This window comes from Vulpes lagopus, chromosome 4, assembly GCF_018345385.1.
Source record: "Vulpes lagopus strain Blue_001 chromosome 4, ASM1834538v1, whole genome shotgun sequence".
NCBI lineage: Eukaryota > Metazoa > Chordata > Mammalia > Carnivora > Canidae > Vulpes > Vulpes lagopus.
Window position 1 is genome coordinate 31,907,257 of NC_054827.1, and position 60,948 is coordinate 31,968,204.

At 44.3% G+C, this 60,948-nt stretch overlaps 2 protein-coding genes and 1 long non-coding RNA gene across 10 annotated transcripts; 2 read left to right on the top strand and 1 right to left on the bottom strand.

Moving 5' to 3' along the window:
• Positions 1-18,429: 18,429 nt before the first annotated feature.
• On the top strand, positions 18,430-35,834 carry ERLIN2 (ER lipid raft associated 2). Of its 8 annotated transcripts, none has more exons than XM_041752044.1 (13): positions 18,540-18,559; positions 19,404-19,528; positions 19,737-19,858; positions 21,126-21,207; positions 22,362-22,408; positions 24,505-24,566; positions 24,708-24,833; positions 28,745-28,818; positions 28,987-29,045; positions 29,602-29,693; positions 30,513-30,602; positions 32,274-32,353; positions 32,746-35,834. In XM_041752044.1, the coding sequence occupies exons 3-13, from the start codon at positions 19,752-19,754 to the stop codon at positions 32,938-32,940; spliced, it is 1,014 nt and encodes a 337-aa protein (XP_041607978.1). In that variant the 5' UTR covers positions 18,540-18,559; positions 19,404-19,528; positions 19,737-19,751; the 3' UTR covers positions 32,941-35,834. The 8 variants fall into 8 exon arrangements, with proteins under 8 accessions (XP_041607976.1, XP_041607978.1, XP_041607973.1 ...); XM_041752039.1 differs by lacking the exon at positions 18,540-18,559 and adding an exon at positions 18,566-19,253; XM_041752043.1 differs by lacking the exon at positions 18,540-18,559 and adding an exon at positions 18,566-18,830 and having other exon boundaries at positions 19,401-19,528.
• Positions 29,360-32,769, bottom strand: LOC121489259. Its single transcript, XR_005987310.1, has 2 exons — positions 32,644-32,769; positions 29,360-29,877 (listed from the first exon to the last, which is right to left on the bottom strand). It is a non-coding gene; the product is annotated as an uncharacterized LOC121489259 (long non-coding RNA).
• A 4,921-nt stretch (positions 35,835-40,755) lies between the features above and the next one.
• On the top strand, positions 40,756-58,540 carry LOC121489258 (pyridoxal phosphate binding protein). Its single transcript, XM_041752046.1, has 8 exons — positions 40,756-40,913; positions 43,065-43,172; positions 43,249-43,284; positions 44,120-44,195; positions 53,512-53,646; positions 55,370-55,512; positions 55,973-56,071; positions 57,189-58,540. Exons 1-8 carry the CDS (start codon positions 40,815-40,817, stop codon positions 57,318-57,320), a joined length of 828 nt encoding a protein of 275 aa, XP_041607980.1. The 5' UTR covers positions 40,756-40,814; the 3' UTR covers positions 57,321-58,540.
• Positions 58,541-60,948: the final 2,408 nt, after the last annotated feature.

Genomic DNA, 60,948 nt, shown 5'->3' on the forward strand with positions numbered 1-60,948 from the left:
AGGGTTGTCAAGAATACTAAGCCATACCTACTGTCCTCACCCCATGTTTTCTTCTCTCCCTTTCCTTCTGAAAAAGAGAGTAAAAAAAAAAAAAATCCCATAGTTTACCCACCCCCAGACCACTGAGTAAATGCCCAATCCTACCTTTTACCAATGGCCCAGTCAGTGGCCAGTTGCTCCAGCCCCCACATGGACCCAACACCATCAAGTACATTCATTCAGTACCCATTACTCAGTATCTTCTACCTGCCAGGCACTGGGCTCAACTCTGGGCATACAATAATGAGCAGAGACACACAGCCCCTGCCTTCATGAAGCTTACAGACTAGTAAGAAGAAAAAACTGGGCAGCCCCGGTGGCGCAGTGGTTTAGCGTCCCCTGCAGCCCAGGGCGTGATCCTGGAGACCCTGGATCAAGTCCCACGTCAGGCTCCCTGCATGGTGCCTGCTTCTCCTTCTGCCTGTGTCTCTGCCTCTCTCTCTCTCTCTCTCTCTCTCTCACTCCTCTGTGTGTGTTTGTCTCTATGAATAAATAAATAAAATCTTAAAAAAAAAAGAAGAAAAAACTAAAATCAATGTAGGATATAAATTGTGGAAGTAGCAATGAAGGAAAAGCAGAGTGTTTTATGGTGCATCCTGAGAGGGTCTAACAAAGAACCCTTGATTAGAACTAAGGTCAGAGAGAGCATCTTTGGGAACGTGACCGTGAAGCTGAGATCTGAAAGCTGAGCAGGATCAGCCAGGTAAAGAAGGAAGAGTGTCTCAGCTGGGGAAATCCACACCTGAACATTAGCTGAATGCTCCTGCCATGGAGGTATTTCCCCTTGTAGTTAGCTGTGCTTCCGTGGAAGGACAACAGCTCAGTAACTCAGCCCAAGCCCTGGAAGAACCAGAAGGGGGAGGAGCTGGCAGGAGAAGGCAAGCAAGGGGTGCGGAGGGAGACTGCTCAGTCACCTCACCACCCAGGGCACCAACCACCATCTTGGCAAACGAGAGGGAGACTGCAGACCGGTCTGGGCCTGACACGACCTCTCCCTTGAGTTTCAGGGATGCTCTTGGGCCAAGTTTTGAGGTTCTCTAGCTCCTGGAGCTGTGGTGTAGTTAGCTGCTGATGGAGACAGAAATTGAACTAACGATGACACAAATTAATGTATAATTACAAGATTCTTGCCCAAGAGTGAAGCTTGAGGGAGACCCAGCTTTGTCTCTTCCAGAAAGATAATATTTTAATGAAATACAGGAGAATGCATTTCTTACTCTTGGAAACTCTTAGGCCTTCATTGGCTCGCCACTATGTAATCGAGGCCAAGCCTTTAGCCTAGGAAGCAAGGCCTCCACAGAATAGCTCCGACACCTTCCCACCCACCCCTGCCGGAAGCTTCCCAGGAGCCAAACATGAAAACTCACTGTTTTCTAAACATCCAGCTCTTGCATTCAGTTGTTGTTCCTTCCTCCTAATAAGCCTATTCCTGGAAAAGGAAAGTCACTGGTCTCATTTTTACCCCAATCAGTTGCAGTTCCCCTTACTCCAAATCCCTTGAGCTCCTTATTTTATCTCTCTAATAGTCCTTCTGAATGTGAGGACCCCTCATCACCCCTCACTGGACCATTAAGTTCCTTAAAGGCAAGAAGGGTCTCTTACATAGACTTATGGCCCCTGTGTGCCTAGGACAGTGCCAGGCACAAGGCCGACAATAAATACTTGCCAAATTCCAGCTCTTTTCATTGGAAAAGAGCTAAAGAGGTTAAGCATATGTCAACATCTTCCAACTGAAGTCACTAGTTTGATGAGAGAAGAGACCTGGGAGATAAAATGCAAAGAAGGAAGGAGGACAAAAGAACAATCAGGAAAGAGAAAAAAGATGTACATTCTTTACCAGTGGCCCACTGACCAGATGCTCCAGAAGCCTTCCCTTCTCTCATTGGTCTCCCCATGCCCACAACAGGAGAGGTGATCCTGGGGGCACAGGGGTCACTCTGGAGGCCTTGGCTATAGTGGCAAAACCTAGAGGCAGACAGAGGACACCCACTGGGGTATGGGCAGCCAGTGACCTCCTTTATCTGCCAACTTGCCATGGTGGCTGGAATTCCCCCCAATTATGACTCATTTCTTGAAGTTAAGGAACAAGGTCCTGAAAAAAAAATCATAAAAATGAGCTGTGAATGGAGTAGAGGGAAAAGGCACCCCTCTTAAGACATGGGTGTTCATTAAACCTGTTTAGGAACAGCCCATACCTCAGTAGACAGAGCAGGGCTGACGGGAATAGGACATCAGACTATCTAGAGGTGGGAAGGAGCCAGGTCAGTAAAGTTTTGGAACATGAACATTTTCCCAGGAATGGCAGCTCCAGCGTTGGTACCCCCAGGGAGAACCTGGCAGCCAGAATGCAGGGCCAGAGGACTTCCCTTCAAAGAGCAACCCTGCCACAGTACCAATTCACTATTTGATCCCTGTCTCACCCATGAAAAGCTACCACCACGAGGGAGGGAACTTGCCCCGTGTTTACTGCTGTGCCCACAGTGTCCGGTCTGTGCCTGGCATGTAGCAGGCACTCAACAGATATTTCTTGAATAAGCAAATAAACTAATAAGGCACTAAGAATGGACCCCAAGGAGAAACTAGGCCTTGCTCTCAATTCTGCAAAGGGACCCAGAAGACCTGCAGATATTCAGACCCACATCGCTGGTAGCAATCCCCAAAATTAGCCAAGCATCCCCATCTAGCAGACAGAGGTCCACACCTGAGAAGCTTGGAAAGGATGCATTTGCAAACTTACCCCACCAGCTTTTGGAACATAACCGACCTCCCTGCTGTCTTTCAGGATTTCTTAAGGGAGAAAAAGAATTTTCCTGGCTATTGGGCCAGAATATAAAAACAAGGCTACATAAAACAGGCCTAAGAGGGAAAGAGTAGGCCAAAAACAATATGCTCCTTCCCCACCCCCCTGTTTTCTTAGGACCTCAACCTCTTTTCCCAGTGAGGAGGAGGAGGAGAGGGCAAGCAGAGCCTAATGACCCCCTGCCCCCTTGCCAGGACAGAGGCCCTTGCAGGCAGGGAGTCAAAGAAAACTTTTCCGAGACTGATTACCAAGAGGGTAACTAGGTACACCAAGCACATGTGAACAGGCTCCTCGTTTCCAATTCAGGACTGTCAGATGGTGATTAATGACTAACAGCCACAGAGCAGCCTTGATTGCCAAGCGCCGTATTGTTAATGCTGACATTTAATGAGGCCGGACACAAGTCCAGCACAATTCCACACCATCATCTGCAAATAGCGCTCAACAGATTTAATTGGTTAAGTATTTGTGTGTGTGTGTATGTGTGTGTGTGTGTGTGTGTGTGTGTAAGAGAGAGAGAGAGAGAGAGAGAGAGAGAGATAAAGGGCAGAAGAAAGGGATAAGATGTTGGTGTGTGAATTTGCCCTACATGGACATCTCTGTTTTAATACGTGTAACTATGTGATCCCACCAGTCAGGTGGAGTGAGTCCATAGGACTGTATCCACAGACCTGCAATATGACCTCAGTCCCCAGCAGGAAAGTCTCGGGATACGGTGGCAGCTCCCACTATATCCTCCCCACCCCACTAGCACATCTGACTACTGCTATGGTCTCCCCACCACCACCCACCACCATCACTGCTGTCTCTCAGGGGCAGCTGGGAACTGGCATGTTTGTGAAGTGAAAACACATGAAAGAGAGTTGAAAGAAGAAGTTGTCTAGAAGTGGGCCTGGATCCAGGGCTCCCGAGAAGCCACTTTTTCACTGGACTCAGATCAATGGTCCCTTGGCCCGCCTGACTGGGCGGCTTCTCCTTTGCCAAGAGAGAACTGTTACCCCCATTCCGGAACTCAACACTCTCTTAGGAGAGGAACGGAATCCATCTTATTGTTCTAGAACAAGAGTCCCCAGCAATAGGGACAGAGAGACTGGCCCAGTGAGAGTTCTGTGGGCCAATTGAGCAAGGTGACCAAGGGCACAGGAAAGGAGATGTCAGCTCCAATAGGGCAGATCAACACAGGAGTATGGCTATAGTCACAGACTGTGGCTTGGCCTCTTGGGGACAGAGAAGGAGGTGAAACCCAGGCAGCCAGCACTCCAGTTGGGGAAATGGCAAACGGACACACAAGAACAGCCTGAATGGTAGATGCTAAGGGCCAAATGAGCAACAGAAAGTGGGTGAATGCCTTCAGCATTCAGAGGAGAGGTCAGTTCAGAGTCGGGGGCTCGAAAAGTCTAGAAAAGGCAGAAAAAGGTAGAAAGAACTAGCAAGGCCATTATCCAGATGAGGGCTTTGAAAATTTGAATTGCCATTACCTCCCCCTGTAAAGCCTTGTTCCTGGAAGTGTAGCCCTAAAATCACCAACATCACCACTCTGTGGCCTTGGAGTCTGTTAGAGATGCAGAACATCAGGCCCATGCCTGACCTACGGCTCTTGATCTGCATTTGAACAAGATCCCCAGATATTTGCATGTATGTGAAAGTTTGATAAAAGCTGATAAACTCTAAATGCCCTGGTCAGGAAGCCACACACGGTAGCAGGCCCAACCCAGGGACCGATAGGCCTGGAAGCCCTAGACATTGGTCCACTGTACCGCCATGGCAAGCAGTGTCCGCTGGGCCTCCCAGCCTGGAAGAAGGCCAGGACCACCATATCCACCCTAACTTGCCTCACACCCTATGGCCCTCTGAACACGGCAAGAACACCTGGGGGAACCATCAGTGTGGGTCCTGTTGCTTTTGTTGCTCTTCTCTGTTTGAAGCCAGGACAGGGCAGGACAGCTGGACAACCTGTTTCAGGCCTTGCTCCAACAGGAAGGCCCGGATGGCTCTGTGAGCCTCACCCCTGCTGGCCCTCACTATAGGCTGAAAGGCTTGAGTCTCAGGCAGGAGCAGGCAGCTTTCTTCCGTGGGTGTCCCAGCTCTAGAGTCTTTGCTCCAGCCCAGTGGCCAGCACTGAAATGCTCCATGCTGAGGTCTGTTCATCACAGAGGCCCTAGGTAATTACAGCCCGCTGCTGACCTTCATTCTGTCAGGCATTCCTGACCTCCCGGATCGCCCAGGTCCTGCCATCCTAGCTGTGGTAGGGTCAGCCTCAGAAAATAATAATTAAAAGCTAATGTTTCCTCTCATGACTCTGTGCCTACGGGTGCCCCTGCTGTGACCCAACCTTCCAAAGCCTTTCCATGAGCCACCATATCTTCCCTGCCTGGGGCCTCTCCTCTTGGAAGCACAAACTGTAGAGATCCTCCCACTAGCTGCTTTTTCTGCCCCACTCCACACCACCCCCCACCACCCACACCAAGCCTAACAAGTTAGGCTGCTCCCCCACCTTCATTAAATGCTCCCTCTACCTGGATCCTATAACCCAACCCCACTCTGACAGTTAGAAGCTGAGGGGGAGCTGAGGGGCGATCCAGGGGACCTGGGTTCCACTTCTTGCCCCTCTCAGCTGCCACACAAGGCAAAGCACTTCACACATCTGTGCCTCAGTTTCCTCCCGGTAGAGGGAGGGGATTGGATTAAAGGGCTCACTTTATTCCCTAAAGCCCCTTCCAGCTGTCATAGTTTATGGTTGTATTTCAGTCAGAGAATTCTTATGAGGGCTGTATAATGGATATTATAATAAATTCAAAAGTTTAAAATGATACACAAACAGGGTAATAAAGAGTCACCTTTCCTCTAATCACCCACCAGCATGTCTTTACATGTGTCCTATTGTTTTGGGGGTTCCTGTTTTTCTCCACAGATTGGGGGCAGCATGAGGGCAAAGATGGCAGTTTCTATTTCTTCCGTATGTTCTCCCAGTGACTAACGCTCACAGAGGCCACTTAACAGAGTTGCTTGCTGGGTGACAAACTGATTACCCTCCAGGCTGCTCATTCACTTAAACGGACCTGTAAGAAAATCACAGGAAAGTGGTCACCTTGGCTTTTCAGGGGGGGAAGGGAAAGGACCTCTCTTAAATATGCAGGTCTTATTTCTCTTGCGGGGGAAAAAAAGCTAGTTTGCCCCCTTAAAATTAGTTGGATCTGGAAATCCAAACGGAATTTCTAATACTGCCATGCAAATTAGCACAAACCAGCATGCCCGGGGCTTAATTCCATCCACAACGTACTTACTAAGCATACTGTGTGCTCAGTGCCAAGCCTCTGCTCACTTGTCGAGGAAATACGGGAGAAACACTATAAAGTAATAGAATTTTCTAAGGAACATAGCAGGAATTCGATATCAAAATAAATACTGTCCCATTCGAAACAGTTACTTTGGAATGATATACACTTATTCTAATACCTTACCTTGCTCTACATAATTTGGCATTCTTTGAAAACCATCTCCAAAGCCGGTCACATTCTTCAATGACAATGACAAATCTTTATGTATTGACTAGGTGAGAAAAATGCCTTTTGAAGCCAAGCCTGGTGAATAAGCTGGACGGTCAGGGCAAAAATCTAAATAACATGCATCTTCTAATAAAGCTCTTAATGAGCATACAAGAATAATGTGCAGCTTTTGCCTGTGAATACTTTGATGGTCTTCTTTCACCAAGTTACTTGCGTGTAGCCTTGTGTGGGGCACAATCAATCCCACAGTAGGTCTACTTGCTTCCATCCTTGCCTTCCAGCCCACTCCAACTCTCATCCTCTGTCCTCAACACAGCAGCACAAGAGTCAGGTCATGTTACTCAACTGCTTGAAACCCTGAAAGGGCTCCCATCTCACCTGGAGTGGAAGCCAAAGTCAATAGCATGGCTTCTGAGACCCCACATGAGCCAGCCCCCTTCCCAGCTCCCCTTCTACCACATGGCCTCCCCACCATTTTTTTTAATTTTTATTTATTTATTCATGACAGACACACAGAGAGAGAGAGGCAGGCAGAGACACAGGCAGAGGGAGAAGCAGGCTCCATGCAGGGAGCCTGAGTCAGGACTAGATCCCAGGTCTCCAGGATCACACCCTGGGCCAAAGGCAGCGCTAAACCACTGGGCCACCGGGGCTGCCCCACCACCACCATTGTTTATGGCACATTAGGCAGACTTCCACTTAGGGTGGTTTTTTTTTTAAGATTTTATTTATTCATGAGAGACACGGGCAGAGGGAGAAGCAGGCTCCCTGAGGGAAGCCAGATGCAGGACTAGATCCCAGGACCCGGGGATCACAACCTGAGCCAAAGGCAGATGCTCAACCACTGAGCCACCCAGGCGCCCCTCTCCTTAGGGGCTTTGCTCTAAGCTGTCCCCTCTATCTGGAAAACTTTTCTCTCCTACATGTCCATGTGGCCAACTCCTTCATTTCCCTCAAGCTCTTGACCAATTCTCACCTTCTCAGAGAGACCTAGTCTAACCTTCTATTTAATACCTTCCATGTGATAACTCCACACCTAGGCACACATGCATACTCACTCACAAACACTCATTCCTGATCCCCTTATCCTGTTCCTTTTATTCTTTTCTCTGTGGTATTTACCACTTTTCACTATACTATATAATGTATCTATATATTATTTATTGTATTTATTGTTGCTTGTATGCCCCTGCTAGCATCCAGGCTCAGGAGGGCCAGTGTCTTTACCTATTTAGTTGAATAGCAAAAGCACATAGCTGGCACTCGTCAAATATATAGTGAATCAAACTTAGTTGAATTGATTTAAACTGAATTGAATGACAGGTCCCAACTTCGATGAAGTATAGTCCCTGCCTTCTAGCTGCTGACAGATCTGATGGTTAGAAGGAGACATACACACATGAAAGCAGTTGAACAGTACACAAGGATACTTGGCCACATGGGATTCACCGTCCTGCTGCAGGAGTGGTGGCAGGGGTAGGTATAGGTGGAAGGAGGCCAAGCCTTCCATCTGATCAAGCAAACTTTGTCCTTTTCCCCAGCACCTGCCTGGATCATTCCAGCCTCCGGAATATTCACTTGCTCACACCCTCTGCCTAAAGTCCCCTACCCTGCTGTCCCTTCCCCACACCCTACCCACCCTATCAATGTTCAGCCCCAGTCCCCTTCCTCAATACAATCTTCCTTAATGATTCTAGCCCTCCTTGACTTCTCTCTCTTCTGAGATCCTATAGCACATATATTTTGCATGGGACTGTTTTGTCTTTAAAAAGAAACACTATGTCTGCATGTGTATTATTAAGGACATGGTTTGCTGCTTCTCTCTTTTGAATGACATCAGCACTGTTCAGTAGTGGTGCCTGATACATATGGCTCCCATTGGTTGGCCATCAGTCAGAGAGAAAGGGGGAGGGCATTCCAGGCACGGAAAACCTCAGAAGCAAAGGTACTGGGGTATGAATTGATATGATGAGCTTAAAGATATTACACCAGTGGTTCTCAGCCCAGCTGAGACTTGAATCACCTGAAGAGCTTTTATCAATAACTCCACGTGAAGGCCCGAAAAGAGGCTCCACCTCTTTTTCCACATTTTATTGGAGTATCAGGGAATGTGGCCTAGTCATTACTGTTTTGCAAAAGCTCCTCTGGTGATTCTAATGTGTAGCTGGAGGTAAGAACAGCTATCCTATTAGGGGGAAAAACAGAGATTAAAAGAGAAAAGTGTATAAAGGAAATTGGAAAATAGGCCTAAAAACTATTATTATGGCTGTCCTTTTTTTCCATGTTGTTTCAATTAGTTTGTCATAGGAATTTGTCTTTGTCGAAGTTGTCTGGATGGATCGGCACTCTGGACAGTTGATTCTGGCCCCTGCCCTGGATGGAACAGGCAGCACCAACAAATGTGGGCACAGCCAGGGTCAATCGGTACACACGGGAATCAGAAAAGTCTGGGGAAACTAGAGGACTATTTTAGGCCACTGAGGCACTCTCTCCCCCTTCCAGGTGGTTAGAATTCCGTTTACTCTGTCTTGTGCCTGCCCACTCCAAGAGCCAAGAAGTTTACCAATTATATTCAGGCTACCAGTTCAGAAATTCTTGGCTAATTATTCACACCCCTCTTGCCCCCACAACCCCCGAAATTGAGAAGTTACACCTCCTCGCTCTAAAAGGCAGCCTGGCTCAAGGGCATCAAAGAGCATGCCAGGAACTTCACGGCTATATATGTCCTCAGCTGGTCTGGTCCGTAGATGCACATCACTTTTTCTCCCCTTTTCCCTCCCTTTACCTACAAAACCCAGACCAGCAACCAAGGTGCACTTCCCAGCAGCCACCTTCAGGGGCACCAGTGCAGCCTGGGCCGGTCCTCCCACCCACCCGCTGACTGCACCTCTGCGCGCCAAGTAGCGCTATCACCGAGCAAGTCACTATTCACCACCTGCCACTGTTAGGGATGAAGCTGACAGTACCCGTGCCTCCTGGGAGGGACACGGGCTTACATTCAGGGTAGGAGGTAAAGGACTGAGATGAAAGCTGTCCTGAGCACAGGACCTGCTTTTTTGGGAACAGAGTGTGGGGGGCAGGAAGGGGGAAGGGAAACATACTGGGAAATATGTTGGCACTTAGTGGCTGAAGGAGGGAGGGACGGGAGTGCCAGGGAACAAGGGGGAGGGTGTGGAAAGACGAGGCTAGAGTGCTGACGACAAGCTTCCCCAGCTCCGCAGGCTTGCCAAGACCCAACCCTGGATCCCAGAGGGGTCACAGCCCAGGGCCGACCTCTGAGGCCACCTCCTTTCTCCTCCTCGCTCCTCCTCCATCTGCCAGGCTCTGGCCAACCAGTGGCCTCTCCACACTGGAAGAGTCCCTTGAAAAGCCAAGGGGGGAAGAAACCAGCCCCCAGCAGCGAACCCCATATATACCGGGAAGTAACTCGAAACCCCGGAGCTGGGCCAGGGGAGGAGGGAAAGTGTAGAGGGGGATGAGGTTTTTCCACTTCCATTCGCAACTGTCAGGCGGGTGATTAATGACCAACAGGTTTGGAATCGCCTTTATTGCCAGATCAGTATTGTCGCCCGTGACAGCTAATGAGGTTGGACAGGCTTCTCCACACTGAGCTTTATGGGGCCGGCTCCCTCCCCTGCAGAGCTCCCAAGCCCTGCCAGCTTTTGTGCACAGGAATGTCCCAGTGCCCACCCCCATCCCACCCCCCCCACCCCCCCCACCCTCCCACCCCCCGCAAGCTCCAACTTAGTTCCTCCATCCCTACCCCCAACCCAAAATGCCCTGAACCACCCGTCTCACCCAGAAACTGCCCCGTCCACAAAGGAAGCTTCGATCTCCAGCCTACTCACAGAGACCCATCTGTTCCACCTGCACCCCTATGAGCCTCCTCCCCACCCCTGCGGGAGCTTGAGCAATGGGACTGGGGGAGTTCATCACAAAAAGGAAGGCAGGGGAACAAAGGCAAACACTATAGCCCTTGGGTTTAAAACAAGGGGAAGACGCTTCTGCATGCTTGCTCTGGACAGTCTGACCAGCAGCCTTAACAAGCCACTCCCAGTGAGCTGTAAAATTCTAGAAGTATCTTACACATTTACCACTTCAATCCTCCAAATGTGTTGAGGAGGTGAGGCTGGAGGAGTGAGGGAATTTAGGAAAACAGGTTTAATAACAGTTAAAAATGATTTTTAACCAATCACCTTGAACCCAGATACACAAAGCCTGGTTTCAGTGCAGAAATAACTCTCTCCGAGGTCTCATGGTAAGGAAACTCTGGCTTTGTTTTCTGCCCTCTTACAAATAATCTTTACCTTTGTGCTAGTTCACATCTTGATACGGTTAAGCACGTGTTTGCCTGGGGTTTAATATTTGAAGGAGTTGGAGCAATGTAATAAGCAAACAGCTTAAAAGGCCCAGAAAGACCCCCTCAGCTTAAAACTCTATTACTTTTCAATGTGATATAAATGTATTTTGCTTCTGCTCAGAGCAATTTCCTAGTTTACTCTTATTAAACTAGGAGACGGCTTAGCAGAGTTCTTGATTTATGAAACACATACTAGATTCATTAAAACCTTAAAAGATTTAATACATTTTATCAGGACATTAAATCTGTACAGGCTTTTTAAATCAAATACCTGCCATATTTCATCCCCCACACCCTGCACACTTACTTAAGAACCACTAAAATGTGGACTGACAAACATTACGGGTGTTTCAGGCCTGATTTCTAAGGGGCATTAAAGTCCTCCCCTCTAGGATTTACAGCCCAGCCTCTCCCCAAGGTAGATCTTCCTTCCCTCTCTGGAATTCGGTTCAGTAAGTTAGCTGAGATCTACATTTCCAACATATACACAAATGTTTCCACCTCTCCCAGCCCACAGCCAGGGGGTTTTATCCTCATAGGTTCTCTAAGACCCCATCAGCAATACCTGCCCCCCATCCTTGACTCCTGGGTTCTGCTTCCCTGAGTCCACACTCAGAGCCTCTCCCTTCAAATCCCACTCCCCAGACCCTCTTAACCTACACAGAACTACATCCCCACAACATCTGTCATGCTTGGAATGCTTGGAAAAGTTTGCTTTCATTCTCAGATCCCGTTTCTGAGTCTTGCTATCAGCTGGCTCTTGGCTAGGGGTAATTTTGTCACACCACCACCACCACCATCCCAGGGGACCTTTGCCAATGTCTGGAGACATACCTGGCTGTCATAGCTGGGAATGGGGGAGAAAGACAGTTGTTAGTAGCATCCAGGAATAGACGCCAGAGTTGCTGCTGAACATCCAACAATGCACAGGATAGCCCTCTCGCCACAAAAGAACCCCAAAGAACCATCTAGCCTAAAATGTTAGTAGCAGCAGGGTTGAGAAACCTTTCATTGGACCTTAGCAGGCGCAGGTGGCCTCTCTCACTCTTCCATGCTTTCAACACTAGCTCACAGTTAGTAGGTGTTTAATAAAAGTTTACTGAACTGAACTAAATTTCTGTCCTGATACATTGACATTTTCCAAATTCACAAATGTGGGGGAGGGAGGAGTACAGAATCGGTAATCACGTGAGGAAGTGACTTCCCCATCTAGCCTGCACATCCTTGTTTGTAAAATGGGGTTATAGTCATACTATCCTCGTGGACTATTATGAGGTTCAGATGAGTTCACGTAACTGAAAGCACCCATTTATGTCCCAAAGGGTCATGTGGTGTTTATTATTTTGTTCAACAAGCACTTACTGAGTGCTGCTTATGTACTAAGGAATTAGGTTAGACCCTCTGGGTGGGGTGTGGGAGACACAAACATAAATAAAAAGAATCCCCTGCCTTCCAGAGGCTTACATTCTTGTGGCATATACTTACATTCTTGTGACACATACTGACCTAACCAGAATACTTCAGCATATTGAAGGGTGTCCTGTAGGAGAAGAATGCACAGGGTGCTGTGAAACCACAAAGCAACAGCATTTAGAAGGGTCTTGAAGGATGAGTAAGAGTTGGTCTAGTAAAATACACAAAAAAACAAGGGAATAAGATCATAAAAAGCTGGAGGTGTGGGTAGGGGATTAGCTCATTGAAGATCACACATGCTAGCTAAGACATGGGAAGCTTTTTCTCGATATGATCAGGTTTTAGGGGTTTTTTTATATTTGATTTATTTATTTGAAAAAGAGCATAAGCTGGGGGGGCGGGGTGGAGAGAAGCAGAGGGAGAAACAGACTCCCCGCTGAGCAGGGAGCCTGATGCAGGGCTCCATCCCAGGACCCTGGGGTCATGACCTGAGCCGAAGGCAGATGCTTAACTTACTGAACCACCCAGGTGCCCGATGATCAGGTTTGTAAGCAGAAAAGGTACACAAAGATCATATGGAGTGCAGTGTGGAAGACGCACTGATTTAAGGGTAAGCTACATGGTAGAGCAGTGAAATCATTAACAGCAGATTCTTACAATAATCCATCCGTGAGAAACGATAAACCTAGAACCAGGAAAATGTACAGAGAGGAGGGTGCGGTGTCAAGGAACAATTAGAACTTTGTGACTAATTTACAATCTTTTAGCAGTAATATCTGTCAAATATTCTTTGCATGGCATCCTACTGTTAGGCACCATATGCTAATTTGTACCGTTACTGGTGGTATTAACTTTTATCACTGAAAGGTGTGTCTAAGGCTTCTCTACTGTGAGGTTAATTAATAAGTATTCTGTACTCACACCTAATGACTAAGAAAAATGTATTTTGAGGATTAAAAAAGAAAAGAAAAAGAAAATCATGTTATTAAAAGGATGGGGGAAATGGAACGTTTGGTAACAAACATCAACTGTTTAAAATGGACATTGTATGTAAAGAACTTTCTCTTTTCTTTGGATTTCTTCTTTAGTGTAGTTTATTATACATAATAAAAAATATTTTAATGACTTAAAAAAAGAACTTTGTAACTAAGTGAACAGGGCAGATGAAGATAGGCTGAGCATCTAGCTTGCATGGTTGAGTGCATGGTGACGTCTTTCATGGAAGGAACACGTCCAAGGGGAACTAGGACTTCAGTTTGCAACACAATTAGTTTATCTTCATCCCACATCCAAAGAGATGGTGGAGTGAGGAGATCATGGAAAACCCTCAGTCCCCAAGGAGACAGGAGGGATGAGATCCAAGTGGAAAAAGAGGGGCCTAGGTAGGAACGCGGATTCCCTTATCCTCTGAGATTCACATACCAAGTATATAAGGTACCTCTTTATCTACTGCAAAAAGGAATCTATCAATGAAACAAAGATATATATAGATAAATACGTGCAGACAAGAATGCATATGATCTTTTTTTTCAAAATTCCTAATGTTATTATGGATTCAGAGATGTCAAAATGATGGCCATCCCAGGCAAAAGAGGCTAAGCTACACACCCTAAATCACCAGGCCTCTTGGACATTTCCCAGAGTAGCAGGCTGCTTTCTCTCACTCCACAGATGCACTGTGGACCTTGACCAAGTCCTTGCCCTGGATATTTCTTCCTCTTTGCCTTCTGTTCTTCCACGAATGACATAAACGGATTGTATTAAAGTCACAGGCAGCGATGTATATATCCATCAACAGATGAATGGGTAAACAAATTGTTGTATAGCTGGCCCATGGAGTACTACATAACAGTACAAAGGAATGAATTGTTGATATACAGTAAAAGGAAATGATTGGACGAATCTCTAGATAATTATTCTGGCCAAAAAAATAATAAAGTAAAATAAGGGATGCCTGGCTGGCTCAGTTGGTTAAGCAGCTGCCTTCGGCTCAGGTCATGATCCCAGGGTCCTAGGATCAGGCCCTGTATCAGGCTCCCTGCTCAGCACTCTCTACCACTTGTGCTCTCTCTCACATGCTCACACTCTCTTGCTCTCTAATATATAAATAAAATCTTTTAAAAAATAAAATGAAGCCAGACATACCCTCCCCCACAAAATGAGTCCATACTGTATGATTCCTTTTGTATAAGATTGTACAAAATGCAAACTAATTTATAGTGATAAGATCAGCTGTTGCTTGAAAATGGGGGTTGCAGGATCATGGAGGGGGTAGGAGGGGGAGATTGTCAAGGAGATGAGGAAATGTGGGGGCATGATGCATGTGTTCATTATCTGGATTGCGGTAATGGTTTCACAGGTGTATACATATGTCAAAACTTATCAAGTTATACACTCTATATACACTTTATTGGGGGCCAATTATACCTCAATAAAGCTGTAAAAACATATCATCACAAAATTATCTTTAGGTGACTTCCAACCGACTTCCAACTCCATTTTTTTTTTTTCATGAATCCCCTTTGATCCCTTTACCAAACTCCTTTGAAGAAAATATTATCAGCCCCAGGTAAATATCCTTTTGTTCTTAAAAGGAACCAATCCTGGTTTTTCCAACTGGAAATAAGAGGGGGAATGTTGTAAGTAACCCCCTTCATGATTATTAAGGACATAATTCTTCACTTCTCTTCTCCCAAGCTCACCAAAATCTTACTGGGATCCAATGTCCTGAAAGAAGACCTCTATTTTCTGTTTTAGAGCATATAGAAGAAAAATCAAAAACTTTTTCCAGCAACGTCCAATCTTGTACTACAGATGAAGCCCAAGATTTTAAGAGTTGCCTGGTTCCTTTGGGGCCAACCTGGTTATTAATAATTTTGCTCTAACTGTGCAAAAAGGGAGTCTCTTCTCTCTTTGGAGTGGCTCTCTCACCAACAAGCTTAGTAAGAGGACCAAACAAACAGCTATCCAGAGAGAGCGAGATGTGGGTGGTTGGGGTGAGACTACGTTTTATCCTGCTCCAACCCACAACTGCAAAATAAACTGGTCCAATTTAAAGTTTTGCAATTTCTCATCACTGGTCTACATTCCTAAAAGGTTACATGTGAGATAAATGTGCTAACTCTGTGTGTGTTTGTGTGTGTGTGTGTGTGTTTTAAGTTGAATCATTATTTTCCCATTCATTTACTATAAGGAAGAAATAGACTTGGGATCACATGGATTCTGCTTTGCAATATACAAGTTTTGTGGTCTTGGGCAATCCCTTGACTTCTCCAAGCTTTAACTTCCTCCTTTAAAATGGAGTTGATCTCAAAGGGCTGACCTCAAGATCATATAAAATGAGAATGGCATAGGGCCTGGTACGTGGAAAGCACTAGATAATGCTTCGAAATTTGTATTGTAAATAAATATCTGTTGAAGTAGAATTTCAGAGTCCCTTATCTCTCCTTTTGATAAGCCTTCATTTGGTTATTACTCAATACCACATAACTTTAAGCTTATCCTTCTCTCACCTTCTGTCACATTAATAATCCAAATCCACAAACAGACAAGAACATGTTACAGGAATTTGCTATTTAAAGCAGCAACAGCTAACATTATTGTAGACTTACAATGTGCCAAACATTGTGTGTGCTTTTTTTCTTGAAGTATAGGTGATATACAATGTCATATTAGTCTCATGTCCACAACAGTGATCTAACAATTCTGTACATGAGTCAGTGCTCACTATGATAAGTGTAGTCACCATCTGTCACCAAACAACATAATTACAATATTATTGACCATATTCCCTATGCTGTACTTTACATCTTCATGACTTAATTATTTTATAACTGGAAGTTTGTGCCTCTTAATCCCTTTTGCCTATTTCACCTATCCACCCACCTACTTCCTTTCTGGAAAGTACCAGTTTGTTCTCTGTATTTAAGAGCCTGGTGTTTTGCTTGTTTGTTCATTTGTTGTTTTTTAGATTCCACATATAAGTGAAATCATATGGTATTTGTCTTTTTCTGTCTGACTTATTTCACTTATCATAATACCCACTAGGTCTATCCATGTTGTTACAAGTGGCAAAACTTCATTGTGTTTTATGGCTGAATAACGTTTCATTGTGTATATATACCCCACATACACCACTACCATTCATCCAGGGATGGACACTTGGGCTGCTTCCACATCGTGGCTATCGTAAATAATGCTGTAATAAACATAGTGGTGCATGTATCTTTTCAAATTAGTGTTTTCATTTTCTTTGGATAAATATCCAGTAATGGAATTACTGGATCATATGGTATTTCTACTTTTAATTTTTTGAGAAACCTCCATATTGCTTTCCACTGTGGTCATACCAATTTACATTCCTAACAACAGCACATGAGGGTTCCCTTTTCACCACATCCTGGCCAGCACCTGTTATTTCTTGTCTTTTTGAGTCTAGCCATTCTGATAGGTGTGAAGTGTTATCTCATTGTGTAAGTGCTTTCCTTGATCAGCCATTTATTGCTTACAACAGTCCTAGAAGGTTCATACTATTATTGCCCCCATTTTATAGATAAAGAAACTGGAGCACAGATAGATTAATTCATTTTCCAAGGTCACACAGCTAACAGGAGGCGTGGAGTGGAGTAAAGGGGTAGGATTCAAATTCAGCAGTCTGACTGTGGAGTATCTACACTTAACCACAACTCTTTTACCACAAGTTGTTTTTTAAAAATGGGTTTTTAAACACTTCTGTTAAACAAATCATCACAGGCTTACCTGCTGCTTGATAATGCTGGATATTGTCAGAAAAATCACAGGGGGGCCTTCAGAAAATGATTTTCAGAAATGCTAGACCATCTACTGAAGTTCATCCCCAGCCTCTAGGCAATGCCACAGTTAAATAGCTCAGGCCTGGCAAAATGCTTCTTGAGAACAGAATCCCACAACTTCCACTCATAGTTCATGCCAAAGTTTAACAGTCAGGAAATTCTTAAATTACAACTAATTCAAATCCTTTATGTTGCACATGAAGGCCCATCGCTTGGGCTGATAAACCTCAATATTTCCATTTTTCTGACTCATTCACTCAACTATTAAATAAACGTATTAAGTGCGACCAGCTGAATTATGTCACTGAGCCCCTAGACAAAAAGCCTTTAGGTCCCGAAAGGATCCATCAGGAGATTGACCAGCTGGGAGGAGGGGGGATTTGTAGCCACAGGCTAAGACAAGAGCCCTCATTGACCGAGGTGGGCACACCGAGTGCCCAGGCAGCAGCACCAGGCAGCCACGTGTGGGCTTCACCATTCAATGCCAAGGCATCCCAGCACAGACTCATCCAGAGCAAACCCAGGGTGAATTCCAAGCAGATACGCTTGGAAAACCTATGCTTTCCTTTCCCTGTGTCCTAAATCTGTCTACCACCACCATCTTGCCATCTTCTCTGTGTAAAAGCTTTTCATTTACTGAGGGCTGCAATTAAGTGCACTTTCTCTCCTGCAAACAAAAATAACTTCAGCAGCTGAATTGAAATGCCCCAGCGTGCTGCTGCTGAACAGCCAAGGCTGCGGACAATGTGAAGCCCTTAGACCAGGACACTCGAGGTCAGGATCCTGCTCCTGATGCTACTGTGCCTCCAGTGTGCACTTACTGAGCACGGGAAGGGCAGACGCAGCCCCTGCCCTCAAGGAGCTTACAGTCCTGCCCGGGGCGGAGTAAGCTGGCCGGTGTTACAAAGGCAGTTAAGCTCCTGATGGTTAAGGAAGCGCCAAGGAGGCTTTCATCCACTGTCACCCTCGCGCCTCACTGAGCTCAAGATTCTGCTAAAACTGGAATAATTCCTTCTTCAGCTGTTGACATAGTGCCGTGAGGACCTCAAAGGCCAAGGATCCTAAAAAAAAGCATAAAGGGCAATCCCAAATAGGGACTGTTTGTTGATGAACGAGGTCATGGTGCTAATGCACGCTCTAAAAGATGTGCTAGGTTCCGCCGCGCCGTAGGAAAGCGCGAGCAGAGGGCGAGAAGGGCTGCAGCTCGCTGGTACCTGCTCCGAAAAACAACACACGCGGGGGGCGGGGGCGGGGAGGGATCCGGAGCAAATTCCGAAGTTGGAACTTCGGAAAGCGACACCCTCAGTCACTCAGCACCGCGGCCACTAGTGTTCTCCCCCGCGTCACCCACCCTCCAGGCGGCTGCGCACCGTCCCCACCCGGGAAGCCTAAACCCGGGTCCTGACCCGCCGGACCCAGCCGCGGGCGCCGCCTGCTGCCCATGCGCGGACTCTGACAGGTCGGAGCGCGGGGGCGGGGCTGACGCACTAAGGGTGGGGGCTCTTCTCGCGTGAACTAATGGCGTCATCAGAGCGACGGGCCCGGAAGGAAGTAGCGTGTGGAGGGCGTGGCGGTTTCTACGGTTGCCCTGGGGTTCGGACGGGTACGGAGCGCCTGGAGGGACAGCCTGGTACGCGGCCCCCGCCCCTTAGTGTGCGCGCTGGGCCTAGCTGCGGCTCCCGGCCGGAGCTTCTGAGCGGTCCTCCCGGGCCCCGGGCCCAGCCACCCCCCTCCGTCAGGACCGAGAAAGCCATCCCTTTCTGTTCCGTCCCTTCCCCGCGAGCCCCAGAGCGCTTGGGACGCGCGACCCTCTGTCGGGGGAGGGCAGGGAAGGGGCGGGGAGGGGAGGGGGGCATTGCAGACAGGACGCAGCTGCAGATCGGTAGCTGGAGTCCGTCACGGTAAAAGAAGCGCCTTGCAGATGTCCGAGCCCGAGTCCTGTTAGCCCCGGGAGGCAGGATCCACGCCCCGCGCGGGGGCCCCCGGGCCGCCTGACTGGGAACTTCTTCCGTTGCCATCGTCTTTCCAGATCCTTCAGGGCCCGGGAAATGAGTCTGGACGCCAGCTGTCCGTCCTCCTGGCGCTGGCGCTCACTGGGACCCGCGATCCCAGTCTTCCCACCCTGGGGAGCCCTCTTCTGCTCTGACCCTGGGCTTGGGGGCCCGTCGGGTGCAAAGTGCCAGTCGAGTGTACGGGCGGGTGTATTCAGAGCCCTCCCCTGCTTAGAGCCGAAGGAATAACTGGGAAGGTGGACGGAAGGCCAGAGAACCCCACCGTGCAACTCTGCTCACATGCTGCCTCTGTCGCCCCAGCATCTGAAAGGAGTAAATAATGGTTTCCTTTGGAGTGGCAGGCAATTAGGACGGGCAGGCAATTCTCTGACCAGAATTACATAGCCACAACTGCCTGTCGCTTGACATCCTCTGTAATTTGGGCAACCTACTGCAGCTGCCTCTCTTCCCTTTTACTAGTAGGAGTGACTCCAGTGACAGCACATTCGTGTCCCCAGGAAGGGAAGGCTGTGTTCTGAACGCTGCCCAGTTGGCTCCGCTTCTCTCTCGGGCCCGGCTGTCTCTGGAGCCACTGCCTCCTCAAGGAGGTAGGGAATATAATCCCACAGTGAAGGAAGGAGTGGGAACGCTGCCTGAGAGCAAGGATGAGGCCAGTTGGCGTAGCCTTGTGTTCAGGCTTCAACAGGCTGGGTCTGAGCCACTTCCAGGAAGCTCAGCTTAGTGAGGGGCTCTTCCTGTCACGGCTTTTCTCCTGCATGTCGGGCCACACACATTTCCCTGCGTCTTTTTCCCTAGGATACAGGTTCGCTGATGGCTCAGTTGGGAGCAGTTGTGGCTGTGGCTACCAGTTTCTTTTGTGCATCTCTCTTCTCAGCTGTGCACAAGATAGAAGAGGGACATATTGGGGTGTATTACAGGTAAGGAAGAGACAGGAAGAAGCTGGCAACTTCCTGTTAAGTGACTTTCCTAGTCACTGGCCGATTCTATTGGATATCTGTGAATATTGAGTAGAGGAGTCTTTTAGATTGAGCTGTTGTGTCAGTGACCACGGAAACAGGTGTACACCCACACTCATATACATTTATAAAACTTAATCTTACATCGATGCCATGGATGGTGAACCATAAATGTGTATAGAGATTTAGAGACAAAATCTGAAGGAAACCAGTGCTTGCAGATCATCCCTGAAACATTGTTTTCTCCTATATCCCTTGCAGGCATCCTGGTGCCACAAAGTTACCTCCAGTGAGCACCAGTTCATGATGGCAACTTGAGGAGCTGGCCTGCTCCACTAGTTTGTACCCACTCATTAAAATTAACATTTCAAGAAAAAAGAATCCTGCAGATTGACATATATCTGTCAAGGCAAACCCTAGGATAGTAGTTCTTACAAGAAAGGAACCTGTTGTATCACTTGTCTATTTTGTTACTCTCTTTTTTGAAAAAAAAAAAAAATAGTGTATTTTTTTCTTTATAATACAAAGCAAAGAAGCACTTCTAAATCTTGGGTTGCTTTCCTTCCAGTAACCTCCATGACCAAGTCTTTTGCTTTAAGTCTTTATGAATTCCTCCTTATATATGCCCAAGATGCCTATTTCCTGGACTGCCAATAGCAAGTTCTGGAAGCCTCATTGGGCTCCACTCTCTGCTTTATTTCTCCCCACATTCTGCTCATATGTCCCCAAAAAAGGCATTAATTTTGTTACCCTTTACACATAACTTGGTTATAAAGATAATTCTGCCCAAAAAAAATATGTATATGTTTTTTAAAGCATTCTGAAAATTATTCTTTTGCTTGTTCGTGCCCCTGGACTCCAACATTACTGCAGTTGATTGGATAATTGTATTACTGGACTTAACCGCCCCCATGGATTGCCGCAAACTCAATGGATATGACCAAGTGAAACTTCTCATCTGTTAAGGATTGCCAGAGATCCTGCTGTCTTCATTCCACCTAGCCCATGTGCCTATTTTTCTGCTTCAAAAGCATGAATAATGGTTTTATGTTTTACTATCAGGCTTCCTATAATATGAGGGTCAAGCTGAGAGGAAGGGGTCTGTGGACATGGCTCAGGCACGTGTCACTGTATGAAACATGTATGGGACTATAGAGAAGGTCAGTGCAAATAGTATTGCTGTGATTAATACCTCTTGCTAAACTGTTTCTCTCTTCCTCCTCTGCAGAGGTGGAGCCCTCCTGACTTCTACCAGCGGCCCAGGTTTCCATCTCATGCTTCCTTTCATCACCTCATATAAGTCTGTGCAGGTAAACTCGGTGTGTAGGGTGTGTTTGAGCCACTGCAGGTTTGGGGTGTTTACCAACACATGATTTGGAATTATTTCCCATTACATGAGTATAATGCCTTTTCAAGGAATCATATATACAGGATTCCTTGATAGGATCTATGTCCTGTAGATATATATGATATATATATATATATGTTTATGTATATATACATATATATATGTGTGTGTGTGTGTGTGTGTATATATATATATATATAAAGAATGAGGCTCCATGAACCACATATTCTAGAGCTTTATTTGACTGTTGAAATAGCTGAATGGGTCATTGCATTGGCCCATCACTCCCAGCTGGGAATTATTTTTTCACTTCAAGGTAGAGCCAGAGAAGAATCAGTTCTGAATGTATAGAAGGTGAAGTAGGATGTGTGTGTCTGTGTATTTAAATCACAGGCTACCAAGATAAATGGAAATGAAACACAGTAATTTTGCTGGTTCTTATTTGAACTTCATAGATGTAAACATAATTTGGGGGGTTAGGGGAAAGGAAAGTTGGACTTGGTGAAGGGAAATGACATTTGAAGGAGGAGTAGGATTAGTTATGATAGATCTAAAGCCTGGCTAAGTTAGACTAGCCATCTTTGAAGTATGTCCAGCTACAAGGGTTAAGGAGATTTAGAAAATGACTTTTAAACTGACCCAGGAAAATATCCTGGAGCACCTCATCAGCATTCTCTGTTCATTTCTTCTGCCATTTCCTGTGCTTGATGGTTTTCAGAGTGCATTTATGCCCAGGATCTCAGGAGTCTAACAGTAATTCTTAGAAGCGGTTGAGCCAGGTTAAATACAGAATCCTCTTGTTGTGAGACTAGTAAAGGAAGATAGCAGAGGTAAAGACGGGTCTTAAGACTCCTAATCCAGGGTTGTTTTCACTAAACCATTTTTACTCAGCTTTTTCATGTGATGATTCACTTACAGTGAAGCTGGGCTTACGTACCTTTGTTCGTCTGGGCCTCACACTCTGTGTAAATAAAGATTAGGCTGAGTGTTCATGTTTAACAAGGGCAAAGCTCAACCCAGTTAACCTCAAAGACCAGGCCATTTGGGATTCCAAAACTAAGTTACTTTGCTCAGCACTGCCCATCTTACATCCTTTTATGTCTCTTCTATTTCTAGACCACACTGCAGACAGATGAGGTGAAGAACGTGCCATGCGGAACTAGGTAAGGTGCCTGGAGTGAAGCAGTCAAGCCTGCATCAGCGGGAGGGCCATCTGGCTACAGTTATAGACGGTGAAAAGAGAAGCATTCCTTCTGGGCGGTTCCACCAAGTTCCCTGCCTTCTGGCTCGCTAGGTGCCAATGTGACTAGGCAGTGCAGTGCAGTAGGGAAAAATCACAGAAGGTAGACAGGTTTGGGAGGGCCTTAAATGCTGTGCTAAGTTTGGGCTTTTTCTGTGACAAGTGAAGATCCACCAGAAGCTTTTAGCAGATAAATGACTTGATAGAAGAAGGTACGTTTAGCATAACCAGCTATGGAAAATGTCGTAAAGGTGGAGGGTGACCTTGGGGGGTCTGGACACCAGTCTGGTAGTCTCTGATTGGAAAGAACACCAGTCTGGTAGTCTGATTGGAAAGTAAAGATCTAAATTGGAATAAAGTAAGAGAGATACCTGGGTGGCTCAGTGGTTGAGCATCTACCCTTAGCTCAGGGCGTGATCCTGGGTCCTGGGATCAAGTCCTGCATCAGACTCCTCACAGGGAGCCTGCTTCTCCCTCTGCCTATGTCTCTGCTCCTCTCTGTGTGTCTCTTATGAATAAATAAATAAAATCTTTAAGAAAAGAAAAAAGGAATAGAGTAACAAACACCACCATAGGGAAACATTCAAGGAGGGCAAATCCAGGATTAGGGCATCACACAGGACAAATGGCCTGATTGCATCACAAGGAGGAGCTTTGGGTTGTAAAGGAGACATGAAAGACATTAACAAAGCAATGATAAGCCTTAATTAGAACCTGGTTCAAGAATACCATCTATGAAAGACACAGGGGGACTGTCAGCTCGGGTGGCCATAAGAGAGTGCCACAGACTGAGTAGAAACTCAGAGTCCAAGGTGCCAGCAAAGTTGGTTTCTAGTGAAGCCTCTTTTCCTCGCTTGCAGATGGCCACTATGCCGTGTCCTCACGTGGCCTTTCCTCCATGCATACAGAGAGAAAATCTCTGGTGTCTGCCTCTTTGCCTTTACCAGGCCAATCAGGTTAGGGCCCCACCTATGGCTTCATGGAGCCTTAATTACTACCTTAAGGCCCTATCTCAATACAGTCACATGGGGGTTTTATTTAGAATTTCAGCAAGTTGATTTTTGAAGGGCACACAATTCAGCCCATAACAGGAAAATTCAGGAGACTGGAATAAGGACTGGGTATTAGACACTGTTAAGGAATTATTGCTAATTTTCTTAGGTTTGGGAACAGAGTTAGACTACATAGGAGAATGTCATTATTCCTTGGTGAGTGTTGCTTACTGATATTTTAAGGGGGAAGAGTATCATGACTAGAACTTTGAAATGTTCAGCATGAAAATGCAGATCTGTAAGGTAAAATTGTTAATTGCTCAATATAGGTGTTTGTGTATGGACAGTAGTTGTACTATTTTTTCAATATTTCTGTCTGCTTAAAATTATAATGAATATTTGCAGGGAAGGGGAAGTGCTGAACCAAAGTCATGGTGAAGACAAAGTGAGAAATGGTGACCATAAAATTCCACTGTGGCCTTCTAAGCTCTGAGAATTCCTTGACTTTTCCCTTCAGTTGATTGCTTTAATCAAAAGGCATTGCAGATTCAAAAGATATGAACTATTCTTTTCTTAGTGGCACCCCAGAAGTTTCACTTTTCTCCTCATGGAGATATTTTTAGGAAGTGTGGTTTGTTTGTTTTTTTTAAGATTTTATTTTTTACTTATTTGAGACAGAATGCACAAGAGTGAGTATGAGCAGGAGGAAGGGGCAGACTAAGAGGAAGAAGCAGACTCCCCGCTGAGCAGGAAGCCTGATGCAGGGCTCAGGACTCCAGCTGGAGCCCAAGGCAGACAGTTAACTGACTGAGCCACCCAGGCACCCCAGGAGGTGTGGTTTTCTGGGAGATTGTGTTCTTTCTCTAAGCTCAGAAGATTCCTACTTGGAGATCCATCCTGGCTTCTGGCCTCCCATGAACTCTGCTGCTCCTTTGCTGCCAAGTCACACACCTTATGCCATCACCCAGAGACTGCACTATATTCCAGAGCCTACTGGTGACCTCTTTGTTCATTCTTCCCTCAACAGTGGTGGTGTAATGATCTACTTTGACCGAATTGAAGTGGTGAACTTCTTGGTCCCCAATGCAGGTACATTTTTCCAGTTGACCTTCACCTTCAGCTTACTTTGCCTAGCATGTCCCCGAACCCGCCGGCAGGGAGAGCTGCTGGGTGGGTCTGAGCAAGAGAGTCCTGCCTTTTCTTACTCCGCAATCCCTCCTTCCCTCACAGTGTATGACATAGTGAAGAACTATACTGCTGACTACGACAAGGCCCTCATCTTCAACAAGATCCACCATGAACTGAACCAGTTCTGCAGTGTGCACACGCTTCAGGAGGTCTACATTGAGCTCTTTGGTAAGAAGGCCTCTGGTGGCCGCAGCAGGCCTCAGCAGCTGTTTCCCCCACCGCCTGCTTCTGAGCTATGCTAGGGGAGGATGGGTTCAGGGGACCAGGTCAGAGAACCTGGTGCTCAGGAACAGGTTACATGCGGAATTCCTAGAAAACGTTGATGACAGTGGCATAAGGTTGTGAAAGCAGGTGAGCTTTGGGCATGGGGATCACGGTGGACTAGAGAACTCCTGGCCCAAATCAGAGGACTGGAAGGCAGGGTGTTCCTACTGTCCCTGAAACAGCCTTCTGTAATGAAGATAGGGTCTGTTCTAGAAGAACCTTAGAGATTATCCAGCCCAACAGCCTCATCTTCAGATAAGGGGACGGAGGCCCACAGAGAACATTGCAAAGCTAGTTGGTAGCAGGAATGAGGCTAGAACCTGCCTCCCCTGGCTCTTGCTTCAGAGTGCTTCTTCGTACGCCACGCTGAATGAAGGGCACCCAGGAAAGGTGAGGAGGATGGTAGGCTTCACATTTAATTCTAGAAGTGGGACAGGGACCATAACTTCTTAAAGTTCCTAGTTTCTTTAAGCCTATACAGGTAGAAATGAATAGGAAAACACTTAAGAGAATCCATATGTTTTAAGTAAACACTTTTTGACCTTTTTGCCAGTCAAAGTCAACATAGCCTGACTTTAGCAGCAAGCAAAGAAACAGTTCAGTATTGTTACAGATCTTCGGTGGTTTTTAGTGTGTATGTATTTTGGCGCTTGCTGCCAGAAGTTTTCTAGTGGCCAGTGCTAAAAGTAAATGGTACTAGAACTATTCTGGGTATTAGGATGGGACAGTGACTTTTCCCAGGAATCTTCATTCAAAAGGACCCTGATAGAACATTTCACAGAGTAGACAGGAGGAGGAACCCCGGTACTGCCAGCGATCTCCATTAGCCTGTTGTACTGTGTTTCCAATTTGAGAAATCATCAGAATCACTTTTAATTTTTCTGCAGTAGAAAGTGAGTCTAAATTCACTGTACAGGGTTGGATTCAATGTGTTTTTAAGAAAAATTTCATTAATTTGCTATTTTTAAAAAATTTATTTATTCAGGGGCAGCCCTGGTGGCTCAGTGGTTTAGTGCCACATTTGGCCCAGGTTGTGATCCTGGAGACCTGTGATCAAGTCCCACGTTGGGTTCCCTGCATGGAGCCTGCTTCTCCCTCTGCCTGTGTAAAAAGGCAAAATCTTAAAAAAAAAAAAAAAAGTATTCATGAGAGACACAGAGAGAGGCAGAGATGCAAGCAGAGGGAGAAGCAGGCTCCACGCAGGGAGCCCAATGCGGAGACCCAATCCTGGATCCCAGGATCACATCCTGAGCCCAAGGCAGAGACTCAACTGCTGAGCCACCCAGGTGCCCCAATTTGCTATTTTTTTTTTTAACCTCAAACTGAAAGCATTTTATAAAATAGCATTAGATTTCTCTAGCCATTGTTTTAGAACTTTTAAATGAATATTTTAAAGCAAAAGACAAAGGACTCTAATTTCCATGAAAAAATGAAACTGTGAGATTGTTTTGCATTAGAAAACTTCTTCCTGTCGGGGTACCTGGCCAGCTCAGTTGGTGAAGCATGCAGCTCTTGATCTCAGAATCATGAATTTGAGCCCCATGTTGGATATGAAGATAACTTAAAAAAATTTTTTTAAGGGGCACCTGGGTGGCTCAGTGGTTGAGCATCTGCCTTTGACTCAGGGAGTGATCCCAGGAAGGATCAACTCCCACATCAGGCTCCCTGTAGGGAGCCTGCTTCTCCCTCTGCCTGTGTCTCTGCCTCTCTCTCTGTATCTCTGATGAACAAATAAATAAAATCTTTAAAAAAAAAAAAAAAAAGCTTTAAAAAAGCTAACAAAAAAAAAAGAAACTTCTTACTGCCTGAGAAATAAATTTAGTAGCTTAGGGGATCCCTGGGTGGCGCAGCGGTTTGGCGCCTGCCTTTGGCCCAGGGCGCGATCCTGGAGAGCCGGGATCGAATCCCACATCAGGCTCCCGGTGCATGGAGCCTGCTTCTCCCTCCGCCTGTGTCTCTGCCTCTCTCTCTCTCTCTATGACTATCATAAATAAATAAAAATTAAAAAAAAAAAATTTAGTAGCTTAGTGAAGCTTCTTGTACAGAGATGCTGGAAAAATGTATTTGCTTTGAATTTTTTTTTCTCTTAAGTTTTGCAAGCAAACACTGTCTTGCTTAGAATCTGTGTCTATAAAGGAGGAATTCACGTCTCTAATCCGATTCCTGAAATGTGGGAAGTTTTCCACTAGTTCTCCCCTCTCAGGACTCACAGCCCTGACTTCCCACATTACTGTGTGATTCTCATCAGTGCTTACATGGATGCATCCGCTTGCCCATTTTATAAAAAACATTACTTAGTTCTTGTTCAGAAGTTGATCTGCATCAACCTTTTTGTGTAACATAACCTAATCTGGATTTATCTATATAACTATAATGTATAAACAAACAACTTATTACCAATATTACTTTGGTAATAAAGCACCTAGCAAAATATTTCTTCCAGATTTTCCTAGAAAGTTATGAGCCCAGGACCACAGGCATCCGGCTGCTTTAACTCAGATGTAATTTGGTCTAATAAATGACTATTTGTTATTAACTTAGGGAAGGCACAGAATGTCTCAAAGTTTGGTTGGTATCCCCTTTAAGATAGAAAATCTGAAATGTAATGTTTATTTACAGCTGTCAAATTGTTAAACATGTATCAGGTCTGAGGTGCTACCTTGTGATAAGAGGCTTGTGAGAGGATATCCAGTGCATGAGAACGCTAAAATCCCTTGCTTACTGAGATAACAGTCGAGGATAGTGTTGTTTTAAGCCCTAAAAATTAAAGCATAGTAATTAAACAGTGTATTATTTGGCTACGAACTAGCTTGAGCACATTGCTGAACTTCCATGGGCCTCAGTCTGGTCTGGGCATCTATTAAAGATCATCTATTAAAGAACCATTTGCGGTTCCTCAGAGGTTCCTGTTTGGGCACAAGTGACCAAGAAGCCCCTTAAAGCAGGTAGCAGCTGACAGTGAAGGAGGTGATTCAGTCGAATGTCCCAGCCTGGTTTTGTGGAGTCTTCTCAGTGTCGCCAAGGATCTTACCAAGGACCTGGCAGGCAGGGGGTCAGAAAGAGAAGGTTCCAGCTGAGAGGGAAGCTCTGGTGCTGCAGGATCACAGCGGGCAGGGGTGAGGGGGGTGGGCACCAGTCAGAGCTCTTCCTACACTTGCCTATGAAACGACTCCCACGTGCATTCCAGACAGAGCAATCAGGGCCAAAGCAAACGACACATCAGAAGACTCAGGCTCGTTTCCAGAACCGTAAATTTTCATTTTCCTCCTGTGTTATTTGAGGGAGTTCTTAATGGAAATAGTCTTCCTTGGGGCTTTTGTTGACGTCAGCATCTGTTTTTCTTTTAGAAACTTCTAAAATGACTGCATTTCTTGTGTTTGGGTCTCTTCAAAATACCTACCATAGCCACTCCACCTTCCTCTCGAAAATGGGGTGTCTGCCTTCTCTTTAGCTGCTGTTGTCTAGGGAAAGCCTGCCGCCTGACTCAAGAAATGTGCAAGAATTGTTCTTTCTCTTTTTAAAGCTCGGTTTCCTTTTGGGCAAGGTTGATATTTTCAGCAACCTCGGTGATTTCATCTAGAGGCCACAAGAAAAGGTTACTCTCACATCCAGCTAATGTAGAGGTGTGTTGTTTTTAAAGATGTGCAGGGAATCTTTAGATTTCTGGGTTCTGATAAGCACGCAGCCTCAGAAAGACCTTTTGCCTGTCAGGTGCATTCTTGAGCATGTGTTTTAGTTTGTACTCTACCCCCATACTTTCCTCCATCCTGCCTAAAAAGTGTAACGACAACCTTTTCTGTCTGTCTTGATTCCAGATCAGATTGATGAAAACCTCAAGCTGGCTCTACAGCAGGACCTGACCTCCATGGCCCCCGGGCTTGTCATCCAAGTAAGCATTGCCACAGTGGAGAACCTCCTGCGGAAGATGGATTCTGTACCCATCCACCCCCCGCAAGGGATGTCCTTTCTTTGCAGGAAAACCAAGGGCAAGTGGGAACTGCTTATGTCCCTTACCACCCTCACCTTCCCATTCAGTGCTATTTTTATCCTTCTCCAGGCTGTGCGGGTGACAAAACCCAATATACCTGAGGCGATCCGCAGAAACTACGAGTTGATGTGAGTTTTCCCTCCACCCAAGCTATGCCCCTCACTCTCCCCCACACCCCACACCCCATCCCATCCCAGTGTGAACCAAAGCTGTACCAGGTGTTTATTCCCCTTCTTGAGTCTTCTTTATAGCCCATTGCTCAGTTAGATGGAGCTAGTGTGTTGGACAATCACCTGGACTCCATAGCAGTGATTGAGAGCCACAGGAGAAGCCCTTTCAAGCAGTGATGCTTTTAAAAGGGCCAGGGGGCATTGTTTTGTGTTTCATGGCTCATGCCAAAGAAGATGGGAGGGAAGGGTGGTTAAGTGAGCAGGCAGGTGCATTTTACCAAGGTAAATTATGCTTTATTTCCCACAAATGAGTTATTTTGGAGCAGAAAGAGAGCCATGTTACTGTCTGCAACAGATCTGCTTTTACTTGGGACATTCAACAGCCTTCCAGGAGAGAGTAAGAACTCACAGTTTGCCTCTCTGCAGCAAAGTTTGGCTTCTCCGGGGGACAGTGAAGGTCCTGGGAAGCTTTTTCCATGGCAGCCTCACAGCTGCATACCTTTTTTCCCTTCAGGGAAAGTGAGAAGACGAAACTTCTCATTGCAGCCCAGAAACAGAAGGTGGTGGAGAAGGAGGCTGAGACGGAGCGGAAGAAGGCCCTCATCGGTCTGAATGTGGTTCTGTGACCTCCTTTCAGGGCAAAGGTTGGGGGCGGGGGTGTGGTGGCAGGAAGCTGCCAGGTCCTCCAAACCCTTGCCAGGTACAAGAGGGGCATTCAGACGCCCAGAAACAAAGCTGAAGTCGTCAGATCATGGCCAGGGGCAGTGAGTTTTGAGTCTCCCCATTATCTCTGAAATGAATGGAAATTTTCCTGTTAATTCTTAATGGATAGTAATAATGGCCAGCACCTATTGAGCACTTACCACGAGTCATGTACTTTTTTCTAAGTACATGTAAATATGAAGTACCTCACTTCTCCCAGCCATGAGGTAAGGTAGGTACTATCGTTAACCTCATTTTATTAAACCAAAGACCAGAGGGTTAAATAAGGTGCACAATGTCACATGGCAAGTAAGTGGTAGAAACAGGGTTCAAACCCAGGGACTCTGTCCAGAACTTGGTTCATAACCACTACACTAGATTATTAACTACTACTGCTTCCCAAGGTGACATGGCAGGAAGAAACTCTTATCTTATTCTTTAGACTATCCCTTGGGGAGAAATACTCTTGTGACTTAGGAGGGAGGTTAGGGCTTGCTCCCCACTTTTGCCAGAGGGCCCAGGTCTCCCCGTTCACTGTCTTGTGCTGGTGTCATCGTACCGTGCACACTGGCACAGCCCACGTGTGCCCACCGCAGTTCCCCTCTGAGGTTCTCCCTCTGAGCTTCCCCACCGTCCTGCATCAGGGACTCAGGAAAGGTGGAACTCAGTCCAGCTTTTGAAAATACCAGTGCTCTGAGCCTTTTCTCAATTTCATTACTGTAGAGGCAGAAAAAGTGGCCCAGGTCGCAGAAATCACCTATGGGCAGAAAGTGATGGAGAAGGAGACCGAGAAGAAGATTTCTGAAATTGAAGGTGAGCACAGGTGAAGTGAATGCTGGAGTTTTCCTCAGACCCTACCTTGTGGCAAGGTGGTGGGAGAGCCTTTTCCTTCACTCTTTCATCTTTGTTCTAAGATGTGATGATTTCTTTAGAAAATCACTTTTTCTCTGTGCTTTGAGTTGAGTTTGGGGGGAATAAGGGCTAAGCTGGCAATCAGTTTTCCACTTCAGAGGGCATTCACTCATCCAGCAGATGTCCACTGAGTGTGGCCAAACTTGCTCGTGTTAGGCCCAAGGAAAAGAAATCGTCTCAGTCCCTTGCTGTCTGGCAAGGGTCTCAGGGCATTGGAAGCAAAGGAAGCAAAGGAAGAGGTGAGGCCCCTGTGCCTTCCCTAGCCCCTTTGCAAGTCTATAAACACCACAGCTGTGGCCTGAATCTGCGCTCAGCATCCCCTGCAGTGGATACCCAGGCAGGTGTGAAAGAAACATCTCAAGTGTCATCTTTGCTGGCTTTTCTGTGTATTATTCACTTTCAGTTCCCTGCCCCTAAGCCCTCAGCTCATTCCTGCCACTCACCTTCTCCTTCATGTGGTGCCTTAAATCAGGCAAATTCTAGGACTCAAACTGGGACCTCAGAGCCCAGAGCACTGCTCTGTCCACTTGTACTCACTACGGGGACTCTCAGGGTCTGTGGGGGCCCAGTGAGGGGGCCAGTCAGGAGTTAGTTTACAGGTCAGTGGCTCTTTAGTTGGGAGCTCTTAGCAGAACAACACATTTGTATTTCTTATAAAAACCCGCAAGCAGGTGCTAAGGCCACTTGAATGGGCCGCATGCAGTCAACACCCCAGCCAGGCTGCACACTCTTTCCACCCAGGGTCATGCGGAGAGTGTGCAGCCAGAACCCACCCACGGCTGGCGGCTCTTCCCAGGCTCTTTGCTACAAATACTACTCACAGGAGGCTGGCCTCATTCCCAAGGCAAGTGAGCAAGTAGCAAACATTTTGCTTCAGCCTGACAGAAAAAGCTAGTCTCCGCAGATTAAGGAAGTGTATTGCATGCATAGTCGAAGTTGAAATAGCTCTTCTTCCAGACGGGTGTCAGTCTGGACCATGGCATGTATATCTCTTATTTAGCGTCGTGCCAGCTTAAGCACTGTTACCTAGAACCTTTTTGAAATGACTGATGGGGGACAAAAGGGCAATGAAGTTGGAGAGGGACCGAGCTGTTTTCTGTTGGTGGCATTCAGTTGTGGGTGGAGCCGCCTGTGGGCTCCTTGCGCTTCTGCCCTGCAGCACTAGAGGGATGAGGTGGAGAGCTCTGAAAATGCACGTGGGGACCAGGCTGCACCCCTGTCCTCCCAGACGGGGAGGGAAGAGGAGTAAGCATGTGGAAACAGGAAGTGTCTCTTGGCGGCAGTGTTTTCTCAAGACTGCCACCAAAGATGCTGCTGGGCACGGCAACAGACGTGCTTGTAGTCAGCCCCCACCACAGGGAGATGCCATCCAAGCACCCCTTTGTCGTGGTTGATTTTCATAACGACTTGTGAAAGAGGGCAGATGCCTCTTTCCCCATTTCACAGAAGAAAGAACCAAAGCACAGAGGAAAAAGAGCACCTCCCCATGGTAGCACAAGCAATTGGGGGGAGTCCCCAGGGCCCAGTGGTCTGGTGACCTCTGTGCTGCACTCACTGCATTCTTGCCCTCAGATGCTGCCTTTCTGGCCCGGGAGAAGGCAAAGGCTGATGCGGAGTGCTACACTGCCATGAAGCTCGCCGAAGCCAACAAGGTAAAGCCCAGTACTGCCTGGTAAAGAGGAGGTATGTTAGGTGTGGGGCTAATGTTGTTTGAGAGCTCCCGATGTCCCACGGCCACCACCACCACCGAAGCCCCTCCTGGCCAGAAGTGATGGCAGTGTGCTGAGCAGGACAGGTGTTGCCCCTTCCCTTAGCCAAGCCTCGACAGAAGTTTAATTGTGTGAAACACAGAAACTCTGAAAACTGGCAGCTATAACCTCACAAACCCATTAGTACCCTGTCACTAATAGAACAGAGAGGCCGGAAAGAGTAGAGAGGGCACCTTTCTTTGACAGAGCTCCTCTCCTTGTGAAAAGCGAAGGGTACCACCCAGAGTTTTCTTGAATCTGGCTCCACCTAGTCTTCTCTCCTTTGTTTCTTACAGCTGAAGCTGACCCCTGAATATCTGCAGCTGATGAAGTACAGAGCCATTGCTTCCAACAGCAAGATTTACTTTGGCAAAGACATCCCGAACATGTTCGTGGACTCTGCAGGCAGTCTGGGCAAGCAGTTTGAGGGGCTAGCAGACAAGCTGATTTTGGATGATGAGTCCTTGGATGCAGATCCTGAGGAGAATTGAAAGTTTTTTGTATACAGCCTCGGATGACATTTAAAAAGATCTTTATTTTTTAAATGAACCAGGATGCTCCTCCCTCCCACACTACCTGCTTTGACTCTCTTCCACATTCTGTGGTGAAAAAAGAAGAAATGGATTTAAATCTATTCCCCTTCCTGGGAAGGGAGGGCAGGGATTGATGATTTGGGGTCTTATTCAGGTAAGCAGGTTAGATGATTTCTGTTAAGATTGGTGAACCGTGGGTTTGACCTTTGACTTCCAGACACTAATTTTAGCCTTTTGAAGCTGGCTTAAGTAGGGATTTGATCATTACAGAGTGGGAGGAGAGGGCGTGGCCTTGGGGTGATTTCCTTTCCCTGATTTGGGAAATTGCGGTCCAATTTTCTCACCCCTGCCTCTAAGGTAGGAGATGCCTGTGGGTGAGACTCAGAAACTGAGCAACTGTGTACTTGTGAGTCTGCCAGCAGAGCTGGGGAGAACAGCTGCAGAGAACGTTTGGCTTTGCTGGTATTTTTGTCTGCATATGTGAGTTACTTCAGAAGCGCGCTTTGTCGAGTCCTCATAAGGAAGGACTGGTGCTAGGTTTTGCAAGCTTTTCTACACGCTACTCTCCTTGCCCCAGGGCTCAAAGAGCGGTGGTTTTTGACTACATTCCTGTGACAGGGTTTGGGCACCACCACATAACTCTTAAAACTTTTCACTTGTTCTGTGATTTGGGGTTTTGGGGGGGTTTTCCCCCCTCTCGAATCTGTTCATTGATTCCACTCAGCATTAGGAAGATAGGAACAAATAACCCAAGTGTCTTACTAGCTGCTGAAGTGAGATCTTCCATCTCTCAGACACCATGATACCTGCTTGGCAAACTACATATGTTCCTTGAGATCTAGCATCTTATTGTGGAGATTCTATGTTGACGAGCTCCTTTGGGAGCAGAGGAAGGTCACCTGAAAGATCTCCTAGTCTTAATGCTCAGAGCTTATGCTGATGGTCTGACAGTGATAAAAAGGGAGCCCACTAAATAGCACATTTTTTTTTTAATCTAGGGCACCAACCGCCACACAGGCGTCAGATTGAATGCCAGATCTCCAGACACAGCTGTGAGGGTACACGTCAAGAGTTCATGCCCAGGTCCCTGTGTTAGAAGGGCTGCATCAAAATCTGTTCCAATGTTTTAGGTTTTTCTTTTTTCCCATTTCTAATTAGGAAAATTTACATCACTCTGGGAGGTTTGGGATGGAGGAGGAGAAACATGAGAGAAAGGTTTTCTTATATCCTGAAATTGGAGTGAATGGGATAGTGGTGTCCAGCTTATGTAGATTGTGAGTTGTGTACCACATAGTTGGGTTATCTCCATTTAACTTGCAAGCATATTGGTATTCTCCATGACAAACTGGCCTAGGATTTGGCCTTGCTATTAGCTGCCCCCCCCACACACCATCACCGCCAAAAAAAAAAAAAAAAACCTACCACTTTTCCCTCAGTGATACCATGAATGATACTTTCTGGCACAGATCCCCCACCTCATTTTTGGTCCCATGCCCAGACTTATGGTTTATTGAGTGGCCCCAGAATTCGGCCCAGCTTGCTCCCGAGTAGCACCAGGACTGTCAAGAGTTTGGGGAGTATTCAACCTGCTTAAGTAGAAACAAAATGTTAACTCCTCTTCGTTCAACTGTTGCCCTTCTCTGTTCAAATATCTGGGACTTAGAATCTCAAACCACTGGTCCTGGTCACACTTAGTGCAAGCAACCAACTGTTCATAGGAATGATGGATTTTAACATGCTCAGAAGTGCTTGCAGAAGACAGTCCCCCAAGGCCAACATAGGGTATCTATTATTAAGATACACTCCCCCCTCCTCGCGTCTCAATGCCATTAATCACTTGTTAGGAGCAACATGACACATGATGTCCAGCATCCCCAATTTACATATTTGTCTGCTCCCTCTCTGAGCCTTGTTGCCTAGGCCTCAGAAAATACTACTTCAATTGAATAAAAAGTAAGGATATCTCAGCTTCTGTAAAGCACGTTTGCTCAGGTTATTCACTTGAAAGCCTAATACTAACATCCTCTGATAGCTTGTCCCTTGCACTAGATACACTTTAACCACAAGAGCCTCAATAAAATTAAATCCTGCTGCCCCTGCCCCCATCAATGCTAATGTTGCTTCCTCTTTGAACAAAAAATATGTTGTAGTATCCCTGAGTTTAAATTCACTGGTTATCTGTATCTGCCTGAATAGTAAAATCATGGAAGTCAGCAGTTTCCTTAGCATGGGACAACTAACCAGTCTGTGTGACTTTGTGTCTTCAGCACTTACTAGAAAATCTGATCTTAAAACATTTGAATTCTAAACATGTAAAATGTGACAGCCTACACTTTTGTAGGCAATAAAGTCATGGCTGCTATTTGTAAATGGAACTTCTATCAAAATAAGTAACTGTTTATAAAATTCAGTTTTTGTAGGATTTTTTTCAAGGAAAAGTCACCTTGGTTGAATGTTTCTCATTAAACTTCACAGAAATGGTTCATACTCAGTACTGTTTTTAATCACTTTTTTAATATAAGGACAGAATATTTGCAAGGAAGCCAAAGTTTGTTAATAATTTTTATAAGCCTAAAATAAATTTGAAGGAATCTGTGGTCATATCAAGTTGAAGGAGGGAAAAAAATAATTTAAAGAATTTTGGCAATGTGTTGACCCAAAAAAAAGGTTGTTTTCTAAATAGTTTGTTGTAATTTCTATAAGCCTGTGTATCTTTCAGCACTGATAACTTTGCCATTTACAGAGAGTAAGTTGTGAAAATGAGATCAAGTATTTACTAGCAATCTGATCAATTTAAGTTTGAAGATAAACCTCAATCCTCAGTTGAGAATAAACCTTTGTGTTGGCTAGTGGCTGCTCTGTGTCTGTGAACTTAACTGCTACTTCTTTAGTTCTATTCAGTAGGGTTTGAGCCACTGTTTCTATTGCTTCCTTAGAAAAGAGGTAATAGCCAATCAGTTTCTGTTTGTATTTCCATTTCTTTTTATTTCTGTTTTTGTGTAAGCTGGTGATTGACTAGTCAGACTAACTCTACTTTCAAAGCCTCGAGAGTTTAATTGACCCCCTTTGTAACTGCAAAATGTTTTATTAATCACTCTCATATGCTGGACTAATTACCTTGGGTGTGTTGATAGCTGCAGGAATTGTTTTAGACAATACTAAAGGTGAGAATTTATATCTTAGTTTTATTTTCAGTCTTGCTAAATAAAGTCTTTGCATCTACTTTTTTATTAAAGAGAAATTCAGCAATAGCTAATATTAGGATAGGTGATAAAAAGAAATAAAACATCCCTCTGCAGTGAGTTAAGTACAAGATGACCCTAAAAATATATTCTGATGAATATATCCCCATTATCAATGTAGAAACAATAAATTACTAATTTGTAAACATGACATGATTCTTGATAGGTGTTACGGAAATTGATTATTTTAAAGAATCCATTCACTTCTGCAATTACCCTCTAGGGTAGAGATCCTTTCAGTTGACCCAAAACTCATTTTTATATCAATTAAGTAAAAAAGTCCATCTCTGCTCTGGTAAGCTGCCCAGTGTAAGGCTGCCAAATAAAATACATGATGCTTGGTTCAATCTGAATTTCATAGAAACAACTAACTTGGGGCAGCCATGGTGGCGCAGCGGTTTAGTGCTGCCTGCAGCCCAGGGCTTGATTCTGGAGACCCTGGATCAAATCCCACGTCAGGCTCTCTGTATGATGCCTTCTTCTCCCTCTGCCTGTGTCTCTACCTCTCTCTCTCTCTCTCTCTCTCTGTCTCTTTGAATAAATAAATAAAAATCTTAAAAAAAAAAAAAAAGAAACAACTTTTAGCATTAGTATGTCTCAGATACTGCATGAGACATACTGAAAAATTATGTTTTCATGTGACCCACACATTTAACTGAATATCCTGTATTAATTTATTTGCCAAATGTTGTAACCCTAGCCCAGCTTTCTCGGATTTTGTGGGGTTTTTTGTTTTTAAGATTTTACTTACTTATTCATGAGAGACAACAGAGAGGCAGAGACATAGGTGGAGGGAGAAGCAGGCTCCCCACAGGAAGCCTGATGGCGGGACTCAATCCCAAAACCCCAGGATCACGACCTGAGCCAAAGATAGATCCTCAACCACTAGGCCACCCAGGTGTCCCTTTCTCAGATTTTTAATGGTGTCTCAAATTTCCTCTATTGGTTTGAAAGCCACTACACAAATAATATGAACTTAGAATAGGTAAGAATGTAGTTCCTGGGGTTAAACTGCCATGATACAGATCCCAGCTCTACCACTTCCTATGTATATGGTCTTTTTTTTTTTTTTTTTAAGATTCTATTTATTTATTCATGAGAGACACAGAGAGGCAGGCTCCATGCAGGGAGCTCGATGTGGGACTTGATTCCAGAACCCCAGGATCACGCCCTAGGCCAAAGGCAGGGGCTCAACTGAGCTACCCAGGTGGCCTCCTATGTATATGGTCTTAAATTATTTAACCTCTCTGAACTTCAGTTTCTTCATCTATAAAATGGGTTGAATAGATTAAATGAAATCCTTCATGTGAGGGGGTTAGCAGTGGGCCTGGCATGTATGTTTTCAGTCATTTGGGGAAACAGCCTAGAAAGCACACAGTTATTTAAGTGGGTACCACTAAGTAGGAAGTCAAAGAAATGTGATGATAAGATTTCATATTGCACAGCGCAAAGAGGGAAAAGGGAACAATATTGGAAGGCAGCCAATATGTATGGAGAATGCATACATCTATGGAAATGTCATATGTACAAATAAGCAGGTATGGTGGCCCTCTTAAAAGGAATTCCCAGTTCTGGGCTCCAATTTGGGGGGGAAAATTTTTAAGAGGAGGCTAGCAAAACATGTTAAAACCAAAATTTAAAAAGTAAAAAATAAAGCCCATAGGTTGACCCCATAAAAGGCAGAAGGGGAATTTAATGACTTTACATTTATAAAAGTTGCATAAGAGTTGGCTAGCTCTTCTCAAGCTCCTCTGAGACCAATGAAGAGGAAATTAGTTTGCAAAATAGAGTATTTTTTAAAATTTCACCTAAGATTGGCTAAAATTTGAAATCAGTAGTTGTGTGCAAATAGAAAATAAATCCAGGGATTAGCATGGATAACATTTTCTTCTCTGTCTTCAGAAATGGGGGAGATTCTATGTTGTTTGGAATGGTTTAAATGTCATTCTTTCTATATGAAAGATCAAATGATCTCTAAAGGTCTTCCCCAGGTCTCTGATTCCAGAATCTGTATTCACATTTCAAAAGCCAAATGTGAAAAAAAAACAAACAAACCAAAAGCCAAATGTGACAGTATGTTTGCTGAGCGACTGTTGTCATGGCTTCTCTACCTCAATTCATTTAAACTGGGACATGGGCATTATCTCTCTGCTTCTCTTTAGAGCCAAGTAATCAGGCAACTATAATTTTCTATTTATCTTTTTTTAATCCCCCAAAAGAATCACAGTAAACTCAGAAGGAAGCAGTTCTTAAATCCATGAATGTTTTTCTCATAATTCATGGCCTCAGATGACAGGTGAATGTTTTAAACGCTTGATGACATTTATGGTAAAAGTATAATTTTTTTATAAAATTCTTTATAAAATCTGTTCTTCTGGGTATTTGGCTTTTTAATCTCTTTCCCTCTTTGCCCTTGCAAACTGTTGGAGCAATTTGAAGATAGTACAGGTGATGAAGCGATTGTGGACCTTCATTTTTCAAGGACTAGTAGGAAAGAATGAAGTGTTAAATTAGATGATGTCCCAGAGTGTGGAAGAGAAGATTACTAAAAAACTAAGAAAAAAGTGGAATCCGATTCATTCAAAAGCATAGCTGAGAAGGAAAGACATTGAAAAATGTGAAATGAGACTAGGGTCACCTTGATCTTTTTATCTTTACTTCATTTTCTTAAGGTTATAGAAAAGCATCTTAGAAACAAATCCACCATAAAAAAAAAGCCTGTCTTACTCATGCTGGTCTCTCCCCAAGTTACCTTTACAGAGAAACGCCTCTATGTAGATATGTAGACTTAATAGATTAGCAAGGTGGAGGAACTAACATAGATTGAAACTTTGCACTTGCTTTGGGGTAGCACTCTGCTAAGTGTGTTGCACATGCTGTCTTGATTGATCACCACTGCACCTAAGAAGGGAATGACTCCATTTTATAAATGAAAAATTGAGAACTTCAGTAACTTACCCAAGATCACAGTTTAGTGAGGAATCCAAGATTCAGTGTGTGTCAATTCTATGCCACCAGTGCCCAATCTTGGCACCACTATCCTTACTAACTTGAAATTTTAAGTCACTCTTCTGATGCCTTCTTGGGAGCCACACACACTTAGAATATGGGGAATGAAAGGAGGTTGACCTTAGAAGTCAAAGAAGACAACTGACCTATTAAATGAAATCTATTAAATGAAGACCCCTGCTGATGTCATAATAACGTATCTCCTAGATTGTGGGTACGTACATCTTTTAGATCTGATGAGGTATCTATAGTTTTTAAGATGTTTTCTTAAAAACACAGGGGCACCTGTGTGGCTCAGTCAGTTAAGCGTCCAAGTCTTGATTTCGGCTCCGGTCATGCTTGATCTCAGGGTCCTGGGGTGGAGCCTTGCGTCAGGCTCTGTGCTGGGCATGGAGCCTGGTAAAGGTTCTCTCCCTCGCAACACCCCGCGTGTCCCACTTGCTCAGCTCTCTAAGAAAAAAATGTGAAGTAGCCTGTCGGTTTGTACCCGAGTTGAAAGGTGCTGGTCGGCAAGTCAGTGGTGGGAGGAGCAAAGGGAATTAGAGTGACCAGGATCGTGTGAAGAGATGTACAGAGGAAGGACTGGGTGAACGTGACATGCTTAAACTGACAGGCTCCAACTCTGCGTGAGCTCCGGGATGAGGCGGCGGGGCCGCAGGCGGCGGGGCCGCAGGCGGCGCTGACCTCTGCAGACGCGGTCCCGAACCGAGGCGGGCTGTAAGCAAGTACCATGAAGCGGTCTCCCGGGGCCGGCGGACTCCATGGGTAGAGCTGGCGACGCCCGACCTCGGCCGTTAAGCTCAAGCCCCACTTGGGTGTGGAGATTACTCAAAAATAAAATCCTTAAAAAAAAAAAAAAAACTCATTAAGTAGACCTTACTTTGGAGATACTGGGTTAAAGGTACCCATTGAAATGTTTTACTTTTATGCCCCTGTCGGGGGTGCCTTCTGTTCCGGCGCGGACCGCGACCTGGGCAGCCCTGGACTCCGGGGCCACGGGGATTAATGACCACACATCTGAACCACGCCGCCTTCCTGAGAAACAAGCGTTCTTTTCTCTCATACCGGTTCCTCCAAGACGCCTAGGAGACACTGAGAGCCGTGTCTCCCGCCCTAGCAGCCTCGAGTCCCGGTCCCCGCGCGGACGTCTCGGTTCACGGCTCTCTGACCGCCGGGGACGACGGGCACATCTGCGGGACGTCTGTAGAGACGAGGACCCCCGAATAGGCCGCGGCCTTCCGGAGGAAGCTCCCGCGGGGGCGGCGGTGGGGGCGGCTCCGGCAGCTGGACGCGGAAGGCTCCCGTCGGGGGGCGGCGCGGGGGGCGCGGAACCACTGCAGGCGGGCCTCCAGGCCCCAGACCCCCGGCGTCCTCCCCAAGATGGCCGCGCCGCGGGGCGGGGCCTGCCGCCGCGGGGCGGGGCCTGCCGCCCCGTCCCGCCCCCGCGTTGTCCGCTGTCGATTGGGTGAGCCGACTGGCTGGTGAGCGGCGATTGGGCCCCACGAGACGTGAGCGGGGCGGGACCGGAAGGCGGTCTCGGCCTGGGGGTGCGGGGGTCCCCGCGCGGGTCGGTCCCGGGGGATGTGGAGAGCTGGCAGCATGTCGGCGGAGCTGGGAGTCGGGTTCGCGCTGCGGGCCGTGAACGAGCGCGTGCAGCAGGCGGTGGCGCGGCGGCCGCGGGTGAGAATGGAGGCGCGGGGACGCTGGGCGGCCGCTTTGAGGAGGGAGGCCCCTGCGTAGGAGTGGGTCGTCACGGTGACGCAGAGCGGGTCTCCCGCAGGGACGGCGGCGCAGGTGGCGGAGCCCCCAGAAGGCTAGCGAGGGGTTTCTGGAGGTTGGCTCGGTTGGAGCTGAAGGCATCCACTACCCGAGGAAGTGACCGGCCCCCGGCATCGCGACCGCTGCCCCCCCCTCCCGTGGCGGGCTCCGCAGCCTTAGCAGACGGCCGCCGCGCGGCCCTGTGCCCCATCCACCTCCGGGACACCTACAGGAGGCCAGGTCTCCCGGGATCACGTGTGCGCAGCGCCTGACAGCTAGCAGACGCTCGTAGCGGAGAGCGGAGGCGGATTGGCCGCGCTCTGGAGACAGCGCTGCACCGGCACCTTGGCAGTGCTCCCTCGCAGGGGCGAGCTGACATCCCATCCCAGGCGGTCTGCAGGAACGCTTTCCTCCCCTTATCTCCTCTTGAAATTTCATTAGACCGAGGGCCAGTGTTTACTCCTCTCACTGTAGGTTTAAGCTCAATGGTGTGGAGTGAGACACAACTGAACAAAAAGGTCAAACTCGGAATGTCAGAACTCAGAATGCTTTCCTGGGGCGGAACACCTTTATTAGTAGAGTCTTTGCTTGGCTACGAACTAGATGTTATCTTGAATTAAGTCACTTAGCGACCCTGGCCCTGAGTTGTCTCATCTGCCATAGGCAGTAAAATAAGCTCCGACTGCTTTAAGCTCACTGCTGGCCTTAATGTTCTATGATTCTCAGGGATTCTCCAAGAGAAGCTAGGGATTTCCCTGACAAACATCACTCAGGGAGGTTCTCCCAGCAAAGCTCCTCAGGCAGGTGGGTTGTCTGTTCAGTTTTCTCTGGAAATCATCAATTCATCAACACGGTGGTAGAAATTATGACATGGTCTCATAAAGGCTGGTAATGCATCCCTGAGAAGGAAGAGGAAACGTCTTGCTAATGGCTCTGAGTCCTCATGGCCTTTGAAAATACAGTGATTCTCATAAAATTAGTCACCACAATCATAAGAAAAGGGCATTCAGGGTTTCTTCCATGTGGTGTTCAGAGACATGAAGTTATGCCTGTTTTAAGCCTGTTTACTTGTGGGTCTTTCTAAGCAGTAAAGTAATCCACATGAACGAAGGACCCACTGTGTCTGGTGTCCTTCATTCATGTCTACGGAATCACCATGAGTATATCATTGCTGCCCTCTCAAAAAAATGAGTCTCTGCTTCGTTTTATACACATGCAATAATAGAGATCTTTGGAAAAAAAGAAAAGAAAACACAGTGGTTCTGTAAAAATAGCAGAGGGTGATGGCATACATGAAAACCGAGCTGCATGAGGTGGATTTCTTAATGCGTCTGTATAGATTAGGTTGAAGCAGAATGCAGAGAAGCTCTGCTTTTTATGTAATTGTTGTAAACCCCAGGGGAGTGGGGGGGTCATCATATTGGTCTAATCCTGAGTCCAGAGTTTTTGATGTCCCTGCCTCAGTTCTGCTACTCGTTCTTGATTAGAATGAACAGTAAATTACATAGCTGCCCTACACAGACCACTTTTGAGAGTGGGGGGCAATATTAATCACTATGTCAGGACCAGAATAGGTTTCCAAAACTTAACCTTGGGGTTTTGGAAGCCAGAAATGGCATCCCCTCTAGTCAGAGAGTAGTGCCTTCCCTTCATGAAGTGCTTCTTAAACCTCCAACCATGGTATGCAAGAGCATCATCTGGAGAGTTTGTTTAAAAAGCAGATTCTCAGACTCCCAACACCAGATATTCAGATTCAGTAGGTCTGGAGTGGTACCCAGATGATGCTGATGCAGTTGGTCAAAGACCACATTTTAAGGAAATACTGCTTTTACTTACCTACCTGAAAGAGATTAGATATTAAAGTAGGTAACACACTAAATTTGGATGCTATGCATTTGAAAGGCATCTGATCAACATTATTTGATACTGGTCTCTCTCCAATATTGGAATAATGGAGCTTACCCAATGTCAAGTGAAGACCTGTGCTGATTGAGTCTATGAGATCCATCTTATAGAACTTACTGGAATAATATTCCTAAATGTTCACTCATTTGGCTCTTTCCCTCTTGGCAGGATCTTCCAGCTGTCCAGCCCCGGCTAGTAGCAGTCAGCAAAACCAAACCTGTGGAAATGGTGATTGAAGCCTACTGTCATGGCCAGCGCACTTTTGGGGAGAACTATGTAAGCCTTTTTCCAGTCTGCCTTTGGAAAAGTCATGATGGCCAGACTTCTGATTCCTTCTGTTTTTACCCCTTAGGTTCAAGAACTGCTAGAAAAAGCATCAAATCCTAAAGTAAGTGGATATCTGAATTCTTGAATTTGTATTTAATCTTAGGCCTTCAGTTGAAAGTCACACCCACTTTGGTGGTTGAGTTTTACAGCAGGGTGAACTGGCGGTAGAAATGTCCACATTCACCTTGAGCTCCAAATATTGCACAGATAGATTTTCTTTCTCTATTAAAACTAAGACGGGCAGCCCCGGTGGCCCAGTGATTTAGCACGGCCTTCAGCCCGGGGTGCGATCCTAGAGACCTGGGATCGAGTCCCACGTCGGGCTCCCTGCATAGAGCCTGCTTCTCCTTCTGCCTGAGTCTCTGCCTCTCTCTCTCTCTCTCTCTCTTTCTCTCTCTCTGTCATGAATAAATAAATAAAATTTTAAAAATCTTAAAAAAAAAAAAAAAACTAAGACTGTAGTTTTCTCTTTTGCAGCTTTTTGGATGTGGTGATTTAGGAGCTTGCTGTACTCCTGGATCCTTTTGAGATTTGAACGCTTTAATCAGTTCATCCTTTTTTTTTTTTTTTTTTTTAAAGTAGGCTCCACACCCAGTTGTGGCTTGAACTCACAACCCTGAAATCGAGAGTCATGTGCTTTACCAGTTGAGCCAGCTAGATGCCCCATAATCAGTTCATCTTTAATGGATGATACCTAAAAGATGGAGAGAAGTGATGGGAACAAGGAAGAGAAACAGAGTAGAAGCCATAGGTTTTTCTCACTTAAGAGCCTGGCTAAAGATGGTGGTAGTGGTTTCTGCATAGACATGAACAGTCAGAAGGGTGTGTGTAAGGAATTTGAGCCAGCAAGGCCTTCATAAATTCTAAGTCAAACATGGTTACCTTTTTCTCTTCAGATTCTGTCTTCGTGTCCTGAGATCAAATGGCACTTCATTGGCCACCTACAGAAACAAAATGTCAACAAATTGATGGGTAAGATAAATTTCTAAATATGAAGACAAAATCTCTTTATCATTATATTACTTATACTACTTTCTATGGAAAAGAGAACAGGTTTTAGAATAGTCCTAATTCACCTTTTGTGTTCTGGAGTTTTGGGGGAAAATAAATTTTAATTCTTAGTATAAAGTAAAACCTCATACCAACAACAGAATGAATTCACCATTGACTGGGTTGTTTATACTTGGAAACCTACCCTACGTGAAGATGCTAGGTATCATATGGTAGTCTTTCAAATGAATTATAAGGAATTGTAGCTCATAAGATTTTTCAGTTGGCCAGGGAGACATTTTTGTCCTTTTCCCTTTAAATGTAAAGCTATAGGAGTGCCTGGGTGGCTCAGTTGGTTAAGCATCTTCCTTCAGCTCAGGTCATGATACCAGGATCCTGGGATCGAGCCTCATATCGGTTCCCTGCTTAGCAGGGAGTCTGCTTCTGCCTCTCCTCATGTCTCCCCTGCCTCTCCCCCTGCTCCTGCTCTCTCGCTCTCTCAAATAAATAAACAAAATCTTTTTAAAATAGGGGGGGGAAAAGATTAGTTTACCTTAAGGGTTTTATATAAATGGAATCATAAAATATGTACTTTTATCTGTCTGACTTCTTCCACTCAGCATAATTATTTTAAGGCTCATAATATTGATTTATGTATCAGTAGTTCATTCCTTTCTGTTTACCCACTCACCTGTTGATGGACATTTGAGTTGCTTCTAATTTGGGGCTATGACAAAATTGTTATGGAGTTGAGGGGGAAAAATTGTCATGAACATCTTTATATGGACTTTTTCTTTTAAGATTTTTATTAATTTATTAATTTGAGAGAGAGCATGCGTGCTGGGGTGGGAGAAGCCAGGAGAACAGAGGGAGAGGGACAAGCAGACTCCACATTGATCTTGGAGCCTGGTGCAAGGCTTGATCTCACGACTGTGAGATCATGACCTGAGCTAGCCGACTGAGATATCCAGGCACTTCTGGACTTTTTCTTACCTTTTGGAATAAATACCTAGGAGTAGAATGGTTGAGTCACATGATAAATATATGTTTAACATTTTTTATAATTCTGATAAAATATACATAACACAAAGTTTAGCATCTTAACTATTTTTAAGTATACAGTTCAGTGGCATCAAGTACATTCACATTGTTCGCAACCATCACTACTATATCTTCTAGAACTCTTCCTCTCTCAGAACTGAAGCCCTATACCCATCATGTATGTTTAACTTTTGAAGAAACTGTCAGACTGTCCTCTAAAGTGGTTGTGCCATTGTACATTCCCACCAGCAGTGTTCAAGTTTCTCCACATCCTTGTCCACACTTAACATGGTCAATCTTTTTTAATTTTAGCCATTCTAGTAGGTATGTGCTGCTGTCCTTGCATTTCCCTAATGACTAATGATGTGGAACATCTTTTCACGTGTTTGCATCTGTTCACCTTCTTCAGTAAAGCCTCTATCAAAGTCTTGCCCATTTTCTAATTGGATTTTTTTACCTTTCAGAGAGAATTCTTTATATATTCTGGATACTAGTTCTTTATCAGATACATGCTTTGCAATTTCTGCCACCGTATTGCTTGTCTTTTCATTTTCTTAACAGTGTCTTTTGAAGAGCAGAAGTTTTTAATTTGATGCAGTCCAATTTATCAATTTAGATTTTCATAGACTGTGCTTTCTATGTTGTGTCTAAAACATATTTTCCTATGGTTCAAGTGACACAGATTTTCTCCTAGCAATTTTTTATAGTGTTTGGTCTTATATTAGGCATATATTATTCACTCTGAGTTAATTTTTGTATATGGTTCAAGGTATGATTCTAAGTTGTTTTTGTTCTTTAATATCTCATTGTTCCAATACTACTTGTTGGGCAGTCTGTCCTTTCTCCATTGCATTCCTCTGTACCTTTATCAAAAATCAGTTATCCATGGGTTTATTTCAAGACTATTTACTTGATCCACTGTTCTGTTTATCTTTTATACTAGTAGCATGCTATTTTGATTTACTGGAGCTTTATAATAATTCTTAAAAATCAGTAGTGTTGGGGCAGCCCGGGTGGCTCAGCGGTTTAGTGCCGCCTTTAGCCCAGGGCGTGGTCCTGGAGGCCCCGGGGTCGAGTCCTGCATCGGGCTCCTTGCGTGGAGCCTGCTTCTCCTTCTGCCTGTGTCTCTGCCTTTCTCTGTGTGTGTGTCTCTCATGAATAAATAAATTAAATCTTTAAAAAAAAAAAAATCAGTAGTGTTAGTCCCCAACTTTGTTCTTCTTTTTCAAAGTCCTTTTAGCTATTCTAGATCCTCTGCATTTCCATATAAACCAATTTATCAGTTTCTACCAAAACAAAACAAAAATCCTGCTAGGTATTTGATTAGAATTGTATTGAAACCATAGGTCAATTTGGAGAACATTGGCATAGTAAAAATACTGAATCTCCCAACGCATTAATAAGGTATAGTTTAGTATTTATTTTGGTCTCCTTTAATTTCTCACAGTAATATTTTGTAGTTTTCATTGTGCAGGATTTTCTCATCTTTTGTCTGATTTATATCTAACTTTTTCTTATGTTGATGCTATCTGCTGATACTATTATTGAGCTGTTACTTCAATTTCTAATTGTTACTAATATATAATAGTTGATTTTTGTATGTTTTTTGTATATTTTGTATATTCATCTATCCTGCAACTTTATTAAACTCATGCTAGTAGTTCTACTTATTCTAGTAGTTTCTTGTTAGTTTTTTAAGTTCTACTTATTCCAGTAGTTTAGAGGGGTTTTTTTTTTTTTTTTTTTTTGCAGATTTCATATAATTTTCTACATAGACAATTATGTTACCTGTGAACAATTCACTTCTTCCTTTCCAATCTGGATGCCTTTTATTTCTTTTTCTTGCCTTATTATACTAGCTAATACCTCCAATACAATATTGAATAGAATTGCTAAGAGTGTGCATGCATGTTTTTCTTGGTGTCCTTTATCAGAAGGAGGAATTTCCCTTCTGTACTAGTTTGCTGAGGATCAACCTAGTTTGATAAATCAAGAATCAGTGTTAGATTTTGTCAAATGCTTTTGCTGTATACATTAAAATAATCCTACAGTTTTTCTTTTTCAGTTTATTAACATGTTGAATTACATTTATTGAGTTTCAAATGTTAAACCTTGCCTATGAATAAACTCATTTGGTCAGGCAGTAGTATCCTTTTACTATAATGTTGCATTTGATTTGTCAAGTTTTGCTTAGAATGTTTGCATCTACATTCATAAGGGACATTGGTCTTTCACTTTCTTGTAATATCTTTTTTTTAGGTTTGATAACAGAATAATGCTGGCCTCATAGAATGAACTGGAAAGTATTCCCAACTCTTCAGCCTTTTGAATGAATTTATGTGGAATTGGTATTCTCTTCCTTAACTACATGGTAGAATTTACCACTGAGGCCTGGAATTGCTTTGTAGGAGGGTTTTTAACTATAATTTAAATTTTATTGATAGATTATTTACATAATCTGTTTTTTCTTGGGTGAGCTTTGTTACTTTATGTTTTGCAAGAGTTTGCCCAATTCATCTAAAGCAATGAACTTATGAGCATTCAGTTGTTTGTAATATCCCTTTATTATCCTTTTAATATCTGTAGAATCTGTAGTGATGTCAACTCATTCCTGATGTTGGTAATTTGCTTCTTCTCTTTTTTCCCTAATCCATCTGGCTGAAGGTTTATCAATTTTATCAGTCTTTTCAAAGAACTAGGTTTAGTTTCACTAATTGTTCTCTCTTGTTTTATTAGTATAATATGTTTTATAAACAAAAATAATGATGTATTATAGGATTTATAGCATATGAAAAAGTAAAATGCATTGAAACAATGGCATACAAAATGGAAAGTAAGAAACAGAAGTATGCTATTATAAGGTTCTTAAGCTACATATGAAGAAGAATGACACCATTTTAAGTAGACTGTGTATGAGTTTAGCTTTAAAGCAACCAATAAAATAAAATTAAAAAAATTAAAAAATAAAGCAACCGATAAGCTAACCTGGCTGGCTCAGTCAGTAGAGCATACAACTTGATCTTAGGGTCATGAGTTCAAGGCCTATATTGGGCATAGAGCTTACTTAAAAAATTAAATAGGAAAAAAAAAATTAAATAGAATAAAGCAACCAATAAAAATGACACAATGAAAAAAAATGACACAATGGAGTTAGAGCTAATAAGTCAGCAAAGAAGATAAAGTGGAGTAATAAAAATATGTGAAATTGTGGTTTGATTTGCATTTCCCTAATGACAAATGAAGTTGAGCATCTTTTCATGTGTTTATTGGCCATTTGTACATCTTTGGAGAAATGTCTATTCAAATCCTTTGTGTGTGCTTTTAATTGAGCCTTTTTATTGTTTAATTGTAAAAGTTCTCTATATAGCGTAGGTACCAGTCCTTTATGACGTATATGATTTGCAAATATTTTCTCCCATTCTGTGGGTTATCTGTTTACTTTCTCCATGGTATCATTTGTAGCTCAGAAATTTTTCATTTTAATGTAATCTCCAATTTATCTCTTCTTTCTTTTGTGGCATATGCTTTTGGTGCTATAGCTAAGAAATCCAAGGTCACAAAGAATTTTTTTTAAGTAATCTCTGTGCCCAATGTGGAGCTTGAACTCACAACCTTGAGATCAAGAGTCAGATGCTCTACTTACTGAACCAGCCAGATGTCCCCAAGGTCACAAATATTTACTCCTGTTTTTTGTAAGAGTTTTAGAGTATTAAATCTCACCTTTGGGTCTGAGTTAATTTTTATGTGTAGCCTAAGGAAGAGGGAGATGCAACTTCATTCTTTTTCATTGAACTTTTTTTTGCACATTCACCTTATTTTTTAGAGATATTTTTACTGACTATAGAATTCTACCTTGACAGTTTTGTCTTTCAGTACTTTAAAAATATTGCTCCACTGTCTCACTTAACACTGTTTCCAGTGAGAAATATGCTGTCATCCTATCTTTGTTTCTCTGTATATATCATGTTTTTTTTTTCTCTTGCTACTTAAGATTTTTCTCATTATCACTGGTTTTGAGTGATTTGATTATGATGTGCCTTGGCATAATTTTTTTCACGTTTCTTGTACTTGGGGGTTCATTGAGCTTCTTGGATCTGGTATTTGCAGTTCTAATCAAGTTTAGAATTTTTTCAACTATTGTTTCTTCACATATATTTTATGCCCCCCACTTCTCTTCTCCTTTGGGACTCCAATTACATATTAATCTGCTTGAGATGATTCCACAGCCCACTGATGCTCTTTTAATTTTTATGATTTATTTTCCCCTCTCTGTGTTTAACTTTGGGTAATTTCTTCAAGGTAACTAAGCTTTTCTTTAGCATTATCTAATTTGCCATTAATCCCATTGGTGGATTTTTCATCTCCTACTATGTTATAGTTTTCATACTTAGAAGTTTAGTTTGAGTCTTTTTTTATATCCTCTATTTCTCTATAATTTTTAATAATTTTTAATATATGGATAGTTATAACTTTTAATGTGCTATCTACTGATTCTATTATTTTTGACAGTCTGGAGTAGTTTAACCGTCATTATGTATCGTATTTTCCTGCTTCTTTGCCTGATCTCTCTTTTTTTTTTGGACAGCCAAACATTGTGAATTTTCTTGTTGGGAGCTGGTCATTTTCATATTCCTATAAACATTTTTGAGCTTTGTTTGGAACACAGTTATTGGGAACAGTGTGATCTTTTTAGGTCTTGCTTTTAAGATTAGTTGGTGTGACTGCAGCAGAGCTCAGTCTAGGGTTAATAATTCCCCATTACTGAGACAAGACCCTCTGTATACTCTACCCCCAGTACCCCATGAATCTTGAGCATTCCAGCCTATCTGGTGGGAATCAGCACTAGTCCATGCCCTCCATGAACATCAGGCACTGTTTCTTCTTTTTTTTTTTTTTTTTTTTTTTAAGATTTTATTTATTCATGAGAGATACCCACAGAGAGAGAGAGAGAGGCAGAGACACAGGCAGAGGGAGAAGAAGCAGGCTCCATTACAGGGACTCGATCCCGGGACCCCAGGATCACACCCTGGGCCAAAGGCAGTCACTAAACTGCTGAGCCACCCAGGGATCCCCGGCACTGTTTCTTCTAATCCTTTCAAATATTTCTATACTCAACCATGGCTGATTTCCTCCATACCCAGCTGAGTTCTGGAGGGGAGCCCTTCACAAATCACCAGTGATCTCTCTGTGTGCAGCTGTCTCTTCTCCTAAATTCTGCCCTGTGAACTCTAGCTACTTTCCAGATTCTCAGTCATGTCCTCAACTCAGGGTCCATGCTCTTCCTGTGCTCCCCTTCCCTGCACCACATTCTAAAAACTCTAAGCAGTAACCTGGGGCAATTGGGCTCACTTTATTTGTTTCTCATCCCTCAGAGGTCACTGTCTTCCATACCCATTTCTTGTAAACCATGGTTTCATGTGTTTTGTCCATTTGGTTGTTCAGGTAGGGTAAATCTGACCCCTGAATTTGTCGGGAAGCAGAAGTCTACTATATTATTATTAAAAGCTGTTTCAAGGGACACCTGGGTGGCTCAATGGTTGAGCATCTGCCTTTGGCTCAGGGCATGATCATGAAGTCCCGGGATCAAGTCCCCTATTGTGCTCCCTTCATGGAACCTGCTTCTCCCTCTGCATAGATCTCTGCCTCTCTCTGTGTGTCTCCCATGAATAAATAGATAAAATCTTTTTTAACTGAAATAAAATAAAAGCTGTTTCATATCAGATATGGGGGAAGTAGGAAGCCTATATGTACTTAATAAATGGCAACAAGACAATCAGCTTTTTATTAAAGAAATAATTAAGGATCCCTGGGTGGCGCAGCGGTTTGGCGCCTGCCTTTGGCCCAGGGCGCGATCCTAGAGACCCGGGATCGAATCCCACATCAGGCTCCCGGTGCATGGAGCCTGCTTCTCCCTCTGCCTGTGTCTCTGCCTCTCTCTCTCTCTCTGTGACTATCATAAATAAATAAATATTTAAAAAATATATATAAAAAAAAAAAAGAAATAATTAAATTAGAATCCCTTCCTCAGTGTAAATTCTAGCTAAATTAAAGAATCTTAACTTGAATATCAAAACTATAAAAGTATTAGAAGAAAATATAGAAAATATGTTTATTTTTTCAGACTGATGAAAGGCCTTTCTAAATAAAATAAAATCTGGAAGCCATAAAAGAAACAATTAGCACATTTGCTTACAAAAATTAAAGCTTTCTATAAGTCATAGCAAAAGAGAAGCACAGATTGGTAGTTAATACTTTTTAAAAGGAGAAGAATGTCCATAATGCATAAAGAACCATATGTATTTTTTTAATCTATAAGAAAAACAGGGAAAAACTAAGAATAGGCCATTTATAAGGATAAAATATACAGCCAGTAATCAAATGAAAAATGCTTACCTTTAATAAAAGAAATGCAAAATACAATAATAAGTTCTACTTTTCACCAAACAGGTTTGCAAAAAATTAAAAGGCTGCTAATATCCAGTGTTTTGAGAGCATGAGTAAATGAGCACTCCACATTTTGCCAGGAAGATTCTAAAGTGATAGGGCGTTTTTGGATTTCTAGTATCTAACACAGTTTTAATTGTACTTCCTCTATAATCATTTCAATTCTTGCTGTCCTATAGCAACTTGTATATGTGCACAGAGATCTGTGTCTAAGCTTTGGTTTTGTAGTAAAAAAGAAAAAATGTCTATTAATAAGAACAATGGTAAGTAAATTGTGATCATCTATTCTGTGGAATGTTGCAGTTGTTGAAGTACCAGTGGATTTATGGTACTGATGTAAAAAAAAAAATCTCTAACATAACATGTATTGCTAACTGGAAGCAAGCAACCCATAAAACATTTACTGTGAGCAAGGCTGGCTCAGTCGGTAGGAGCACACGACTCTTGATCTCAGGGTTATAAAAGTTCAAGCCCCACGTTGGATGTAGATCTAAGATCTTAATAAGATATTCAGGGGAAAAAAATTTAGTATGATCCAATTTGTATGTTATTTCAAAAATTACCAGGAAATTATATATCTGGGATGTGTGTGTATTTGATTGGGTGGAAATACACTAAAATAGATCTGGAAAAATCCTTATCCCAACAGTAATAGTGGGAATTTCTAGGGTCAGAGGCTTTGAGTTTTTATTGCATGTTGCTTTTTTTTTTTTTTTTTTTTTTTTTTACACCAAGCACATCTACTCTTGTCTCTTTAAAAACGTTTTTATTTTTTTTATTTTTATTTTTTTTCGTTTTTATTTTTTTAAGTGAAGTAGTCTGAGCTCAAATTCAGCATTAAGAATATGAGTCATGGATCACGTGGGTGGCTCAATTATTTAAACAGCTCAGGTCATGATCTCAGGATCCTGGGATGAAGCCCCTGGGTCAGACTCCCTGCTCAATGGGAAGTCTGCTTTCCCTCTCCCTCCAACCCCCCCCCCAATAAATAAATAAAATCTTTTTAAAAATATGGAGTCAGTTTACCATTGTTTAAATCACAGCTCTAATATCTGTTAGTTTTGTAAACTTGAATAAACTTTAGCCTTCCTGAGCCTCAGTTTCCCCATTGGTAAGATGGAGGTAAAAATAGTGCTTCATGAACCATGGTAAAGATTAAAAAGCAATAATATATGTACAGGGGTTAGCAAATTGCCTGGGGCATCTCAGTGATCAGAGCAGGCTGCTGATGTTGCCGCTTCTGTCTTCATTATCATGTATCTCAAGCAAGACACACTTCATGTCACATGCATCTTTGGAAAAGGAGATGGTTTCACTGACATCAGCGGCTCCTGTAGCTGTCAATGTTTAGGTCATTCCAATGTCCTTATTGAATAAGAGCACCCCCATTCCACAGTTTCAGAACATGGCGTTATCATGCCAGGGAAGCACTTTGGCCTCCACTGGTTATCCTTCCTTTTTTGTCACTTGCCCCGGCTCTCACAGTGTGAACTGAGATTTGGTCCCATCAAGCATGTTCTTAGGAATCTCCACAATTACCAGCCTTTTGAAGCCCAGGGGTGCGTGTGCCGCCTGGTTGCAGTATGTCAGCCTCTGTCTCTCCAGTTGGTCCTTTCTGATGAGACAGCAGCGGGCCCACATTGGAACCGACATCTAGTGAAACTGTCACATAAGTCTCAGCAGGACTGAGACTTAACTGTCTTGTTCTTTTTCTGGGAAATTGTTCTCCCAGCCACCAAGTCAAAGACTGGTTGTGTGTTTCTAGCTGCTAGTAGGGTGAGTGAAGAATTACCTTGCCTCTTTTTCATTACAGCCGTCCCCAATCTCTTCATGCTGGAAACAGTGGATTCTGTGAAGTTGGCAGACAAAGTGAACAGTTCGTGGCAGAAAAAAGGTTCTCCCGAAAGGTTAAAGGTTATGGTCCAGGTTAACACCAGCGGAGAGCAGAGTAAGTGAGCAGACCTGAACTGTAGATTTTTCTTCCCGTAGGATGGTTGAAGGTCAGAAAGAATGACAAGCCTGAGTATGTGATAGCTAAGGTTCTAGAAGGAAATCACAGGCCTTTAAGAAAACTGTTTCCTGTAGAATCTAGATGGCACAGTGACGTCTAAGCCAGTCCACATATAATTCTTTCATATATCGTGGTTTCTTAATTCTTAATTTTTTGGTGGCCCAGAATAGGACGAGCCAGGAAGGGGACTGTGACTTAGATCTGAAAATTCCCAAAAGTCCATCACTCCTAAAAGAGATGGCAGAGTTACACATGTAATACTCAGGTGTTGAAATCAGACCTCAGGTTTGAGCTCCAGCACTTTCCAGCATTGTAACCTTGGGCAAGTTACCTAACTCTCTCTACCTCAGTTTCCTTGGCGGACAGTGATAGTCATAACAGTGCCTACATTAGAGGGTGTCAGGAGGATTGAAAGTGGTAATGTGGGTAGAGCTGTTGGCAGAGAACCCTGCACAGCTTACTTGCTAGCACTTGTTAAGAGTATTTACAGGTCAATCATTCGCTTACGACCAGCAGAGCACCAGTATTCACCATACTGTAACATGAAGGAACATGGTGCACACTGTTTTCCAGATAGGCCCTCAGGCCAGGTTTCCTGGGTTCAAATCCCAGTTGTGCAGTTTCCAGTGGTGTGACCTTGGACAAGGTACTGAGCCTCCCTGTGCCTCAGTTTCCTCATCTTTAGAATGGAGAGAGTACTTACCTCATGGTTATTGTATTAAGTGAAAAGCTGTTAGGACTTGGCACATGTGCCTGACATATAAGTGTTCTGTAAATTTTAACAATTATCATTGTTTGTACGTGCACCTAGATTATATATTATGTTGTCAGCATAGGTACATCTGAAATTGGCTGCAGGTCAAGTCTGTGACATCATTTCTTGATAATTAGCTGTAATCTACTATAATTAAAGATTAAAGTGGATGTTCATAGCCTGTCCATTTGAAAAATGAGGGAAAGAGAACATCAGTATTCCTTATAACTGCATAACAATAACATCATTTGCTGCAAATTCCTCCTCCAGTTATTAATTAGCAAGTTCCATTACATTTTGCAAATGCATAGTGAAAACTGTGTGATATATGCTTCATTTTAAAACATTTACAGTGGGGATCCCTGGGTGGCTCAGCAGTGTAGTGCCTGCCTTCAGCCCAGGGTGTGATCCTGGCGTGCCACGATCGAGACCCACATCAGGCTCCCTGCATAGAGCCTGTTTCTCCCTCTGCTTGTGTCTCTGCCTCTCTCTTTCTATGTCTCTCATGAATAAATAAATTAAATCTTAAAAAATAAAACATTTACAGTTGTAATAAATTAATGAAATCAGAGCTAGGAAAAGAATCCTCCAATGAATCTGGCATTTTGGCTACATGAGTCTTCTTGGAGTCCCAAGAAAAAGCAATGCTTTTTCAGCTCCAGCTGTTCTCAGCTCAGATCACTGAGATTCAGATGATCATTACTTAGAACCTGACCAGAAGGGAAGCAACATAGACAAAGACTTCAAAAATAAAGTTACTCTGTAGGACTTGATATGTTTTTTTCCAAAAACGTATCTCTTGCCCGAAAGTCACCTTCTTTGTTATCAGGATGGGATGAAAGTGAAGCCTTCCTCTGGCCAGGTCAAACAGTTTGGTACAAGTGTCTTCTGTTCCTTTTTGTGAAGGTAAACATGGCCTTCTGCCTTCAGAGACAGTATCCATGGTGGAACATATAAATGCCAAGTGCCCCAGCCTGGAATTTGTGGGGCTGATGACCATAGGAAGCTTTGGACATGATCTCAGTCAAGGACCAAATCCGGACTTCCAGGTACTGGGGTCCGAGGGTGGGAGGGATTGCTCATGCACTAAGGAAGCATCTTAGCGAAATGCTTTTGCAGGACTGGCTGTTGTAATAAACTTCAGAGACACCCCAGATATTGCCTGTCTGGGGTTATAACCCTCTTCTGAACTCTTCTCATAAGGAAAGGAGAAAATAGATTTCCAGAACCCTACAGACCTTTCTCAGCCCCACTTGAACCTGGTTAAAACACAGTCTTCAGAGAAAATGAGTTTTTTTCTTCATTTCCATCGGCTGATCATTTTTTGATTTTTTTTTTTTTTAAAGTAGAACCATGTACTCAAAAACTCTTTGGATAACTTCTGGAAACTTTGGCAGGCCTTGAAACCAATGAGGAATCAGTAACCTTCGGCAGAGATGTTCAGATTCAGCCACTTTAAAGATCCTTAGAGAAGGCAGGAATAAAATAAATGTCACGCTTGTCTGTCAGGTGTTACTCTCCCTCCGAGAGGAGCTGTGTAAAAAGCTGAGTGTCCCTCCTGAGCAGGTGGAGCTGAGCATGGGCATGTCCATGGACTTCCAGCATGCAGTAAGTGTCCTCCCAGGTGCCTTTATTTGCCTCGAGGGGAGGGTCCCAAAGGCCACAGCAGAAAGTGGGTTTACCAAAAAAAACTTTGAAACACCTCATCATAGCAATAGGGCTGTTGCTGTCAACTGTTCCAACATCCCCCACTCCCTGCTTTTCTGAAATGAAATGTGTGGAAATTATAGCCTGACACATAACTTTTTAAAACTCAATATCATTCCATAAGTGGATTCTAAAGAAATAAGAAGGGGTGCCTGGCTGGCCTGCTCAGTAGAGCATGTGATTCTCGATCTCAGGGTCGGGACGTCAAGCCCCATGGTGGGTGTAGAGATTACCTAAAAAGAAAGGGGGGGATTAAACTATAATATTTTTAAGTTTATCTATTTTTAAGTAATCTTTACACCCACCATGGGGCTTGACCTCATGACCCCAAGATCAAGAGTCACATGCTCTATCCACTAGGCCAGCGAGGCAGCCCTTAACTATAATTTTTTGAAAAGGCAGTGCACTGTGTAATGTTTGGGCATGGATATGTGAGTGTCATAATGATGAAGTCTGAAGTTAATCTTATGGGTAGCTTCACTATGAGTGCAATGGCTATAACTATATACTGATAAAGGCATGCTGCTTTGGCACCTCAAATATATGTTTTTCAGGACTAGTAAATAACTTGATAAGTGCTAAAAGAAAGTATAAACTTCACTCTGTGTATCCAGTAGTTGCACTCTTGGGAAATCACATATATGAGAACAGTGCAAAAATACTTTGTGTTTATAAGTAAAATGGAATTAGATCCCGTGCTCAAACAATCAAGAGAAGGTTTTTTCACCTGCCTAACCCTGGAACATTAGAAAGGGATGTGGGCTGTAAGATGCAGTGTGACATCTAACATCCCCGGCCCCAACTAAATGGCATTCATATTCCCTAATCACGGTGACAGCCAAGGAAATGCTTATTTCTCAAACACACCCAAGACGTAGGATGACCCCAAGGTTAACCACTGCCCCGTGACCCTCTTCTGCTCCGTTATCGTTTTTCATGGAAGAATGAGAGGCACAGCTTCAGCGTTGGCTGCATTATTTTAAACTCAGGCCTTGATGCTTTCTCTTCTTTCCCACAGATTGAAGTAGGATCTACAAATGTCCGAGTAGGAAGCACCATTTTTGGAGAGCGAGATTACTCCAAGAAACCTCCCTTAGACAAGTCCGCTGCAGACCTGAAGACCCCAGTGGAAGTGGCGCAGGCACACTGAGCCCAGCACAAACAGCTGTGGCTCCCATCCCGTGGGCCCATCCAGGAAGACTAACTATGCACTCACCTGGAATTACATTTTGATGTCCCCTGTGTTACAGCACAGCAACACTCTCCTTGTAACCTGGAGAGAGTGTGCTGATGACCGTGTGTATTGACAGGAACCATCTGTACTTAGGATCTGGCGTAACAAGCTCACTGCAGATAGTAGTTTTGGATTGGATTTGAGAAATCCTGACATTTCCACAGAACAGATATCAGTAGCCAGCCATCGAGTTCAGTTTTGAATCCTGCCCAGGAACACCAACCAATCCTTGAATGCCTTTCCCAGATTAAAATGTGGCCACTGATGCCTGTAATCACCAAAGTGAGAGGGATTCGCATTTTTCATCCCCCTTAATAGAAAATTTTCTCCTACAAACCCCTCCTGAGTAATCGTCTTTGTTGCTGTGGAGCGAAGTGATTGCTGGCCCCAGTTCCACCACCCCCCACTCCTCCCCGCCAGTAAATATTGTCTCTACTCTGGAATGACAGTACAGGTACCCCTCCAAACCCAAATCATTGCAGATAAGAGTTTATGGCATTGGCCACCTTGTGGTGTTGATCCTGAAAATCACAGGGGTAACATAAATGGGCTTGGGCCTTTCTCACATCCTCCTGAAGAGACAGGACTCTGAGCTTTTTCTCAGTGACAGGAAGTCAAGGCTGTGATTTCTTCACCATAATCCTTTTAATGGTGATTTCTCATCAAAGACCAGTGAATCTCCTAGCTCCCCAGAAATTGCTTCAAGGCTAGTTCAGGTTTGCAATTTCGACAAGGCCTGGCTTTGAGGTTCTCATCCCTGCGACCCTTCCCCAGGCACATCTATAACCTCCCCTCCCCTGCTACATTGATAAGCCAAAATTTTGTAACTTCTTGATTGTTAATAAAGTAGCAAGATACTCGAAAACCAGAAAGCACAATCCTCAGATTCATAACAGATGACTTCAGTCTGTTGTTTAGTTCCTAGATATCTTTTTCCTTATTTATTTAAGCCCCAGTCTTTAATTTCATGAAACAACTTTCAGAACCTGCTGCTGCTGCTGAATGTAATTTTGTAAAACTTAAAACAGTTCAGTCAGAACTCTAACATGATGTTCCAGAGTATATTAAATAAAAATGTGAATTTGAATTATACCATCTGTGCCAATTATAAAGCAATTAAAAGATTTATTTTCTAAGACCTGGTGTAATGAGTGAGTCTAACAGGAACAGGGTATTGGAGCCAACACGTAGCAGCTGTGCCTGTCACTTGACACCGTGCCATCCGAGCTTTAGAGGAAGACTTCCCTTGGGTCATAGATGCAGCCAAAGGCACACCGTGGATGAGAGAGGAATTCTGAACTTCTAAAAGCAAGAAAATGAAATGTCCATATTTTAGCAATTAAAAGGAAGGTTCCCTCTTGCTGCAAGAACCTCTATTTTAAACGGCCCCTAGGTGGCGGCATTGGTTAGCCTGTGGGGCCAGATTTCCTGGGAGGGGTCCCTCACCCTGAGTCTCAGTCCTTCAGTGGGCAGGAAAGGAGGCCAAAGAGAACACGATTTTTCCAAGTGATAGGACTGCCTCTTGCAAAGACACTAGGTTCCCCCAGATACCACATTTCTCTGCTAACTGGACCAGGGGTCCGAGGGTGGCTGCAGAACACTTTGGGAGAGGTGAACTGGTCTAAGCTTTTGTTTTCTTTTAAAGATTGTTAGCTTTTTTTTTTTTTAAAGATTTATTTATTTATTCAGAGTGAGGCAGAGACACAGGCAGAGGGAGAAGCAGGCTCCATGCAGAGAGCCTGACGTGGGACTCTATCCTCGGTCTCCAGGATCACACCCCCGGCTGCAGGTGTCGCTAAACCGCTGCGCCACCAGGGCTGCCCTGGTCTATGCTTTTTAATAAAGAACTCTCTGGATTGTGCCTAGAGATTGGGAACAATGAAGGAGGCAAGCCAGGGGAGGGTGAATCAAACCCAGATAAGGAAAGGAAACCAAAGTAGGTCTGTCCAGTATACCCACAGCGGGCATGGGCCTTTGGCAGAGAGAAAAGCGAGCAAAATTATGACTTTGATTTGTTATATGGGAGAGGCAGCAGGTCCGAATACTCCCACGTTTTCATCAGATGTGATAGCATCCACATCAAGTTCCCTGAGTCACAGAAGCGGCTATCTGGGGCAGACCCACCATGTGGCCTAGCATTCTCTGGGCCCTTCCCATCGCAGCCTGGGCCCTTGCCTGCCCGGTGCCAGCCTGTCATCCTTAGAAGGGTCAGATGCTCAAAGGCTCCCAGTGATCCAGCAACGCTTTGTCTTTGCAAATTTCCTCATAGATTCCAACTGTTGCATCTCTTAATTACTAAAAACATACACTGCCCCTTCCTTGCCTTTTTTAAACGTTACCAGCCCATTAAGCACTCTCCCCTATATTGTCTCATTTTGCCCCCACAAAAATTGGTAGGGTGATTTTGGCAACATGGTGGTGTCCCTTTGTAGACAGGGCACTGAGTCCCAGAGACGGTTCTGTGCTCCTTTTCTGAGGTCAGAGTGGGTTCATGGCAGAGCGAGAAATAAACTCAAGGCTCTTGACTCCTAGTCCAGAGCTTCACTGCCCCACACTGGTATGTTCTGTTGTCTCGGGATTGTAATAATTGGTAGGTGGCACATTCTTAGATTTATAGGTTTAAGTTAAGAGAAACGTATTACCGTAAAAGAACTGTATGTTTTTAGTCTATTGTAATTGTTGAGAACTGACACATCTTTAATGCAGAACAAACTCTGAAACCGCAAGCAGTGGGGATGAGCAGGGAGGAGAGAATTAAACCCAGCCTGGGTGGATTAACCTCTCCTCCTGTCATCCTGGTTCCCTAACACACTCATCCCTCCCCCAGATTCAAACTACCCCACGGGCTGAGCGGTGAAGCCCAGATCATGCAGAGTTGCGCCCTTCCTCCCCCCACCCACCCCCAGAGCCAGGCTGGCAGGGGATTCTGTTCCCCACTGCTACACAGGAGAAATGAGGTCACACAGGACATCCTTAACACCCAAGACACCTCTGTCCTTTTGAAAAGAAGTGGCCCTGTGCTTTCCACCAAAGCTCTGGACGGGAAGGACTCACCCGCCAATTCCTGAAGGCCTTGATAAGGTGGCCTTGACAGCGCTGCAGTTGGAACCGATCTGCTCTGGGACCTGCGACCGTCTTTACCATGAAATCAGTTGAATGCTATTACATCAGCCTGATGACTGAGGGCAAAAGAATCCAAACTGTCCACCAAGAAGCTTCGCTAATCTGCCCTCTCCCCTCAAGAGGCACCTAGGTAAAGAAAGTGTTCCCTTTACACACGGTCTGCATCACCGTGCATGCGTGGTGGCTGTGGGGGTGGGTGGGTGGCTATCCACAGAGTTGGGGGTCCCTGATCTTCAGCTCCTCCCCTAACATCCCTTGAGGTGTCCAAGGGACCCCAGAGCGAACACTCTTTTCCCTGAAAGTCCAGCACAGATAAGCTGAAATGGAATATGCTAGGGACAAAGGGGAAGGGTCTTTTGGCACCTTTCTTGTATTTAAAAGCAGTTTTCTGCTCTCAAAGGAGCAGAAGCCACCTCTTGAG

Bases quoted from the DNA above. Each gene is read 5' to 3' on its own strand.
- ERLIN2 (XM_041752038.1), top strand. From the start codon at position 19,221: ATGCTGCCTCTGTCGCCCCAGCATCTGAAAGGA. The intron at 22,409-24,504 runs GTAAGGTGCCTG...TTCCCTCAACAG, and splicing joins AACGTGCCATGCGGAACTAG to TGGTGGTGTAATGATCTACT. The intron at 29,046-29,601 runs GTGAGTTTTCCC...TTTTCCCTTCAG, and splicing joins CGCAGAAACTACGAGTTGAT to GGAAAGTGAGAAGACGAAAC.
- LOC121489258 (XM_041752046.1), top strand. From the start codon at position 40,815: ATGTGGAGAGCTGGCAGCATGTCGGCGGAGCTGGGAGTCGGGTTCGCG. The intron at 40,914-43,064 runs GTGAGAATGGAG...CCCTCTTGGCAG, and splicing joins CGGTGGCGCGGCGGCCGCGG to GATCTTCCAGCTGTCCAGCC. The intron at 43,285-44,119 runs GTAAGTGGATAT...TTTTCTCTTCAG, and splicing joins AAAAAGCATCAAATCCTAAA to ATTCTGTCTTCGTGTCCTGA.